At 43.0% G+C, this 63410-nt stretch overlaps 3 protein-coding genes and 1 pseudogene across 3 annotated transcripts in view; 2 read left to right on the top strand and 2 right to left on the bottom strand.

Moving 5' to 3' along the window:
* Positions 1–11778: 11778 nt before the first annotated feature.
* On the bottom strand, positions 11779–15787 carry Timm8a (translocase of inner mitochondrial membrane 8A). The gene is made up of 2 exons (XM_021153464.2): positions 15583–15787; positions 11779–12791 (listed from the first exon to the last, which is right to left on the bottom strand). The coding sequence occupies exons 1-2, from the start codon at positions 15712–15714 to the stop codon at positions 12630–12632; spliced, it is 294 nt and encodes a 97-aa protein (XP_021009123.1). The 5' UTR covers positions 15715–15787; the 3' UTR covers positions 11779–12629.
* Positions 15788–16622: 835 nt separating this feature from the next.
* On the bottom strand, positions 16623–57458 carry Btk (Bruton tyrosine kinase). The gene is made up of 19 exons (XM_021152845.2): positions 57353–57458; positions 48694–48864; positions 47976–48074; positions 43289–43357; positions 40002–40083; positions 33113–33241; positions 32588–32655; positions 30489–30676; positions 30036–30098; positions 29249–29303; positions 28400–28479; positions 28097–28224; positions 24829–24903; positions 23933–24104; positions 23216–23432; positions 21339–21403; positions 20483–20601; positions 19424–19581; positions 16623–16932 (listed from the first exon to the last, which is right to left on the bottom strand). Exons 2-19 carry the CDS (start codon positions 48832–48834, stop codon positions 16861–16863), a joined length of 1980 nt encoding a protein of 659 aa, XP_021008504.1. The 5' UTR covers positions 48835–48864; positions 57353–57458; the 3' UTR covers positions 16623–16860.
* LOC110287026 (small ribosomal subunit protein eS25 pseudogene) lies at positions 25511–26118 on the top strand (annotated as a pseudogene).
* Positions 57459–61738: 4280 nt separating the features above from the next.
* Rpl36a (ribosomal protein L36a) overlaps positions 61739–63410 on the top strand; it is a 2393-nt gene continuing 721 nt past the window's right edge. Inside the window, 3 exon segments of the mRNA XM_021153395.2 lie at positions 61739–61849; positions 62208–62313; positions 62638–62705. Of these exon segments, the coding sequence (XP_021009054.1) occupies positions 61739–61849; positions 62208–62313; positions 62638–62705 (285 nt within the window).

Raw genomic sequence — 63410 nt, 5'->3', positions numbered from 1 at the left:
CTAATCAGGTTATTATCTCCCTGTCTAGCCATTCATGTAGGCACATTATTCTCCAACTATCTCTTCCTCCACTTTCTTTCTCACAGCAGTAGGGATTGAAACCAGCGCATATGCTCTTGAAAGGCAATTGTTTGACCACTGAGCTACATCCACAGCCATTTTTAAATTGTTTATTTTGCGACAGGCTTACATTGCATTGCTCAAGCTGACCTTGAATGTGCAACCTTCCTGCTTCAGGTTCCTGGGTGGCTATGATTACTTCCCAGCTCCTATTTCCTTCTCTATCCCCCCTCCCCATTCTACCTCGCTCCAAATGTCTCTCTCTCAAAACTTCTTTCTCTTCCTGGTATTGCCTCTCTTCTACATCCTCACCTCTACCATAATCCTTTCCTGCAGTTTCTTCCCTCAACTAGTGAAATACTCTTTAAAAAACAAAAACAAAAAACCAAATGTCCCTCAACAGAGGAATGGATATAGAAAATGTGGTACATTTACACAATAGAGTACTACTCAGCTATTAAAAACAATGAATTTATGAAATTCTTAGGCAAATGGATGGATCTGGAGGATATCATCCTGAGTGAGGTAACCCAATCACAAAAGAACTTACATGATATTAATCACTGATAAGCGGGTATTAACCCATAAACTTAGACTACCCAAGATACAATTTGCAAAACACATGAAACTCAAGAAGAACGAAGACCAAAGTGTGGATACTTCGTTCCTTCTTAGAATGGGGAACAAAATACCCATGGAGCGAGTTACAGAGACAAAATTTGGAGCTGAGACGGAAGAAAGGACCATCCAGAGACTGCCCCACCCGGGGATCCATCCCATAAACAACCACCAAACCCAGACACTATTACATATGCCAGAAAGATTTTGCTGAAAGGACCCTGATAGAGCTGTCTCTTGTGAGGCTATCCCAGTGCCTGGCAAATACAGAAGTGGATGCTCACAGTCACCTATAGAATGGAACACAGGGTCTCCAATGGAGGAGCTAGAGGAAGTACCCAAGGAGCTGAAGGGGTCTGCAACCCTATAGGTGGAACAACAATATGAACTAACCAGTACCCCAGAGCTCTTGACTCTAGCTGCATATGTATCAAAAGATGGCTTAGTCGGTCATCACAGGGAAGAGAGGCCCCTTGGTCTAGCAAACTTTATATGCCTCAGTACAGGGGAACGCCAGGGCCAGGAAGCTGGAGTGAGTGGGTTGAGGAGCAGGGCAGAGGGATGATATAGGGTATTTTCCGGATAGTATTTGAAATGTAAATGAAGAAAATATCTAATAAAAAATTATTTATTTATTTATTTATTTATTTATTTATTTATTTATTTATTTATTTATGGTAGTGCACTGTAGCTGTACAGATGGTTGTGTGCCTTCATGTGGTTGTTGGGAATTGAATTTAGGACCTCTGCTCACTCTGGTCAACCCTGCTCACTCCACTCAATCCCTGCTCGCTCCAGTCCAAAGATTTACTTACTATTATACATAAGTACACTGTTGCTGACTTCAGACTCACCAGAAGAGGGTGTCAGATCTCATTACAGATGGTTGAGAGCCACTTTGTGGTTGCTGGGATTTGAACTCAGGAGAGCAGTCAGTGCTCTTACCCACTGAGCCATCTCACCAGCCCTGTAAAATACTCTTATTACTATTTCTTCTCCACTCCGACCTCTGTATTACTGCTAAAGTGATCTTTCTTAATGGATATATAAGGGCTACTGGGGAACTTTCATTTACTTCAAGTTAGATCTTTCTAGAAAGTTCTAAAAACCTTCATGGCACCAGGTATGGTGGCATCCACCTGTATTCTCAGCACTTGAGAGATAGAGAAAGGAGAATCTGGAATTCATGATCAGCCTAGAGTTACAGAGCAAGTTTCTGGTCAGTCTAGAACTACATGAGACCTTGTCTCAAAAAAAGAAAAAAAAAAAGCCAAAAGCATGAATCACATCCATTATTGATAGTTTTTCAGGCCCCAGTGTATGGCCCCATACCCATACTCGTATGATTAGCACAAATTAAAGGGTTTACTATTATATTAATGCTAATAATACTAATACTACTACTAATAATAATGGGAAAAAGAGGTAATGAAGTTGGAAGGGGTTCAGCAGCAGTGAAGAATGGATAAAAATTATGTATGTGTGTATATATATACATATATAAAATAATTTTGCATAATCATTGAAATGGAAATATTATCTATTTCTCCACTGTCTAAATTCTTCCAATAACTCTCCATTGATCATTATATATGTATGGGGGATTGCCTAAATGTAGGTATGTGCACCTCCTGTGTACCTGGTACCCACCAATGTAAACTTTGGTTTCATTTTCTTAGAGGAAGGGATGAGATGAGAGCTGTGCCGAAGCTTTATGAATACATGGCTTGGGCTGAGCCCAGAGCATTTCTATCTATCCCTAGGCCTAGGCTTGGAAGCTTCTAGCCTCTGTACAATCTAATCTTCTGTAAACCTGGACCCTAAAGGCTTCAGCTTCCAACCTCTGTCTACTAACCTAAGCCTAGAATGTTTCAGCCTCCTAGACTTAGTGCTGAATAAACTCACTCTTTTTTAACTCAGCTGTTCTGGCTCAAACTCCTCTCCAAGCTGTCTGATTCAAATACCTTCTTTTGGCTTCTAATTGCATTACTCTGCTTGGAAAACTGCCTCTGAACTCAACGGAACTGAACAGAAGGAACTGCACTGAACTCAACTGAACTGCATTCAACTGAATGGCACCAAATTCAGCCGAACTCACTTGAACTCCACTACATTCAACTGAACTGCACTGAACTCATCAACTCCAACTCTGTCCTGGCACTGCTCTTAAGCAGCCTCTCTTTCCTTTCTGTTCTCACAAGAGTTGAGCATATCCAGTCTCTGGCTTATTCTGTCAAATCTTTCTCTGATTTGTCACTTAGATCAGTAAGAATGGGTTTAAGGTGTATACTAAGGATGTCTATATTCCAGCAAGGATTAAAAGTGTGTCATTCGGCTGGTGAGATGGCTCAGTGGGTAAGAGCACCCGACTGTTCTTCCGAAGGTCAGGAGTTCAAATCCCAGCAACCACATGGTGGCTCACAACCATCCTTAACGAGATCTGACTCCCTCTTCTGGAGTGTCTGAGGACAGCTACAGTGTACTTACATATAATAAATAAAGAAAGAATTTAAAAAAAAAAAGTGTGTCATTCCAGTTGGATCACAGAAACCAGTCATGTTGCTGGATTAAAATTCTTCTACATACTAAGGGTGTTGCATTCCCTGGAACTGGAATTGTAGATAGCTGTGAGCCACCATGTGGATAGTTGGAATTGAATTTAGGTCCTTTGTAGGAACAACAAGTAGTCTTAATAACTGAGAAATCTCTCTAGTATCTCAAGATAATTTGGGGGGCTGGAGAGATGGCTCAGAGGTTAAGAGCACTGACTGCTCTTCCAGAGGTCCTGAGTTCAATTCCCAGCAATGATATGATGGCTCACAACCATCTGTAATGAGATATGATGCCATCTTCTGGGGTGTCTGAAGACAGCTATAGTATACTTACATATAATAAATAAATACAACTTTTTTTAAAAGATAATTTTTGTTTTGTTTTGTTTTATTGTTTTAAGACAAGGTTTCTCTATGTAACAGCCCCAGCTGTCCTGGAACTAACCATAGACCAGGCTGGACTGGAGTTCTGCCTGCCACATGCTGGCATCTGTAATGGATGCCCTCTTGTGGTGTGTTTCAGACAGATACTCATATACCTAAAATAAGTAATGACCCTTATGTCCTCTGATCTACACACATGTAAAAAAAAAGTGTTGTGGTTCAGGAGTTGCCCTGCAAACCCGATGAACATTGGTCTAAGCCAGAGAGGGACGGTTTATTGAACACACACACACTGGACACTTCTCAGGGCTTTTAAGGGTTAAAACTTCACAAACCACAATGAGCTCAGATGCAAGTGCCTGGTGGTCAGCCCTGACTCAAGCTATTTTAAACAGTTTTTCTTGACCTTTAGTTTGATGGGTCCTACATGAAGCTTATAGTTGTAGACTTTCTTAAGATTAAAAAACCTCATAACACAAGAGAATATAACAGGGTATGTCGGCAGTATGGCCCTGCTCTGAGTCAAGTTATTTTTCTGTGTCAATGACTGGTAGGCATATTACAGAAACAATACGAAATAGCAAGAGGTAATGGAACAAAAATGGCTACAGCTATGCTAGAAAGGGGCAGGCCTCAACAAGAGATGTGTATGTGCACACACACACCCCTCTACACATATACAATAAATAATCTTAGGGTGCTCAGTTCTAGAACACCAATGGCTTATGTTCTAAGATCAAGAATCAACAAATGGGGGCTGGTGAGATGGCTCAGTGGGTAAGAGCACCCGACTGCTCTTCCGAAGGTCCAGAGTTCAAATCCCAGCAACCACATGGTGGCTCACAACCATCCTTAACGAGATCTGGTGCCCTCTTCTGGAGTGTCTGAAGACAGCTACAGTGTACTTACATATAATAAATAAATAAATCTTTAAAAAAAAAAAAAAAAAAAAAAGAATCAACAAATGGGACCTCAGATAATTAATTGTAAGGCAAAGGACACTGTCAATAGGACAAAATGGCAACCAACAGATTGGGAAAAGAGCTTTACCAATCCTACATCCAATAGAGGGCTAATATCCAATATATACAGAGAAATCAAGAAGTTAGACTCCAGAAAACCAAATAATCTTATTAAAAATGGGGTACAGGGCTAAACAGAGAATTCTCAACTGAGGAATCTCAAATGGCTGAGAAGCACTTAAAGAAATGTTCAGCATCCGTAGTCATCAGGGAAATGCAAATCAAAACAACCCTGAGATTCCACCTCACACCAGTCACAATGACTAAGATAAAAAATTCAGGTGCAACAGATGCTGGTGAGGATGTGGAGAAAGAGGAACACTTCTCCATTGCTGGTGGGATTGCAAGCTGATACAACCACTCTGGAAATCAGTTTGGCAGTTCCTCAGAAAAATGGACATTGTATTACTTGAGGACCCAGCTATACCACTCCTGGGCATATACCCAAAAGATTCTCCAACATAACATGGATACATACTCCACTATGTTCATAGCAGCCTCATTTATAATAGCCAGAAGCTGGAAAGAACCCAGACGTACTCAACAGAGAAATGGATACAGAACATGTGGTACATTTACACAGTGGAAATTCTTAGGCAAATGGATGGAACTAGAAAATATCATCCTGAGTGAGGTAATCCAATTACAAAAGAACACACATGATCTGCACTCACTGATAAGTGGATATTAGCCCAGAAGCTCAGAATATCCAAGGTATAATTCACAAATCACATGAAACTCAAGAAGAAGGAAGACCAAAGTGTGGATACTTCGGTTCTTCTTAGAAGAGGGAACAAAATACCCTTGGGAGGTGTTACAGAGACAAAATGTGGAGGAGAGACTGAAGGAAAGGCCATCCAGAGACTGTCCCACCTGGGGATCCATCCCACATACAGTCACCAGATCCAGACACTATTGTAGATGCCAAGAAGTGCTTGCTGACAGGAACCTGACATAGCTGTTTCCTCTGAGGCTCTGCCAGAGCCTGACAAATACATAAATTCACAGCCAACCATTGGACTGAGCACAGGGTCCCCAATGGAGGAGTTAGAGAAAGGACCCAAGGAGCTGAAGTGGTTTGCAGCCCCATAGGAAGAACAACAATATCAACCACCCAGACCCCCCAGATCTCCCAGAGACTAAACCACAACCAAAGACTACACATGATGGGAGTCATGGCTCCAGCCACATATATAGCAGAGGATGGACTTGTCAGGCATCAATGGGAGGAGAGGCCCTTGGTCCTGTGAAGGGTCAATAGATGTCCCGGTGTAGGGGAATTCGAGGGCAGGGAAAGGCAGGAATGGGTGGATGGGTAAGGGAACAAAAACCCTCATAGAAGCAGGGGGAGGGGGAATGGGATAAGGAATGTTTTTTTTTTCTGGGGGGGGGGGAACCAGGAAAGGGGATAACATTTGAAATGCAAATAAAGAAAATATCCAAGCCGGGTGATGGTGGTGCATGCCTTTAATCCCAGCACTTGGGAGGCAGAGGCAGGCAGATTTCTAAATTCGAGGCCAACTTGGTCTACAGAGTGAGTTCCAGGACAGTCAGGGCTACACAGAGAAAACCTGTCTTGAAAACCAAAAGAAAAAGAAAAGAAAAGAAAAGAAAAGAAAAGAAAGGAAAGGAAAGGAAAGGAAAGGAAAGGAAAGGAAAGGAAAGGAAAAGAAAAGAAAAGAAAAGAAAAGAAAAGAAAAGAAAAGAAAAGAAAAGAAAAGAAAATATCCAATTAAAAATAATAATAAAAGTAATTTTAAAAGATGCTCCGTTCTGAACAACAGATAATTATCAGCATGCCAAGTGCTTTAAGCTATCTCATTTTACAACACTGAAGTGAGGTAGGTATAATTAGCTCAGACTTATAGGTGATGGACAGAATTGATGATGAATGAGGTTAAATGAGGCCTGGGCAATTACTCAGTAAACTGTCTGCTGCACAACCATGAGGATCTGAGTCTGGATCCCTAGTGTGAGCATAAACACCCAGCATGGAAGTGTGTGCCTGTTACCCCAGTGCTGGGCAACAGAGACATGCAAATCCCACCCAGTCTAGCCAAGATGATGGACTGGGTTCTGTGAGAGATCCTGTCTCCAAAATAAGGTAGAGAATGATACAGAAACATAATTTTAAACTCTAGCCTCCATATGCATACACACTCAAGGACACACGGACACACACACCCCTGCATACATGTTCCTGTGAAACAGGATAAATGACTTGCCTGAGGTCACACAGATGTTGAGTAGATTTGAACCTAGTTTTGTCTTACAGCAAAAATGTATGTGTTTTCTACCAGGTAGTGGTGGCACACGCCTTTAATCCCAGCACTTGGGGGGCAGAGGTAGGCAGATTTCTGAGTTCGAGGCCAGCCTGGTCTACAGAGTGAGTTCCAGGACAGCCAGGGCTACACAGAGAAACCCTCTCTCAAAAAAATAAAAAGAAAACACAATTGTGCTTTTTCCAACATATAGATTCCAACATATAGATTGAGTATTAATTTATCCAATATATTTAAAACCAGAAATGTTTCAAAATTCTTCCAGATGTTTCAAATGTTATTGTTTCAATACACATAAGTATATATACAGAAATACTTACACAATCCAGAAATCTCAAATCTGAAAAATTTGGGGTGCTAATATAAAGCTCAAAATGTTTCATATTATATACACCTTTAATCCCAGCACTCAGGAGGCAGAGGCTGGAGGATCTTTGTTGAGTTCAAGGCCAGCCTAGACTATATAGTGAGTTCTAAAATAGCCAAAGCACACAGAGAGACTGTCTCAAAAACACCAAAGGACAGATTTCAGATTAAGAGCTAAGAAAGAAAGTATTTGTTTGTGATCTGAGCACTGAGGGATTGAAGCCAAAGGACTGCCTTAAATGTAAAGCTAGACTGAGCTTCATAGTGAATACCAGGCCAGATACTATACAAAAAAAGCTTTCAGGGGCCAGAGAGACGGCTCAGCAGTTAAGAGCACTGACTGCTCTTCCACAGGTCTTGAGTTCAATTCCCAGCAGCCACATGGTGGCTCACAACCATCTGTAATGGGATCTGATGCCCTCTTCTGTGTCTGAAGACAGCTACAGTGTACTCATATACATAAAAATAAATAAATTGTTTTTTAAAATTTCAAATTAATAGCTAGGGATAGAAGTATTCACGAAGTACTGAATTTGTTATACCTACACACACACACACACACACACACACACACACACACACCACAGAGTTGAGCTAATGATGGAGCCTTATAGAATCCTTGCCTTGCATGCAGAAAGTTTTCAGTTCCATTCCCAGCACTGGATGAGCCAGCTTTCATTTGAGTTTAGAGAGATGGGAGGGGGTGTGTGTAAGGAGGGGCAGAGTGATGGAGCGAGTGAGCACAGACTAGAGAACAGGTGTACATATGCCATGGTGTCTTAATCGGTGTTCTGTTGTGAACAGACACCCTGACCACAGCGACCCTTATAAAGGAAATAATGTAATCGCGAATTCTTACAGTTTTAGATGCTTAGTCCATTCTCGTCATAGTGGGAAGCATCATGCCACACAGGCAGACAAGGTGCTGGAGGAGTAGCTGAGCGATCTCCACCAGGTTCTGCAGAGAGCAGAAAGAGAGACTCTGGGCTTAGAATGGGCTTTTTAAAACCTCAAAGCCAGGCTGGTGAGATGGCTCAGTGGTTAAGAGCTCCGACTGCTCTTCCGAAAGTCCCGAGTTCAAATCCCAGCAACCACATGGTGGCTCACAGCCATCCGTAAAGAAATCTGATGCCATCTTTCTGATGCCCTCTTCTAGAGTATCTGAGGACAGCTACAGTGTACTTACATACATATAATAAGTAAATAAATGAGTTTAAAAAAAAAAAAAACCTCAAGGCCCACCTCCAGTGACACACTTCAACGATGCCACACCTCCTAATCCTTTCATATAGTACCACTCCCTGGTGACTATTCAAATCTATAAGCCTATGGGGGCCTTTCTCATTCAAATCACCACACAAGTTTGAAAGCTTCTAGGAGTCTGTTCTCTTCCTCCTTCCACCACATAGGCCCTAGGGATCATATTCAGATCTTTAGGATTGGTGGCAAGCAATTTTACCTACTGAGTCATCTCAGAAGCCCTTTATTTTGGGGTACTTGACTAATACTTAGGAGCCTTGACTTGTCATATCCTATTGTCCTTTTTATAAATTAATGTACAGAAGAGACTGTCAGGAATATGCTGGATAGGCCTTCCATTTGTGAGACTGATTTTTGCGAGACGAAGGTTTAGTTATGCATGCTTTTTTCTTTTTAGATAATTTCTTGTGTGAATGGTCCAAGTGTTGAAATAATGTTTATTGGTTAAGGCGCTAAGGAATTTGCAAAATCGCTTTAGATCTTTTTTATTTAAGAATTAAAAGAGTAAGTCAAGTCCTTAATCCCAGGAGCCATCTTGGCCCTGGGTGTAGTAGCCACTTGTGCATTCCATGTCCTTAGTGAGACATTCCTATGACACAGTAATGAACCTAACCCCTTTGAATATTCTCATGGCCTCTTAGAGGACCCCCTTTCATGTAAGTGTCAAAAAGTTAGGCATTACCTTGAAAGTACTTGCTGTTTAGGAAAACCAATTAAGTGCACAGCCCTGGCCTGGATGTGCTCGATCTGTCCTGTGAGATTTGTGACCATAAAAATGAACTGTCCAAACCAGGGCTCAAATATGCTCAGTAAGTCTATGGTCTTTCCTTTGTTGTTCTTTTCCCAACCCCAGCAATAGCAACCTATGGGCTTAGGGATTGTATTGGTACTATCTAGGGTTTCTTTTACATACTTTTAACTTCATTTTTTTCTGTGCCTTTGGAGATGCTCTTTTAGTCCACACCTGTTGCCTTTTGATAATAATAGTAATATAAGATAAATACTCTAATAAGATACCTGAAGCAGGATGACTTTGTAAAATGTTGAGATGTACCTAGAGATTTGGAATCTGGGTGTTCAAACAACACATCACTGGCTGTGGCAAGGGCTCCCCTTAAAGCTACCACTTTATGACAGGTGGCAAAAGTGGGAGAGCATGGGTCTCCTGATAACTCATTCTTTGAGGAACCCGATCAGTGCCCTGCAAAACGTACCTTAATGTCACCAATAACTTAATGACTTAATAACTAAATGACAAGATCATTTCTTGTGTGAATGGTCCAAGTGTTGAAATAATGTTTATTGGTTAAGGCGCTAAGGAATTTGCAAAATCGCTTTAGATTTTGAATGACCTACCCTCAGGCCCCACCCATGGTATGTTTTTTTTGTATGAGTGCTGTGTCTCCATGCATGTCTACACCTCACATGTGTGCCTAGTACCCAGAGGCCAGCGGGCAGAGTCGGATCCCCTGGAATTGGAGTTACAGTCAACTGTAAACTGTCACGTGGGCTCTGGGAACTGAACCCAGGGCCGCCACAAGAGCAGCAGATGACCTTAACCACTAAACCATCTCTCCAACCTTAAGGTCCCATCTCTTAACTTTTCCTTTTGTTACCACACTGAGCCAAGTTTTCAGTATATGAACCCATGGAGAATACATTTAACTCCATCCAAAGCATACATTTGAGAAAGGTAAATCTGAGTAAGGCCCATATGCCTACATAGACTTACAATGTGGGATACAAGTCAGGTCTCCATCAGCCTTTGAGTTGATTATGTGCCAACAAATATAAGCCTGGAGAAGCTTTAAGAGAACTGTGCCAGTGGATAATCCTTGGAACAGCCCCTCCTGGTGAGGGAACAGAAATGAACAGAACTGCACCAGTAGAACTGAAGACAGCTAAATGTGAAAGCCCAAGACTAACAAAACCCTAGGGGTTGCTCTGATATTTCTGGAAGCGGGAGAAAATGTTATACTTTGCTTCTCCATTGTCTTGTACCTAGTGCTTTTGAATCCTGTGGTGACAAAGCATACATACCTCGCATAATGTATGACCTTCTCAATGTATTAGCTGAGCATGTGAAAACATTGAACTTCTTGCATACATACAATGAGAATATGTTGTTATGGAATGAGAAATCAGGAGGAATAATGGCAGAGTAATAAAATATATTAAGAATGAAGAATAATTTCCAGCATGGTGGCACGTCTTTTATCCGAGCACTTAGGAGGCAGAGTCAGAATCCCTTAGTTTGAAGCCAATCTGGTCTACAGAGTGAACTCCAGGACAGCCAGGACAGAGACTCTGTCTCAAAACACAGAACTGGAAAAAAAAAATGACTAAAGAACTCTCTGTGCCACTTACATTTTACCTTGACACATAAAAATTATGCCAGTCAGGTGTCTACCCTAAGTACTATTACACCAAGCAGCAAGTTATATGACGTCACACATTTGCTAAAATCAAGTGGTTTCCCATCATGCTAGGTAAAAGCCGAAAGGACTCACACTGGCCAACGTTCCTCCTTAGTCACTTTTAGTTTTATAACTTCTACCCTGAGGTACTAGGACTGTCACCCCTACCAAACAATTCTCCTTGGTACTTGTAAGGCTTGGTCACTTGATCCTTTCAGGCCTCAGCTGCTACGTTAGAAAATAACAAAGCTCTAGAAACATTTCCTAACACCCTTAGTGTGTTTCTTTCTTTCAAATTCTTTTCCGACTTACTTTTCCTTGTTTCTTAATGGAGCTTACCACACTAAAATCTTTACGGCTTTCTTACTGTCTCCCTCGGCTAGGACTAATCTCTTCAACCTTGGGGCTGCTTCTATCCAATCCCCGAGTCTAGCTTGGAAAAGGCACTTTAGTTTGTCATATATATGTATGTATGCCTAGATGTATGTATATATCACTTTTTTCATCACAGTTTGCCAAACATGCGGATATATTACAAGTGTGTATTTGTCCAGCTTCATGGACCTGCACTGGGCACTTTTCCTTTAGACTACGAGAATGTAAATACAAGAGGGGACGTCCACAAAAGCTCCTCTATCAGGGACTTAAGGTGTTAGCACGGAGTTTTTCCCTTCTTATCACCAAGTATTCTCTTCTCACGAAAACGTTAGGGACCTCTAGAATAGAAACTAACTACATTTCCCTCTTGGTAGTGAGCCCACATAAAATCGGAGTTTGCAGTTAAAAACCCAAACCAGAAAGCCTCTTCATCACAACATTGATCTTGCGAGCTTTTATTTCAGTGACCAAAAGAATGCAGTTAATGGAATCGATGACTAACATCAGGCATGCACCTCTACCTGAAACTGTTGTTAGTTCTGAACTGGCCTAAAGCGCTATTTCTTTAGGCACATCTGTGAATGTTTTGCATCCGGATATACAAAGTAACTTAGCTTCCTCTCGTGGCTGTCTGGTAGTAAGAATAGTACTCATGAGCTAGATTCTTTTATGACTAAAGCCCTTTGGATTCTCAGGCTTCCTGTTCTACCTTGAGACCATATTTTCAATTCGCGAGTTAAGTAAGTCACAGTGTAGGGGAGAGACAACCCAAGAAGTTGGATTGCAGGAACACGCCATAGGACTTTTTTTCAGCTCCAGGTCAGACGTGAAAGAAAGCTCACAGTTCAAACAGTGCCAGGATCTTTCCCCACTGCCAATTTGACTGACACAAAGATCTCCCTAAAAAAATCAGAAATGAACCCATACAAATCAAGATTTACCCTATGTGGTCCCACTATCAAATTCTAGAAAGCAGTTCCACTATCAAAATTATTTTATCAAGCAGTGAAGGGACCTTGAGAAAGCCCAGTCCCATATACAGTTATATGCATCTCACACTTTCATTTATCTGTCAATTATTGTCACATGATTAGCTTTAAAAACACAACCAAATACACATGACTCTCAACTCCCATACATAAAAATTGGTCTTTGTTCATTCTCAGGTGACAAGATGTCCCAAGACGATAAAGAAAATTGGGAGTTAATCCCCCCATAGCCATTTCTTCAACCACCTCATCAGCAGCTCTTCAATTCTTGAACTACTTTTCCAAAGAGGTAATGCTGAGATCAGTCAGAAAGGCTTTCTGAGAAGACAGGTTTGGACTTCTGGGTCTGTTCCAGTCGATTTAAGATGAACTGGCTTGTATCAATGAAGCGTTCAACGCAGTTCACAAAACAGGCCTCAGCCCGACTGTCCAACTTAGGCCCAGGCTTATCCATGCACTTCTCCTGTTCAGAACAAGAAACAGCGTCACAAGGGGTCCTTCGCTTATAGAAATAATTCTGCCTAAATCATCTGATGGGTTAATGAATTTGGGCCTGTTTTCTCTCACCTGTGGCATCTAGTTTAAAACTGTATGGTTCTGTGTGTGTGTGTAAGGGGAGTGGGGAGAGAAAGAGAGATGTAACTAGCAAGAAGACTATGATAGAAAGAAGTAAAAGGAAAGCAAGAAATACATGTGCTAAAACAACACATACACCATGATGAAACCCATGGTTTTTTTTTTAATGCTGACCAAAAAGATTAATATAAAAATTTTCACATTTGGCACCTTACCAATTGTTAAGCAATTAGACATGGGCTTACATTCCAAAGCAAGGCAATGGAATACACACCATTATCGGTCCTCGTCTGATTAAGTGGGAACTCTGGCAGAGTTTGCTCACGGGGGCCAGAAGATGGCATACCTTACATGAAAGAGTGAGAAAGGCAGCAAAAATACACAGGAAATAACCTTTTTTTCCTTTAGTTTTAGCACTTGGGAGGCAAAAGCAGGTGGATCTGACTGAGTTCAAGACCAGTCCGGACCACACAGACAAACCCTGTCTCGATGCCCTCCCCCCCCAAAAAAAAACCCACCTTTTTTCTAGATTAGGCTGTAACTCTACACACAACAATGCCTTTAAATGAGCTGTTAAAGAAAATGATTTCCAGATAAATCAGTTAGGTGCCCCAACTCAAACAAAGAAAATCTACATACTAACCTTCAGTAACTCGTTTATTTAAAGTGGTGTTGACTGTCTTTTGAGACAAGGTCCCACTATGTAGGGTTAGACAGCCCTGGAAATTGTGATCCCTTTGTCTCTGCCTTCCAAAGTTCGGGGACTGATTATCCTACTCAACACACCAAAGGTTCTGGAATCTCCTCAGGAGAAATGAAAAGCTAATGTTCTCTGAGGAAGGCTCTGTATTTCAGCTTTAAAAAAAAATGCTTCGACAATTTCCTACATGTATATGATATACTTTGAGCATATTCACCGTTATATTCTCAAGCCCCGTCCTTTCCTTCTCACCAGTTCCTCAGTCTGCTGTATGTCCTTTAGTATCCACTGAATTTTAAATCTGGGTTGCTTGCTTGAGCGTACATATAGAGTTCCTTTACTACAGCATGAGAAACTTACTCATGGCTATAACGTTGGGAAAAATAAATAAATCCCTCTCTTCTAGCTCATTCCTGTTTTTAAGGATCTCTTATTTATTTATATGAGTACACTGTGGCTGTCTTCAGACACACCAGAAGAGGGCGTCAGATCCCAGCACAGATGGTTGTGAGCCACCACGTGGTTGCTGGGATTTGAACTCAGGACCTCTGGAAGTCAGTCCTCTTAACCACTGAGCCATCTCTCCAGGCCTACTTCTAGCTCATTCTTTTATGGCTTTTCAAGATAAGAGTTTCTCTGCATAGTCCTGGCTATCCTGGAACCCACTCTGTAGACCAGCCTGGCCTCAAACTCAAGGGACAGACCTGCCTCTACTGGGATTAAAGGCAAGTATCACCATCAATCCTTAACAGCCATCAATCACACCCAACTCCCACTCAAATATAATGAACCAAAGACTTTTAGAAAAAGAATCTATCCTGTCTTGATGGAGGCAGAGGCAGGAGGATCTCTAAATTCCAAGACAGGTAGGGGGTAAAGAGTAAAGCCCTGTCTCTAAAGATACATTTTTAAAAGGATTTTCCAAAAGTTGGAGGTGATGGTGAATGACTGTAAACTTGGTATTTGAAAGGTAGGGGAAGCAGGAAGAGGAGGAATTCAAGGTCATTTTCAGCTATTCTAAGCCATCTGTTCAGTATGATGCCAGCCTGCAATACAGGAAACCTTGGGAGAGAGGGAGGGAGGGAGGGAGGGAGAGAGAGAGAGAGAGAGAGAGAGAGAGAGAGAGAGCGAGCCAGCCTCTGATCCGGAGGCAAACCAGAAGAGCACAGCAATATATGTAAGTTTACAGGAAAAGGACCAAGTAAAGCAATGTCTGTATATAGTTTGAAGCTTCTAGAATAAATTTTGTTCATGGTTCTCTCCTTTTATACACAATGCTTAAGAGTCTTTCCAATTCCAATGAATATTATCCTTGGCCTGTAAAATCCTTTAAGTTTTTATGTCAGTGGAGGGCAGTGTGCTGCCCTTGGCAACAGGAACACTTTGATCTCAGCTACAAACAAACGCCTCTGCCCCTTTGCCAAAGTCCCCTCTCCGAGCAGACTCAATTTCTCAACCTTCAAACCTTAATGGCTTGGTATTACACAACACAACGACTCACGGGGAAGGCAACTAATGTGTGTGTGTTAGGAGAGATTATGCCACTTTTATACATAATGAGAGAGACAGAGCCGCTTGTCATTTCATCAGGAGGGGTTATATCTGGGTAATCTAGGCAAATCCTGAGGAGTCCAGAAATAAGTCACAGACTCTCTGGGATTCAGCCTCCCTAAGATTCCAGGATTGGGGACTCTGATCAGTTCTAGTGGCCAGCACTAAACAACTTCAACCTCAGGTGCCTCAGAGTGCTGGGTGGGACAGCAGTGTAAGTGCGACTCCCAATCCACTGCACCGAGGGTCTCCCTGAGGAGTCACTGTAGTGCCTCCCGGCTCGGCTCGGCTCGGCATAAGGAATCTGAGAACCCAGGGTACAATCAAGACCTCCTCCCACTGGAGAGCCCCACTTCCTAGCAAGTCCCCTGGGTGCAAGGACACGGGAAAAGTAGGCACAGTGTCCGGATCTGAGTCCCGAGCTCACCCAGCAAAGTTCCGTCATCTGGTGCACCAGCTGCTGGAAGCGCTGCTTCTGCGTCTCCACCTCGATGAAATGCTGCAACTGAGGGTCCACGGCGCCCAGAGCGGAGCCCGAAGAGGACGAGGAGGACTCCATCCCGGCACGACCACGCGGGCCGAGGCGAGCACTAAAGAGACTCGCCGACCTTCACGTGTCTGGGTGACGGAACCGGAACTACAACCTCCCCCGCCCCCCCCCCCCGCCCCCGCCGCGGGGACCGCCCTGTGAGCTCACCGCGTCGGCGCGGGGCTGCTGTCCCCGCCGGCTCTGTCCGCTCCCCTCGAGCCGCTGCGCTCCGCAGTCCCTACTAGCGGAATCCGCTCCCCGCAGCAACACCGTGGTAACGCCGGGCCCGTGGGAGCGAAACTCCAAAAAGAAAAGAGTAGCATAAAGGAAAGGAGGAAGTTGCTTCATCCCACGTGGTCCACTGAAGGGCCCGCCCTCCGACCCCACCCTGCCCACTTCCAAATTGGCCCGCGCTTTCTCAGCCCTGGCTTTACCCCCAAGCTAGAACTCTTCTGGCGAATTAACTAGCTACCCTTGGCCCCTGAGTCCGTTTCTTTGAGTTCTCCTCTTAATGTATGGAAATGAGGCTCTGGCTGAGTTTGTTTCTAAGTGTAAGATTTATTCAAACGATACTGTTCGCTACAGTGTGCCCAGCACTGTGGAAAGTTTGTGAATGCGTCCAGAATTCAGAGGCAGGCTTTAACAAGAGTAAGAGGGAGTGAAATGTGAGTTCTGTTGAGTTCTAGATTAGGAATACGTCAAACTAATGATAGGAAATTTTTTTGCAATTTTCAGAGAGCTTCAGAGCAGCTGTGTAATAAATTAAAATAGATAACTCTTTCCAATAATTTTATTGTATCAAAACAACCCCTCCCATTTTAATGGCAACATTCCTACCTCCCCCCTCCCCCCATCTCTTAACACTTAACCAACAAGCTGTTGGACAACTAGTGGAGCTATTTACATCTTTCCCTCCCCCAAAATGTTCCCATCCCCAATTCAGTCTGTTAGGAGTCTTGAAGTTATGGGTAATACCAGGCACAGAAATCCCTTGACCTTTGCTTAGAGCAGTATGCCGGGAACGAGAGAAGAAAGGCATTCCTAGATGTCCAGGGCTCTTTATGCATTCAGTAGGCGCATGGAAGGCTAGAGCCCTGCAGCCAGGGAACTCCTCAGGAAACATGGAATTAGGACTTGTAGGAGAGAGGAGGAGATCCACGGAGCTTAGCAGCCAGCTCAGGATTCTTCATCCATCACATCTAGAATGTTACTCAAGAGAATTTTGAAACTAGGACGTTCATCTGCTTTCTAAAACCAAAGAAAATGGATAGTGTTACAGTGTAGAATCCAGAATCCACAAGGAACCCTGGGTGGTAAATCACAAAGTGTTATGTTTATTAAGTATATACTAAATACCCAGGAGCAGCAGCTTCTAGATAGCATGCAAAGAGGAAAAAATGAAATGGGGGTCTCCATCAAGTCCTTGTGTGCTTTTCAACTTAGCAACTCGTTTTTTGTTGTTATTGTTGTTTTTATTTATTTTGATGTGCACTAGTGTTTTTTGCCTGCACATTTGTCTGTGTGAGAATATCAGATCACCTGGATTTGGGGGTATGAATAGTTGTGAGCAAGCTGCCATGTGGGTTCTGGGGATTGAAAGTAGGTCCTCTGAAAGAGCAGCAAGTGCTCTTAACTACTGAGCCATCTCTCCAGCCCACAATGGTAACGACTTTTGCCTTTGCTTCTTTCTCCCTTGCATCTCTTCCCAGAGACCAGGCAAGGCCTGCCTAGCCGAGCTTTCATCTGCCTGTTATACAAACGAGTCTAGAATTCCTCTTTAACTCATTCATTTGTTTGTTGTTGTTTTGTATCTTGTTTTTTGTTTGATTTCAAGACAGAGTTTCTCTGTGTAGCCCTGGCTGTTGTGGAACTTGCTTGGCTGACTGGGCTGGCCTTGAACTCTGAGATCCTCCTGTCTCTACTGGGATTAAAAACTTGTGCCTGGCCTGGTGGTGGTGGTACACACCTTTAATCCCAGCATTTGGGAGGCAGAAGTAGGTGGATTTCTGAGTTCAAGGCCAGCCTGGTCTACAAAGTGAATTCCAGGACAGCCAGGGCTGTACAGGGAACCCCTATCTCAAAAACAAACAAACAAAAGCTTGTTGTGGCCACTGCCCAGAACAACTCAAGTTATTTGTGTGATAAGAACAATTGTCAAATTAAGCTGGCATGCTGATTAAGACTGAGGATAAATTCAGTGCAAATTTATACAGACTACATTATTTCGGAGCTTCAAATGAAAACGGCTATCAGGTGTGCTTAGCTGGTTGACAGAACAGAACTCATAAAGCCAGGGACAACATTTAGCCAGATCCCAAATGCACTTTCTGTGATTATAAAGCTAAATGAGCAGAACATTTAACTTTACAAAGCCCCAGACTGCCTGGGATGGACCCTTCACAACTAGGGCCTTTTGCTAGTCTGACTTTAAGGTTACTAGTCTTTTGGAGATCCACAGACAGATTAAGGTTCTTTTAGAGGGCAATTAGACTAGGTTATTTTTTAGATTTTTTTTTGAGACAATGTCTCTTTACATAGCCCTTGAAGTCCTAGAACTCACTATATAGACCAGGCTAGCCTCAAACTCACAGTGATCCACCTGCCTCTGCCTCCTGAATGCTGAGGTGAAAGGCATGTGGTATCATGCCTGGCTGAGATTTGGTCTTTTTTAAAAAGAAATTTTATTTTAGATTTTTGTTGTTTGTTTTGAGATAGCATGTCACTCTATATCCCGGGCTACCCTGGAATACAAGATGTAGCCCAAGCTAACCTGAAATTCATGGCAAAACCTCTGGCCTCAAATTCCCGAGTGTTGGGACTACATAGTTGTCCCTGGTATTTTTGATAATTCAGAAAGGATTCATGACAGAATGGCTTCAATGTATCACAATTGAAGGGTCATCATTTTCATGGTGCTTAAATCATTGGTTTTCAAGTATCAGCAGATCCTGGGAAACTTGAAAGGGTTTCAGCATTTCATAGCAGATGTACCTTAACAGGATCTCTGGGAAAGAGGCCCAACAATTAATATTCCTAAAAATTCCTTAGAAGGCTGAACATGGTGGCACGTGCCTTGAGTCCTGACAATTTGGAAGACAGAGACAGGTGGATCTCTGTGAGTTTTAATTTGACCTAATCTATATAGAATGTTCCAGGACAGCCAGAGCTATGTAGAGAGACTGTCTCAAAGAAAAAAAAAAAAAAAGCTTTAAAAATCCTTAGGAATAGAGCATAGATCGCTTCTCGGTCTTTTGGCTATGATCAAGTATAGGAATATGGCATAGAAATGCATGCCTCTGACCCCTGCAATTGGGGTGAAGGCATGAGAGCCAGAAATTGAAAGTCAACCTTGGCCATATAAAGCATTTGAGGCCAGCCTGACATTCCAAGACCTGGTCTCAAACAGACACCTGCACCACACATCTGACTTAGGAAGTGCTGAAGGCCAAACAAAGGTATAATTAATGCTAGGTAAGCACTCTACCAATTAAGCTACATTCCCCAGCCCCAGCAAAGCATTTTTATAATATTGAAACGTGATCCTTATTTCCAAAATACTACGACTTCATCAGGGTGGGTATGAAAAGGCCATCAGAGGATTGGGGTGCAGCCCAGAATGAGAAAGCATGTGTAGCTAGCTGTAAGGCAGTGCCCAGCTGACATGTGACCGTGGGGAGCAGGGTCTGGGCAGCTCAATGAGAAATTGAGTTCAAGGGAATAGTGTAAGAGGGAACCTTACCTCGTGCCAGCAGCTGTACATGATGGTATATACCCTCTCTGATGCCAGATGAGGCCTGTAGAGACGTAAGCCTTGAGCAATGTGTTCTGCTGTCTCACTGTTAGTAAATCTCTCATACGGCATCTTCCCCAGGGAGTAAATCTCCCACATTAAAACCCCTAGGAGATAAAAAGGGGAAGTACACTCAGCCTTCTTGGGATCCTTGGGGCCTAATTTTTCTCGATGAACCATTAAGATTAGAATATGCTGGTTTCTCCCCTCTGTCGATTTTGCATTTGTCCAGGCTCCTGCCACAGTCGTGGCTGTCCCAACGGCTAGCAGAGCTGCACTACGCTAGCCCATTATTAGTTACCATAGAAGAGACAGACTGTGTCTTGTTTGTCTTGGTAGCTTCAGGCTCTGACAGAGTGCCTAGTACATAATCAGTATTCAGAAGCTGTTGAAGAATGAATGTTTTGTTTCCTGGGGGTAGATTGTAATTTCTAAGAAGATAGAGATTATGTCCAGTTGGTTGTGTTTGTCCCCACAAACCCCTGTGGTCCCTGACACATAAGAAACACCCAAGGATCAGATGAATGACAAGAGGAATACAAGTTTGAACTTTCCTGTTTTGTTCTTCTTTGAGCTATATTCTCTCTTCTCCTCTCCCTCCACCCCACTGTGCGTGCATGCACATGCGTGCGCGCGCTTGTGTGTGTGTGTGTGTGTGTGTGTGTGTGTTCCAGCACTTGCACCACAGCATACAGTGGAAGTCAGATAACAACAGCCTTAAGTGTTGCTCTTCACCTTTCACCTTGTTTGAGACAACGGTCTGCCTTGCTGTTTTTCTGGTACATTCTACAGACTAGCTGGTCCATGACTTACTTGTGATTCTCTGGTCTCTACCTCCTATGTGCTGGTGGGGGCATAGTGAGATTACAGATGCCTGTATTCTTCTCCATTGATTCCAGCTTTTCTGTGGGTTCTGGGGATTGAACTCGGGTTGCCAGGGCTGCGTGAGAAGCAGTTTACCCACTAAGCCATATTGGCATCCTCATCTGTATGTTCTTATCTACTTACCAAAAGCCCAGATGTCAGATTTGCTGCTGAACTTGCTATACATAAGCACTTCTGGTGGAGACCACCGGACTGGAAACTTGGAGCCTACAGAGCTTGTGTACTCATCATCAAGGACATACCTGCAAGCGATTTAAGACTTGTTACCATGAAGATTTAGAGGCTTGATGTGTGCCCATCTTCTCAGCACACACCATAAGGGCTGTCCAACTGCACACTTACTTTCTCAAAGTCTCTGCTGGCTAGTCAATGCCTTTTACAAATGTTACTTTTAAAAAAACCTCTGTTTTCTTTCTGTTTAGAAAAGTATTTATTTACCTTCTACGTGGTTGAACCTAGGGCCTTGCACACGCTAGGCTACTAATGATAAATACTTCTAACATTTTTTGTACTTTTGAGGAACAATCGAGACAGTGTCTCCCTAAATTGCCTAGGCTGGTCTTGAGTTTTCAATCATGGTACTGTTTGAGCCTCTAGAGTTGATGGGATTCCAGGCCTGGGCCACCAGTTTTGGCTCTTCCCCACTTTCTTGCAGCCTGCAGGAGCCAATAAGGATTAGACCAAGGAAGGAGTAATGGGGGAAAGTCAGTGGGTTTAGCAGATCAAGATAAGATACTGGGGAAACAGAAGAAGAATGGAGAGGGGGTAAGGGTGCAGAGGAAAAAGAGGAAAGGAAAAGAGATATCCAGCAATGAAGGCAAGGGTAAAGCTGGGGTGGTGTCTCATGCCTGGAATCCCAGTCGTGGATAGCCAAGGCAAGATAACAGTACTCATGAGTTAGGCCAGCATGGACCACATAGCACAACCCCTTTGCCAAAATAAATTTTAAAAAATGGGGAGATGAAAAAGGCACACTCACCTAGACAGGCCAAAGTCAGATACTTTCACAACTCCTTGATCGTTTACCAAACAGTTTCGAGCTGCCTATAGTACAATAGATATGTGAGACTGCATCCTTGACCTTAGTTAAAGACATAGTTTCTGCCCACCAGCATTGAGTGGCATATGTACATGTATGGTGTGTGCATATAGAGGCCAGAGGTTGATGTCAGGTGTCTTTTTTAATGACTCTCTACTTTGTCTCGAGACAGGGTCACTGAACCTAGAGCTCACTGATTGGGCCAGGCTGGCCAATGAGCTCCAGGGATCTGCCTGTCTTTCCCCAGTGCCCTAGTGCTGGGATTACAGATATGTGCTGTCATAGTGGCTTTTATATTGGTCCTAGAGATCTGAACTTGGTGTTCTGTTTTTTTTTTTTTTTTTTTTTCAATTCTATAGGCACTTTACCAGCAAAACTAGCTCCCTTGCCTTTTTTTAAGAGAGGGGAGGAAGGTCTTTTATTTAAAATATTTATTTATTTATTTATTTAATGTATGTGAGTACACTGTTGCTGTCTTCAGACACACCAGAAGAGGGCATCCAATCCCATTACAAATGGTTGTAAGCCACCATGTGTTTGCTGGGAATTGAACTCAGGGCTTCTGGAAGAGCAGTCAGTGCTCTTAACCATTAAGCCATCTCTCCAGCCCGAGGAGGGGGGCCTCTTATTCTGTACTCCAGGCTGAACTCACGATATAGCTCAGACTGTCCTCAAACTCACGGGAATCCTCCTGTTTCAATCTTGAAAGGGCTGGGATTATGAGGGTGAGGCCGCACATTTGACTGATCCTGAGAAATTTTGCTGCATTTCCATCATATGGAGAGCAACCTGATACACAGTCCTAAACCAAGCCTGCAAATAATTTCGTTCATGTGGACAACTCCACTTCACTAAGAGAATTCCGAAGACACAGCCAACGAGCTTGCATTGGTTTTGGTCTTTCTGGCAGGAAGACTAGGACAACTTGAGTCTCCACCTAGCTGAAAGAAACAGAGGCAACAACTGATACCTCCAGGAGCTAAGTGGGCAAGAAAAGAGTGAAGTGGGGTGAGTGGAGACCACAGAAAATGGGAACACACAGGCTGGGTATGAAGGGAAGAGCTACACCCCACCTCCAGGTGACGATTAGCATGGGCAGTGAGATTGTGGGTCCTGTTTTCTCAGATGGTCTAATTTTTCAAGAGAATCTGGAATGTACAGTTGTTTTTCAAATGTACAATGACCCTCTTTAGGTATTTGCTAACTATAATAAAACAGTTTTTGTGCTCAGTTAGTAGAACACTTGACTAGCAATCATGAAGCTCTGGGTTCAGTTACCAGCACTGCATAAGCCAGGGCTGGTGGTGCATACCTATAATACCAGAACTTGGGAGTAGAGAAAGAGGGATCAGAAGTCCAAAGCCAGCCTGGGCTACATAAAACCTTACTTTAAAAATAATATAATATAATATAATATAATATAATATAAAATAGAAAGAAAAGAAATCATAAAATCAAATCAAAGAAAGAAATGTATCTATGGGTTATATTTGTAACTCTGACATAACCAAATAGTGGCTTTGTATCAGGAGAAGTTCCACTGGAAAATACAGAATTGCTCTTCTGTTCAAGATCTAAGAGTGGGTGCTGTTTCCTCATAAGTGGCAAGGACTCAAGGTAAGTGGCAGGCCTGTTGGAATTAAGGCTAAAGACAAATGATGGGCTCAACTGTGGGGTAGATGCACACTTAACCTGTAATGATTTCTAGAGACAATCTAAATGCTGACACCTGCCACCCTCCTCAGCAGTGGACGCTCTATCGCCCAGCGTTCATTATTCCACCCCTTGATCCCCACCCAGTCCTTCTGAGGGCTCACCAGGTCTCTATGAAGGAACTGCTTCGACTCCAAGTATTCCATTGCTTCACAGACATCTTTGCACATCTCGAGCAGCTGCTGTGTCTGGAAGCGGTGCCGCATCTCCCTCAGGTAGTTCAAGAGGCAGCCATTAGCCATGTACTCGGTGATGATGAAGATGGGGCGCTGTTTGGTGCAGACGCCATACAACTGCACTAGCTTCTCATGGGAAAGATTCCTGTAGGAGAGGCAAGTCTGCATCTTGCCCCTGCACACTAGTCATAAAGGGGCAGGGTAGGAAAGGGCTTGGCCTAGCAGAGAACATTGACTATGGTACCATAATAACAGGGTTATTCTTTCCTTCCCATAACAAATCCCAAAAGTGCCTCAAATGTGGGGGTGCGCAGGGGTTTGGAGTCTATCCAATGAACAAGAAACAAGCCCAAGCTTAGAAAAACATTAGGTAAAACTATAGTCATCATTTCTTTCAAAAGTCTAATATTGTCCATGTAGCTCAAAATGCTACTGAGAAGGTCCGTAACACTATTCTCAACCAGTATCTAAGTCAGAGAATTGATTACCTTAGCAGTTCTGTAAGGTAACCCACCAAAGGCAAACCTCAGACCCCTATCCCAAGATCCTCACACTGTAAGCCACCTTAGACCACAGTGCGCTGACTTGTAGTTCCCAGGTTCCTTCTACAACTGGATTGAGAGTTGAATTTAGGATGTAACTCACATCATGACTTTGGCTTCTTCAATGAATTCATCCTCCGACATGGAACCTTCTCTGATCATCTTGATGGCCACATCATATTGGCCCCTCCATTTCCCATATTTCACGACACCGAATTGTCCAGTCCCAAGCTCCTTCAAGAAGGTGAGGTCCTTTGGATCAATTTCCCATGATCCTACCAACAAAGACTTGTTGTGATTCTTTGAGGGGGGGGGGGCATGTATATATAATGACTGCAATAGATAAGATTCCCTACTAAGGAATAAATAGGAAAAAACATTAAAGGGGATATTCTCAGGAGTACTAATCCACCTCTCTTTATTCAGGCAAATCTCCAGGGAAGGGGGAGGATTACTGGTTGGAGGAATCCAGAAATTTTAGTACAAATTGGCCAGGAGGCAAGAAGATAGCCCAAACGACTTTCCAAAATTCATTTACGACAAGGTTAATAATGACAGTTAATAAACTAATGAATGATATTGAATTTTTTATATGATAAAATAAACAGAGCTGGTGAGATGGCTCTGTAGATGAAGGTGCTTGCCACTAAGCTTGAAGACACGAGTTTGATCCCCTGGACCTATATGCTAGAGAGAGCCAACTCCAGCTTGTCCTCTGACTTATGCGACTGCACTAATGCATATGTGTATTCACAGGCCCAAGAAAAGAAATGGAGAAAGTTAAACCATCAACAATGAATCCTTTTAGGAATCTGTTTTTGCAGTCCCAGAAGAAACCACTAGAGGGAGAAAATTTCTAAATATCTTGGTTCTATCTAGCCCTTCCTAGCGACAGCTGCCACAGAACAGTACATCTTAAGAGTGTCCTAAAAGGCAGGGTCTGCTGAGGTGGTTCTTATAACGGCCAGTTCATCCAAGTCCACAGAAATAAGTAGTTACCATAGCCCAGGCCTGCAGTAGAAGGCGCGTTTTTGTTTTGTTTAGACACAGGATATTTCAGCCTGGATATGAGGCCTGAAACAGAGAGGTCACAGTGTCAGCATAGGGGCTGGGATTCCTTGCACATGCCCATCACCTTAAATTCTCACAATTCTAGTATGAACCTTTCTAGTTCATTTTGAATTTCAGAGGATCTCCACTAACCCACAAGTGTTTTCTGATGGTTTCTCCCTTCACCAAAATTTTTGTGGAAAAAAAAAACAAAAACAAACAAAAAACAAACAAGGAAAATAATAATTGAAATATATTCCCTATTGTTGGGTATAGTGGTTCACACCTGTAATTTCTTTAGTCTAGACACTGAGACACCGAGGCAGGAGGATTGTTCTGAGTTGAGGCCAACCTGTGCTACATAACAAGATAAAAAGAAAGTAAAAATGGAAACAAAGGCTGGGCGAATGTCTTTAATCCCAGCACTTGGGAGGCAGAGGCAGGCAGATTTCTGAGTTCAAGGCCAGTCTGGTTTACAGAGTGAGTTCCAGGACAGCCAGGGCTACACAGAGAAACCCTGTCTTGAAAAACAAAAACAAAAAAACCAAAACAGAAAAAAGAAATTTCCTTTTTTTTTTCTTCTGATATCTTAGTGGGGCTGCAGTGGTCCACAAGACTCCTGAGCTTCACCATGGTGCCCAAGGATGACAAGAAGAAGAAAGATGCCAGAAAGCCAGCCAAAAAAAGACCTAGTAAATAAATCTGGTGGCTAGGCCAAAAAGAAGTGGCCCAAAGGCAAAGTTCAGGACAAGCTTTTTTCTTTTTTTTTTTTTGTTTGTTTTTTTTGTTTTTCGAGACAGGGTTTCTCTGTGTAGCCTTGGCTGTCCTGGAACTCACTTTGTAGACCAGGCTGGCCTCGAACTCAGAAATCCGCCTGCCTCTGCCTCCCAAGTGCTGGGATTAAAGGCGTGCACCACCACGCCCGGCTAGGACAAGCTTTTTTCACCTCGTCCTGTTTGACAAAGCTACATATGATAAACTCTGTCAGGAAGTTCCCAGTTATAGGTTTATTACTTCCGCCGTGGTCTCCGAGAGCCTGGAAGACTCACGGTTCCTTGGCCAGGACAGCCCTTCAGGAGCTCCTTAGTAAAGGACTGCTCAAGCTGGTTTCAAAGCACAGAGCCCATTTACACCAGAAACACAAGGGGTGGAGATGCCCCAGCTGCTGGGGAAGGTGCAGGAACAGGTTCAATCAGCTGTACATTTTGGGAAAATAAAACTTTATTGAATCAAAAATAAGCAGGAAAAAGCATCTTGACTCAGAAGTTTATTCCCTCCTAGAACTGAGTGAATTGCAAGGGTACGTGGTAGGAACACTGAATAGCTGCTAGTGAACACGCTCTGATTCATTAGTCACTGTATCATCGTATCTTCACTTAGCACCAAGTAAGAAGTTAGTCCTCAGATGGGGAAGTGGCTCAGTGGTTAAGAGCACAGACTGTTCTTATAGAGGACCTGAGTTCAGTTCCCAGTACCCACATAACCATAGTTCCAGGAAATCCAGTGCCTCTAGATCCCATAGGCACCTGCTCTCTCTTCTCTCTCTCTCTCTCTCTCTCTCTCTCTCTCTCTCTCTCTCTCTCTCTCTCTCTCACTCATACGCACACAAACACACTTTAAAATAATAAATATAAATGGCAGATGAGGAAGAGAAATAGTCTTGCCAGTCCCACTATGCAAGCCTGTAATCCCAGCTCAGGAAGCTGAGGCAGGAGAATCAGGAATTCAAGGATAGCCTGGCCTACAGAGTAAGTTCCATGCCAGTCTTAACAACATAGTAAGAGCATGCGTAAAAATAAAAGGTAAACTGTCCCTTCCCACATACATTGCCTGGGCTGCACAGTAGAGTTGGCTCTGTTGGTGGGGGCATGGGTGAGCCAGCCCCAAGGGTGTGAGACAGGAGAGCTGGCCCCACCCCTTGACTGGGAAAAGTGGGAGAGCTGACCCTGGTGATGCAGGTGCCAGAGACTGGGTTGGCTGACCAGCTCACATGTTTCCCAGGCCCAGATCCAGGGCTCTGAGTTGGCCCACCCCAACATCCACCCCATCTATGGAGATTGTGGAGGGGCCAGTCCTACAGATCCCAAAGCTGCAGGATCTCCATGACAAAGGGCAAAAAATAGGATTTCCGGGGCTGGTGAGATGGCTCAGTGGTTAAGAGCACCAACTGCTCTTCCGAAGGTCCCGAGTTCAAATCCCAGCAACCACATGGTGGCTCACAACCATCTGTAATGAGATCTGATGCCCTCTTCTGGAGTATCTGAGGACAGCTACAGTGTACTTACATATAATAAATAAATCTTATCCAGTATTGATAGTGTAGCAGAAGCTAGAGGCCTTGAACCAGACCAATGGCTCATTGCAGTGAACATTTGCAAGCAAAGCCGATTAGGGGGAAGGGTATACTGCTTCCAGGGCCAGATTTTTTTACTTCTTTGTTTGTTTGTCTTTCATTTCTATTTTTATTTTTTGCTTTCTTTTGGGAGGGAAGTTGCAGGGGTGGAGGGCGGATATTGAAGGGATGGGGAGATGTGTGAGATTGGGGTGCATGATGTGACATTTATGAAGAATTAATTAAAAATTATAATTTTTTTTTAAAAAGCAAAGCCAGATGTGGTGGCACATGCTTTAATTCTATCACTGGAAGGCAGAGGCAGAGTCAAAGGCAGGCAGATCTCTGGTTTACAGAATGAGTTCTAGGATAGCCAGGGCTCCATAGAGAAACTCTGTCTTGAAAACCCAAAAGAAAACAAAAGTAAAAACAAACAGGACTGAGAGAGTTGCTCAATGGTAGAACACTTGCCTAGAGTGTTAGGTTCAATTCCTTGGCACTACATAAAAATAAAAAATAAAAATAAGCTGGGTGTGGTGGCGCACACCTTTGATCCCAGCACTTGGGAGGCAGAGGCAAGCAGATTTCTGAGTTCGAGGCCAGCCTGGTCTACAAAGTGAGTTCCAGGACAGCCAGGGCTACACAGAGAAACCCTGTCTAGAAAAACCAAGAAAGAAAAAAGAAAAATAAATAAATAAATAAATAAATAAAAATAAAAGTCAATGTGTATGTGTGACTACATCTTGACTCGAACCCTGTTCAGCGTCACAGGGACTAACTTCCATAACTAATTCACACTGCTTGGTGGGGCTACTTTCTCTCTCCTTGTTTTGAATTGCTTTCCTGGGTGTTTGCAAGCCTTCTCTGCTGCCTGCAGGCACTCACCTGCAGAGTTATGTTGATGGTAGTTAATGAGCTCAGGGATGGTGCTGAAGAGGTGTTTCTCAGCCAGATAATACTGGCTCTGCGGTGTGGAACACACAACGTAATGGCGGATCACCCCTTGAGGCTCCCTGAGGAAATTATATTCAGTCAGTAACTTGGGAACAAGATACGGAAGGACCTGGACAATGAAGTGAGGCAAGTTTTATGTTTAAGGCTGACAAAGTGAAAGAGGCCAATCATCAGGAAGTGTTGGGAGGCCACCCTTAACCTTTGACCCCATATCACTGGAACCATAACACTTACCCAGTAGATTTAGCAAACACAGACACGGTGTATTTTCCAGCTTTGCTGGAGTCTCTGACAATGAAACCTCCTTCTTTCCCCTGAAACAACAAAAAAGAAGTTCACTGTAAAAGAAAATGATGTTTTGTTGGGAATTGGTTCTAATGCTTTGTTTTATTTCGGCTCCTAAAAGCAACACGTCCAGACCCGAGGATCCCTGCCCCAAGCTGGCTTTGATTGATAATAAAGAATTGCCATACAGCCAATGGCAAGGCAAGGAGATGGGACCTTTAGATTAAGTGGGCAAGGGACCAAGAGGGAGAGAAAGGGGGAGAATCACACTGACTTGGAGGCAGAGGGATCAGATTTAAGAGCTGCAGGAGAGAAACCATCTAGCAATGTAGGTGGAAAGGGAATACTCGGGGGTGGGGGTGGGGGTGGGGGTGGGGGCAGTGCCCAGAAAGTAATAGGGCAGCAAAGATAAAATATACATTTAGAAGATGTTAAACCAGGAATACTTGAGGGAAGTGTGTACTAGCCGAGGGGAGGTTTCAAAGTGCCCAGCCATTGAACTATCAATCATTGATATCACTGATATCAAGGCATATCAAAATTAGCTGGCTCCAGGAGCCAAAGCAGTTTAACAGATTCACTGCTACAGTGTTTATGTCTGCATCCTACCTGGCCAAACAGTGGAGAGAGAAAATAGAATACCCCTGATTTTCTGCTCAAGGTCCGTGCTGGAGCTGCAACCTCTTCACTTTTAATGGGTCAAAAGGTCAAACTGGGAGCTCAGTTTAAAGTTGGACCTAATTCTGGGTTTTGCATATTGTGTACAGAGAATGCATTTTGCTTGCGGCCTGAACTCACCTCTTGCTTTAGCAGTTGCTCAGCTTGACTTCGAGTCATGTGCTTGGAATACCACCTGTAAAGAGAGAGTGCTTGGTTGGCTTCTAGGCCAGATCCAAGTGTCCTGGACATTAGAGCACCCTCTAGGGCTCACTGGTACTATAACTCCATCACGTCATTCAAACACTATCAAGGATCTATCAGTCATCCACATTGCCTACTCTAGCCCTTCTGAAGCCCAAGTCAGCACTTGTGAATATAGAGAGTAGAGGGCAGACAGAATTGATAGGGAAAATATTAGGGACTGGCTCACTCAAGGGCAACCCACCCACTTCAGTGATGAGAGAAGAAAGGACACTGGTTCAGTTTTGGTGTTTTCATGTTTTCAGATGTTTTCTCTGAGAGTTTCAGTTCTTTGAATGAGATTCTTCTGAATTGGAGAGTCTGAGAAGCTCTCTAGCACTGTATGTATAGGGATTTGGGGATGGGTATCCCAGCAAGATAGACATACTAATTTGGCATGGGGGCATCAGTTGCCTGCATTGGTGCTAATTTTAATATCAATCTTGAAATAAATAGAGCTTGTTAGAAAGTATGGTTGTTTAAAAAAAAAAAAAAACAGGCAGGCCACAGTCACATCCACCTTCAATCTCAGTGCTCAGATCAAGACCATTCTGGCAAGTTCCAGAACAGCCAAAACGACAAAGAGAGACCCTGGCTTGAAAAACAAACAAACAGAAGTATTGAAAAGTATATACTCTACTGTTTCTCCTGGAAGGTTGTGTGTGGAGAACATGAGCATACTCACTCATACATCTCTATGGAGTCCTCGGCTTCAGTGACGTAGTTACTTGGGATGTAGCCTTCCTGCCTGTAGAGGTGACAATATGATCATGCAGTGCTTCATTACCCTCAGGCAGACACATTCCTGGACCCGATTCCCTGAGCTCAAACAAAATCTCAAATAGAGATAGAAATATAGCCATTAAAGAAGACCACGTCTCTAATGCCTAATTCAGCCAGGGAAAAGTGGAGCTTCTCAGCTTTGGCATTATTCCAGGAATCACTGCAGATGTTCTTACCGGTAACAGATGTTGCACACTGAGCTGTTCATTGGGAAATACTTAAGAGAGGATGTAGTCATTGTGTTGTGAGGAGAACAAACTCTGATCCAAACACGGGATAGGAGAATCATATTGCAGTATTTTGTGTGCAGGTGGAGCGGGCAGGCAAAGACTTAGGAGGGACTGCAGGAACTCACCCATTTTTATCTCGTGCTCGCCACCACGGTAGGTTGCTCTCCTCCAGGATAAAATACTCCTCGCCCTTTCGCAATTGTAAGTCATTTGCATTCATTGGCATGTAATCATAAAGGGCCACGACCTTTTTCAGCTCGATTGTGGAGATTGGTGCTGCTGTTGGCTCCGGGGGGAGCGGTTTTTTCAAGATCTGGGTGGTTAGGAGGACAACAAGTAGTAGGAGAGAAAGAAAGATTGGTTACCTGTCAAGCACTCCCCTCCTCCTTTCCAACTTTATGGTTTGCAGAAGAAAGAAACCATCCTAACCCATCTCAGGCATAATCCATATTTTAGTCAACACACATTCCACAACCATTTGACCCTCAAGTAGGTGCTCCCGACTTGGGAACACATGCAGGTCACCTAAGGAGTATTTCAACACTCTTATCTTCAGGAAGTTTCCAGCTGACTACCTATAGCACATTTTCTGGGAGTAGGACACAGACATTAGCATTCTTTATCTGAGACCTGGAAACCTGTTTGGCACTTAAGTAGTACATGGACCCAGTAACTGATTCAGAACCTCAGACTCCTTCTTTGCAAAATGATTATAATAAAACCCCCTAAAGTCAAAATGGAGTCCCAAATCAACATTTTTAAAATTATATTTATTCTCTGTCTCCCCATGTGTGTGTGTGTGTGTGTGTGTGTGTGTGTGTGTGAGTTCATGTATATGTTTTACAAGGTACACATGAGTTCGAGGCCAGCCTGGTCTACAGAGTGAGTTCCAGGACAGCCAGTACTACACAGAGAAAGCCTGTCTCGAAAAAAAAAAAAAAAAAAAAAGAATCAAACTCAGGTTGTCAGGTTTGGTGGCAATTGTCTTTACCTGACAACCCATCTCAACAACCCCCCAAAAATCAAACTTTGAAGTAAAATGTTAGCCAGGGATAGTGAAACATGGATGTAATCCCAACACTCAGGAGACAGAGGGAGGTAGATTAAGAGTCTGAGGCTAGCTAAACATAGCACCACACATCTGTAATGCCTGCACTTGGTAGAGGGGTGAAGGAAGATTAGCAGTTCAAGACCATCCTAAGCTAGATTTGAGTACGTAATGAGAACCAATCGTAAAATGAAAAAGGGAATAAGAGAAACACATGGGAAGTAATGATAGTGTCTAAATGTGACTCGATGCTATATTCTTTTCACCTTACTGTATGTTTGAAAATACTTTTGATTGAAAACAATAAACTGGGCATGGTGACCTTTAATTCCACTACTCTGGAGGCAGAGGCAGGCAGATCTCTGTGAGTCTGAGGTCAGCCTGTCTACAAGGTGAGTTCCAGGGCAGCCAACACTATAGAGTGAGGCCCCATCTCAAAAACCAACAAACAAACAAACAAACAAAGTGATCACATTAAATAGCTGCCAAGAGCTACTTGATAGCCCTTGTCTTACTGAAGAGGAAATCTAAGTAGATGGGCAGACCCTTTTGCTCAGCACAATACCAGTGAGTACTCCCAAATTCTAGGCAAGTCTAAGACTCTCATGTGTGCTCAGTGTTTGATAATATTTGTTGTTGTCATTTGAGACAGAGTTTATCTGTGTAGCCCTGGTTGTTTGTCCTGAAACTCACTCTGTAGACCAGGTAGGCCTCAAACTCAAGAGATCCACCTGCCTCTACCTCCCAAGTGCTCAGATTAAATGTGTGCACCACCACTGTGTGCGTGTGTGTGTGTGTGTGTGTGTGTGCTCGCGCGCGTGTGTTTGAGACAAGATCTCTTGCTGTCCTGGAACTCACTCTGTAGATCAGACTGTCCTCACAAAGATCCACCTGCCTCTGCCTCTGCCTCTGCCTCTGCCTCTGCCTCTGCCTCTGCCTCTGCCTCTGCCTCTGCCTCTGCCTCTGCCTCTGCCTCTGCCTCTGCCTCTGCCTCTGCCTCTGCCTCTGCCTCTGCCTCTGCCTCTGCCTCTGCCTCTGCCTCTGCCACTGCCTCTGCCCCGTCCCTAACCCTCCCTTTCTCCTCTGTCAAATGCTGGGACTAAAGGTGTGTGCCACCATGCCCAGTGACAACAAATTTTTATTTAACCCACAGTTGTATGTAATTTCCCTGTATACCTGATCTTCCTCTGGGGTAGGGGGAAGAGGCTTTTTCGTTTTTCGATGAGAACTCCCAGGTTTTAAGCCTGTAAAACAAGAAGCCAGTGGTAGTGTAAAATGCACTTTAGGTGGGGGCCCCGAGACAGGCTTGGTCCTGGGCGTTACTGTTGTATTGCTGCCTTTATGCAACTCAGAAAGAGATTCTTGGTGCTTAGTCACACAGCTGAGCATAAAACCAGCTGATTTTTAGCCACCATTAACTAATTCCTCCCCCTAGCGGTGAAAATGTGCAAAATTTGTGTGGTGTCCTTAAATTTGACAGACTCTTGAGAATGTGATGGAAATAATGTCAAAGGAAAGAGAAATCAGTATGAGGACCCAGTTATATGAAGCCTTGGGTTCCATTCTCAGCAACATACACGCTTTCTCTCTCTCTCTCTCTCTCTCTCTCTCTCTCTCTCTCTCTCACACACACACACACACACACACACACACACACACCCCAAAGGGAGGTAAGGGAGTTGTATTGATTAGATATCTTACTTCCATTCCTGTTCTCCAAAATTTGGCAGCCCATAGCATTCTTGGCTGTCTGAGAGCAGCAGAGATACTGTCCATCAATCCAGAAGCAAGGATGGTATTTCTGCACCAGGTCACTATTGTACCGGATTACTGTTGCAAGAGAGAGGAGAGACCACATAGAACATGCCAGAGAATATGCCATCTGCCTGTTTTCTCTTTGGCAGGAGGGTTGAGCAATAACTAGTCTCTCCCCTCAACCACTCTTGAGGGACACAGAAAGCAAGCAACCCAGTTGGTTCCCAGGCGTTGCCTGGCCTGCCTGTCTGCACGGACCCAAAGCATTTCCTTCACAGTAGTCTTTAGTGGTCTGTTATAATGAGTATCCTCCAATCAACACAACAAGATTAACTGATAGCTCCAGAACTCAATGACAAAGATATTATCTATGTTTTCTCGGTATTCATTATCTCCAAGGCACTTGTGAGTTTTTGAGTGCTGTTTGTTTGCCAGATGAAGGAAATAAATGTGCCCAGATTCAACTCATTCCATATTTTAGCACACCAATTTCCTGATTCCCACTTTTTTTTCTTGTTTGTTGATACAGAGTCTCACTTCGTAGCCCAGGCTGGCCTAAAATTCATGATGTGGCCTAGGGTAGCCTTATACACAAAATTAATGACCTCTGTCTCAGTCTCTCATGTCCTGAGATTGCAGGTGTAAGGTACTCTGCCCGGATCCTGAGCCACAGGATTTAGTGGCACCTGCCTTATGCAGAAGTTATATAGCATTAGGCTTTCTGTATATATAGAATAGTCATCAGAGCTGAGTTTGAGGGACATTGCAAGTGAGTCTGCCTTTAGGAAAAACCAAACACACATACAAACCAAAAACCACCAAGCTCGCCAGCTTCCTTGATCACTGACTAAGACAGGCAAGTGGGGGGGGGTAATCTTATTGCTAAACATATATACACAATTCCATCTCCCTCACAGAGCTGGAAAGCAGGCTCAAAAGAATCTCCCAGAAGTCAAAGTAATTGATGCAAAGTGATTTGCATATAGGAGTGATTACTGTTCATAATTCATTTATTCACTGGTATCTCAAGAACCTTACAATGTAGTCAGTTTCAAAAGGATGTCTTGTCTTGTTGGGTTTTGTTTTGTTTTGATTTTCTTTTCTTTTCTTTTTTCTTTTTTTTAGAGAGAGAAAAAAATCTAAAGTTGGGTAAAGAGGAGTATCTCAGTCAGATTCCGGGAAGAGTTGCAGAAGGGAGAACACATGATCAAAGTTTATTGTGTGAAAAACAATTTCATTTTGAAAATGTGTCTAGGGCAGGGCAGACAGATGGTAAAAGTACTTATGACTGAAGCCTGGCAACCTGAACTGTGTTCCCAGACTTAAAAAGCTAACTGTGGTACAAACCTGTAACTGTAGCATTCCTACCAAGATGGATGTTAAAGAGAAGAGAATCAAGTCTGAAAGTAGAGACAGGAGAATCCTCCAGAAGTTTGAATGTGTAACATAATAGTAGCAGAGGGGAGAGAGCCTGGCTCAGAAATAAGATGGAAGATGAGAAACAAAGTTCTCTTTTGAACTCAAAGATGGCCTCGACATACAGATGCCCACACTGACATCCCTAATCAAACAAATAAATACTTTGAAAGGCATCTAGGGATCATGGTGTCTGATAATCAAGAGAAGTAAAACTCAGTGGGAACAACTGGCAAACATGAGCGCTAGGAACAAGAGCCACAAGCACATTACTGCTAAGAAGAATCTTGTTTAAGATAAGAACAAACCCAAAATATCCCAGTGTAGAAGGTAACTTAAAAGTTCTTTTTGTTGTTGTTGTTATTGTTGTTGCTGTTGTTAGCTGGCTGGTTGCTTGGTTTGGTTTTGATTTTTCCAGACAGGGTTTCCTTGTGTAACCCAAAGTAGCACTTGGGAGGCTGAGGCAGAAAGAGTGGAAGTTCAAGGTTTGGCTGGGGAAAATGCAATATAAAATCCTGAAGGTGAGGATGTAGCTCAGTTGAGAGAGTACTTGCTTAGCATGTGCAAAGACCCCAGGTTCAATCCCTGGCATCTCATTGAACAGGTGTAGTAGCATACATTGGTAATTCTAAGTCTTAAGAAGCAGAGGTCAAGAACATCCATCCTTAACCATGTAGCAAGTTTGAGACCACTCTGGGTTCCATGAAACCCTCTCTCAAAAACAAAAAAGCCAACCAAACAACCAAACAAAAAACCCAAAAAACGAAGCAAAAAAGACAACAAAAACAAAAGAAACAAAAAGAGGACTTTTTTGAAACTTTTCACAACATGGATTTTTGTGGGGTGGGGTGGTGTTAGGGATTGAAATGGAGGCCTTGAGCATGCTAGGCAAGTGGTACCACTGAGTGACATTCCCAGCTTTTTTGTCATGACCTTTGAGACTTTGCACCATTACCAAGCACAGGGTGGGTGGCAATTATATCACCCATAGACACTTTTAAAACAGTAATGGAGAGATGGAGAGAAGTCCTGAGTTCAATTCCCAGCAGCCACAGAGTGGCTCACAACCATCTATAATGGGATCTGACACCCTCTTCTGCTGTGTCTGAAGACAGCTACAGTGTACTCATATACATAAAATAAATAATTTAAAAATAATGTAAGACAAGTGGCCAAAAGTCTATATAGCTTTAATTGTTAACAGGCACTGATATTTGTAAATAATGTCTGCCTGGGCTAATTGCTTTGATCACAGTCACCATCTGCTTCTCCATACCAGGCTATACCCTTCAGCAAATGGTTTCAAGACCTCCAGCTCCTCTGTGCCTTCTGGAGGAAGGCTAGGGCAGCAGTTGACACTGCTAGAAGACTTAACAATCTAGTCTATGCTTGTATGCTACTGGGGGGAAATCAAGCTTCCTATGGTCTCCTTTTGCAGTGTGCTTGTTCAGATCCCTCTCAGCACTGGATGTAGTGTGCCATGCCTTTAATTGTAGCATCCAGAAGGCTTAAGCTGGCATATTGCTGTGAGTTCCAGGCTATCCTGGATGGGAAGTTCTAGGTCTAAAGTGCCAGGTCATGCAAAGCTCTATTAGTGAGACTGTCAGAAAGAAAGAAAGAAAGAAAGAAAGAAAGAAAGAAAGAAAGAAAGAAAGAAAGAAAGAAAGAAAGGGAGGAAGGAAGGAAGGAAGGAAAGAAAGAAAGAAAGAAAGAAAGAAAGAAAGAAAGAAAGAAAGAAAGAAAGAAAGAAAGAAAGAAAGAAGAGAGGGGAAGGAAGGAAGGAAGGAAGGAAGGAAAGAAAGAAAGAAAGAAAGAAAGAAAGAAAGAAAGAAAGAAAGAAAGAAAGAAAGAAAGACTTAGGTCCATTTCTGTAATTGCAGCATTTGGGAGTCTCAAGCAGGAGGATCAGTAGTAGTTCAAGGCCAACCTGAGTTCTAAAACAAGTTCCAGGCCAACCTGGAATAAGTGGTAAGACTCTAGCCTCCAAATAACAAAAAGGAACTATTGACATTCCATAGTAATGTTTGTTTCTTAAGAAATCTCTTGGAAAGGGAGAGCTGGAGGGAGGGCTTAGCAGCTAAGAGTTCTTGTTGCTCTTGCAGAGGACTTGGTTTTGATCCCCAGCACCCACATGGTTATGACGACCATATGTAACTCCGGTTCTAGGAGAACTGATGCCCTCTTCAGGCCTCTGATGACCTGACTTCAGTCCCCACAATCCATGTGGTAGACAGAAAGAACCAAATCCCACAAGGCAAGTTGCCCTCTGACTTCCAGACTTGTACCATGGCACATATATGGACTCCAATTAAATCAATAATTGGGAAAAGGAGGGAGAAAATAATAAGGGAAAAGGAGGAGGAGAGTGGAAGGGGGAAAGGCGGAGGAGAGGAAGGAGGAGAAGAAGGAAAAGGAGGAGGGCAAGAAGGGGGTAGAGGAGGAAGGGGAGGAGCAGAAGTCTTCTCCTTTGCATGCTGGTGATTTCTACTTGATGCTTTTTAATCCCAGACAGGGATAGTATCGCTCTAATAAGACTTGAAGGTTCCTAATAAAGATTTTTGGTTGCTGTTTTTGAGACAGGGTCTCACTATGTAGCCCTGACTGGCCTGGAGCTCTCTATGTAGATCAAGCTAACCTGGAATTCACAAAGAACCTCCTGCCTCTGCCTTCTGAGTACTGGAATTAAAAGGTGTGTACCACTACAACAAGCAGGACAGCTCTTTTCTTTTTTTCATTATTAGCACCTAGAGATTATTGAGACTTTCATCTCAATCTCTCAGCAACAATACTATTTGTTAGAATAGAAAGCTCCTGCTTTGCCTTCTGTGGTATGTCTAAATTGGTTTGACAACATATATTGGTGGTATCTTCAGCAAAACATAAAAGGATGCAAAACTGTCCCTAGCTAAGCTGTCTAGGGACCATTAACAATATAGCTGAAGTGACAGTGTTTCTGTTATCTTAGCTTCATGTTTAGCTTATGGTCATTTTGGTTAATGATCTTGGTTTGGAAATGAGTGTTTGAAGCGTGAAAGAACTGCTAACTCACACATTTCTCCTTAGCTTCTCCTCAGATAGTCTGCCCATGGTTTCCTGTTTCCTAACTAACTCACTGTCAGCCAGCATTGCAGAACCTAGGTTGGTGGTAGGTATTTACTCCCATAGAAAATTCAATATGAAGCCGGGCGTGGTGGCGCACGCCTTTAATCCCAGCACTCGGGAGGCAGAGGCAGGCGGATTTCTGAGTTCGAGGCCAGCCTGGTCTACAAAGTGAGCTCCAGGACAGCCAGAGTTATAAAGAGAAACCCTGTCTCGAAAAACCAAAAAAAAAAAAAAAAAAAAATTCAATATGCATGTCTTTTTCTTTCTTTTTTTTTCACTTTATAAGCAGGGGTTTGCACATCTGTATATTTTATATTATATATTATATATAAGTTTTAGGACATTTGCTCAACCAACTGCCTAAGGATCTTCGAAGAGTCTCTCGTCTTTTTCTTTTAATCAACTGTTTTCCGAGTGCAAGACATTGAATGAAACACTGTCAATAGAACCAAAGTGGTAGAAATATAGATGCCCTCTCTAATTCTTTAAGATTTATTTATTTATATGTAGGTACACCGTAGCTGTCTTCAGACACTCCAGAAGAGGGAGTCAGATCTCGTTACGGATGGTTGTGAGACACCATGTGGTTGCTGGGATTTGAACTCCGGACCTTCGGAAGAGCAGTCGGGTGCTCTTACCCACTGAGCCATCTCACCAGCCCAACCCTCTCTAATTCTTATATTAGTCTTTAGGAATACTTCTCTGGCTCGGTAATAGTATATTCATTTTTGAGACTGGAGTCTCAAGCCTGTATCCAGGCTTCACCACTGATTAGCTATATGCTCATGAGTGGCTATGTTACTTCTTTGAGCCTTAATTCTTTTACCTGGAAGTAGGAGAATGGGAAATCATAAAGCTATTGTGAGGATTAAATGAGCCAACACATTTGAAGCACTTATCACAGACTCTGGAGCATAGTATGTGCCTGTAAGGTGCTATGGTTGCTATTAGTCCAAGATTATTGTGAGAATGAAACACAAGAATACATATAGGTTACTTAGCTCAGTGTCTGGTACACAGTAAGAATTCAATGAATAAATGGTCCTTTTCTTCCTTTCCTCCTTTATCTTGAAAGAATTGGTGATTATAATTTGTACTATTCATATTTCCAAGGAGTGAACAAGGCCAACCACTGAGTATCAGAATCTAAATGTTTGTGAAGACAAAGAGCTGTCATGCAATAACCCAACTGTGCCTTTATCAGTCTGCTCTCCTTCCTGTTTCTCTAGGCAGCCTTTCCTGATGTCAACTCAACCAGTTAATCTCGCAGTCACTTGACACGTAGCTATATATACACACTAGAATATGTGCATGCATCCTGTGCTGCAAGCATTTACAGTGAAGCTTATCATAATCACTGTGTGGTGAAACCCTGAGGAAATGTTCAAGTTTAGGCCTTCACAAAGAAACAACTACAAAGTAGCTCCTTGGGGAATGTTTACCCACAATAAGGAGATGGCCGTCCCTCTCTTATCTAGTCCCTTTATTTTTTTCTGTTCATACTTTCACACATGTTATTATTTGTTTGATTATTAGGCAACTGTGGAGGTGGGTATGGCAGGTGTTATCATCATGGCCATTTGGAAGAAAAAGCTGGACCACAAGAAGCCCATGGCCTGCTTGGCAAAAGTCAATGGTAGAAAGTGGTTTGCAACTAAGATCTTTGACTCTGACTTCAAGCACTCTCATGCCCCATTTAATTAATTTTATTAGCTAGGCATCTCATACCCAAGATGTTAAATATGTATAATCATTGAGTCATATATCACCTTTGTAAATGGTGCAGCATTTACAGGACATTATATAAATAAGAAAATGAACGCGTCCACAATTACAAAACTGCATTCGAGAGGGCTGGTGGTGAGATGGCTTCCTGGGTAAAGGAACTTTCCATGCAAACCTAATGACACAAGTTTCATTCTTGGAACTCACAATTGAAGTAGAGAACTGAATACTGAGAGTTATCCATTATTGCCCACACATGCACACACAAACACACCACCAACAATAACAACAACAATAGCAATATTTTAAAAGCACAAAATTGTGCTGGAGAAATGATGATGGAACTGGGTTAGGACTCTCAGTCTATTAAGTTATCCTTTATTCCTATGATGGAATATTTATCTGTTGAGGCAAAACACTCTCTTTCACCCTTCTTTTCTCCTCCCTCTATTACCCCCTGCTGAGTCTTTTCCCTTTCATCCGTTCCTTTTCCTTTATTTCTCCTTCTCTCTCTTTCTCTCTCCCTCCTCTCTTTCTTACAATTTCCTTCTTTTCCTTTTTAAAACTAGTTTACTTTCAAAGCAATTCTCACCATTTTTGAGCTGGTGAATCCAGCGCTTTCTCAGCTCTTCAGTTGGGGAGAAAACATAGAGAGGTCCTTCATCATATACAACCTAGAGTGACACACCAAATTCCAAGATTAGGGCTCAGAAAGCAACAAGAAAGATCTCAGAGCAATGAGTGAGTCTTAAGGTACAACACTGTATATTTGTTGTATAAAATAAAGAAAATACAAACAAACAGGGTCTTCAGTTAGCAGTGATCCAGAGGTCAGGTAAACCAGCTGAAGAATTCCTGAACTACTTCATGTCCAGGGATGTAAGACTTCAAAGCTCTTAGCTTTTGAATAATCTTAAATCCCATTAATGTATGTTTTAATTTAGGTATCTATTTAGTTTACAATGTTTCCCTTAGCTCTTGGTAGAAATTTTTCCTTTAGCAGAGGATATTTATGATTTTAGTATTAAGTTTTGGTTTATATGCAAGAAAATTGAAGGGGTAATATATATGACTTAAACTTTTACTCATTTTTTTTTTTGGCTTGAATAAGAGGGAGTAAAATTTTAAATTTGCGATGGTTACATCTCTCTCCAGTGGTCTTTTCTCACTAATATTTGCCAAACAAACCCAAATTAGAACTACAAACATACTTCAAATTGAGTAAATATATATCAGGGACTATCATTAAATCCATCAGTATTTTTCAAACATCATTTTCATTGTGGTAGGTACTACAGAGATGCATAAAATATAAAAATGTTGGTTGTAAAGTCAAGAATGGTGACACATACCTGTAATCCCATTACTCAGGAAGTTGAGGCAGGAGGATGGTGAACTCTTTGCTAGCCTTGGGTACATAGTGAAATAGTGTCTCAAAGTTTGGGGTCTAACTCTCCATAAGGTTAATAGATATCACACAATGAATTCTAAAGTCAAATACAGTTTTTGAATTATGAATTATTCTTAATTTTATAACGCTGTTCTTCATTATCTGCTCACATAGCCAAACAAGATCATGTTCAAAGACAGTGATAATAAAAGCAATGTCACAAACACCCTACCTTCACAAGTTTCCTAACAGTCAGAGACATGAAAGAAATCATTTTACAGTTTTCTCTTTGCCTGTTGGTCTTGTCGTGCTCATACATCCATGACAGGAAGCCCCCTCCCCTGAGACTTTCCACTTCCTTTTCTGACTTTCACTGCTTCAGAGGCTGCTACAGTCACTGCATGTGACCTACACAGCTCTCAGGAGACAAACACGCCAACTGGAAGCCCAAATTGTACTCTCTTCTATGGCTTACATGGCATATCAAAAAGACACTCTTCATTTGTTTCTGACTAGACCAGAATGTATATGAATGTCTAATAAGCCTTCTCCTTACTGAACTTCCTAATACTAACCCTCCCCTCCCCTTTTCTGCCTTTTCAACCCACGTGACCACCATTAAGGAGATACGCAGAACCAGGAGGAAGTGAGATGGTCAGTCAACAAGCAGAGTGCCTTTCTCAATTCAGTCATCACAAACAAGACATAACAGAATAGGCCTCCTGCTGATTTATAACCTTTTAGAGGTTGTCTTAGTTAGGGTTTCTATTCCTGCACAAACATCATGGCCAAGAAGCAAGTTGGGGAGGAAAGGGTTTATTCAGCTTACACTTCCATATTGCTGTTCATCACCAAAGGAAGTCAGGACTGGAACTCAAGCAGGTCAGAAAGCAGGAGCTGATGCAGAGGCCATGGAGGGATGTTCTTTATTAGCTTGCTTCCCCTGGCTTGCTCAGCCTGCTCTCTTATAGACCCAAGACTACCAGCCCAGAGATGGTATCACCCACAAGGGGCCTTTCCCCCTTGATCACTAATTGAGAAAATGTCTTACAGTTGGATCTCATGGAGGCATTTCCTCAACTGAAGCTCCTTTCTCTGTGATAACTCTAGCTGTGTCAAGTTGACACAAAACAAGCCAGTACAGAGGTGTAGATGAAAAGAAATTGTGGTAGATGGAGAAAACACAAAAACAAATATGCTTGTCAATTTCATATATTGAGTATAAATTTTTAAAATGTAAATAAATAAATAAATAAATAAGCCTTTGCTTATTTACATTTTTCTTTTTGCTGCCCAGGAGGTTTCTGATGCATATGCACTAAATGAAGGGTTTCCCATAGTAAATATATGTCATTTGCAGCTCAGAAGTATCTTGGAAGGATCTGAGAGTCATTCTCATGAATGTTGGCATTCAAAGAATAAGACATAGAGATGTCTGAGACTCCATAGAAGGATAGAATCCTAACATGTCATTATTAGTCCACAAACACAGCTGGCCTAATCTCATTTACACTAACCTACCTTTTCTTTGCTTTTATTTGACTTCAAAAAAAAAACCCATTAATCCTGCAAATAACACAGCTGAGGTATATGTATCAGCCAGCCCCAGCTTTGCTGTAAAGACCTCTGATAGAAGATTAATTATAATAATTGTTGCCTGGGTTACCTTTCAAGGACCTCCAAGGTCTCTTACCAACCAGAATTACCAGTTCTGATTGGGTGTGGTAGCAATTGTTAGTAAGCCTGTAATCCCAGCAGCTGGGAGGCTATGGTAGAAGGGTTGTAAGTTTGAGACCTGCCTTACATCTCATGGAGAGAGCTCATCATGTTTAAAGTGGGTGAAGGTGAGAAGAGGAAGATTAGGAGGGAGAGTTTAGGACAGAGATGGAGAGGACTAAAAGGGAGGTGGGGTCCTGAGGGAGAGGAAGACAGAGCGGGAGAAGGTTAGGAGAGGGGCTTACGAGGGACAGAGAGTGGGCTGAGAGAGAGAAGGGCTAGGATGGAGAGGGGAAATTAGGAGAAACCATTGGCTCTTCACTTGTGCCTGTGCAGATTCTCAAAGATTGGTCTAATAGAGATGAAAACTTCACCCTCGGATTATACCATTTTCTGAATGTCTCTCCCATGAAGAGCCATGACAATTGATTCTGCATTTGCCAACAGCTGGTTATCTTTAACCACCTGTCTCCATACCTTATGTTGCCCTGCTTACATTTTCAATAAATGTCCTCCAACCCTAGCAGAGAAGACTATTTGAGACATTCATCTCCTACTTCTACAACTGACTGCCTTGTAAGTAAACTCTTTCTCTCTTGGAAACTCAGCTTAGTGACTGGTATACAGAGCATTGGGCCAAATAGGCCTGGTTCCTTAACATGTCTTCCTTGACAACCTCAATTTCGGCTCACTGGGACCTAGTATCCTTCAACTCATTCCTAATGACTTCATTACAGAGGCTTTTCCAGAGTGCACTAGATTAAATGACTCACCTGGAATGGGTACGGGAACCTTTCAATGATTGAAATCTGTTCCATTTCACTGGACTCCTCACCCCTCCTCTGTAATGAAAAAAGGAAATAGGGTTGATTACTTATGGATGCTGTGGTGGTTTGGATGTGAATGGCCTCCATTGGCTCATGAATTTGAATACTTGGTCCGTGGGTGGTCGGACTTATGGGAAGGATTAGGAAGTGTGGTTCTTTCTTTCTTTCTTTCTTTCTTTCTTTCTTTCTTTCTTTCTTTCTTTCTTTCTTTCTTTCTTTCTTTCTTTCTTTCTTTCTTTCTTTTTCTTCTTCTTCTTCTTCTTCTTCTTCTTCTTCTTCTTCTTCTTCTTCTTCTTCTTCTTCTTCTTCTTCGTTTGTTTCTTTCTTTCTTTTTCAAGACAGGGTTTCTCTGTATAGCCCTGGCTGTCCTGGAACTCACTTTGTAGACCAGGCTGGCCTTGAACTCAGAAATCCGTCTGTCTCTGCCTCCCAAGTGCTGGGATCAAAGGCGTGCGCCACCACTGCCTGGCCAAAGTGTGGTTTTCTTAGAGGAGGTGTGTCACTGGGGGGTAGGTTTGGGGGTTTCAAATGACTCATTTTCAGCCTATCAGCTTCAGGTCCACATCCTGAGGTGTTCACATCCTCAGCTGTTCCTCTGTACGTACCTTTGCTCCACCATCATAAACTTGACCCCTTTGAAACCATAAGCCCCAAATTAAACCTTTTCTTGTCTTTTCTTTTTTCTTTTTTGTTTTGTTTTTCAAGACAGGGTTTCTCTGTATAGACCTGGCTGCCCTGGAACTCACTTTGTAGACCAGGCTAGCCTCGAACTCAGAAATCTGCCTGCCTCTGCCTCCCGAGTGCTGGAATTAAAGGTGTGTGCCACCACTGCCTGGCTTCTTTTATTTTCTTAATGTTTATTTATTTATGTATGAGTGCTCTATCTGCATGTATACCTGCATGCCAGAAGAGGGCATCAGATCGCATTATAGATGGTTGTGAGCCACCATTTGTTGCTAGGAATTGAACTCAGGACCTCTGGAAAGCAGATAGTCCTCTTAACCGCAGAGCCATCTCTCTAGCCCCTAAACATTTTCTTTTATTTGTTGTTTTGGCCATGGTGTAACTAAGTAAGTATGATAGAGGTGCTGCTCGTTTCCAGGTGTCCTTTAGTACTGAAAATCTTCTACCATGCCATCAAAAAACTCTAGCAAAACTGTCAGACGTTTATATTTTAAAAATATATATTTATTTTATATCTATATGTCTACCCTATAGATGCCAGAAAACAGCATGCTTTGCCCTGGATGGCCATCCACTGTGGATGCTAAGAACTGTACTTATGCCTCTGCAAGAGCAACACGTGCTTTTAACTACTGAACCATCACTCCAGGTGCCAAAGTAATTTAATGATTCCTTCCATTCCAATAGACCCATAGACATTTCAAATCATGAGCGAAAATGTAGTTTCTCAACAATTGGTGCTAGGAATTAGAAAGCTATTTCATATAACACCCTAACATAAAGTTCAAAAGGATTTAAGCAAATAAGATGAAAGGAGAACTATGATGGAGTGGGGCTGTAACTCAGTGCTAGAGTGCTTCCTTATACACATGATGTTCTGGACTCAATTACCAGCATTGCAGAAAAAAAAAAAAAACAATCATAGAGAAATGAGGATGTGGGTCTGATGGTACACAGCTGTAATCTCAGGGCTTGGGAGCCTGGGTATAGAGGGACTTTAAGCCAACCTGGGCTACCTGGGCTACAGAGAGAGACTGTCAAAAATACAAACAGGATCCGGGCAGTGGTGGTGCATGCCTTTAATCCCAGCACTTGGGAGGCAGAAACAGGCAGATTTCTGAGTTCGAGGCCAGCCTGGTCTACAGAGTGAGTTCCAGGACACCCAGGGCTACACAGAGAAACCCTGTCTTGAAAAACAAAAACAAAAAAGCAAAACAAAACAAAAATACAAACAGGAAAAAAAAGAAACAAAAAGAAGAAAGAAAGAGCTGTGTGTGGTGGTATATACATTTAATCTTACCATGTGGGAGGCAGAGGCTGCTTCCCATAAATTCAAGGCCAGCCTGGCCAGCCAGAAATACATAGTGAGACCATTTGTCAAAGAAAGAGGAGGAGGAGGAGAGACAGATAGGGGAGAGGCAGGAAACAGACTGTGGGCAGAATAAAGTAAACCAAAACCAAATTCAAAGATTAAAAAACTGGAAGAAGCCGGACAGTGGTGGTGCGCGCCTTTAATCCCAGCACTCGGGAGGTTGAGGCAGGCGGATTTCTGAGATGAGGCCATACTGATCTACAAAGTGAGTTCCAGGACAGCCAGGGCTACACAGAGAAACCCTGTCTTGAACCACCCCTCCAAAAAAAAGAATGGGTAGAAATACATCCCGTGTAGTTTTCAACATCTAAAAAAATGAAATGGAATATAATAAAAAAATAATAAAAGCATTATTGGGGTTAGAGAGATGGCTCAACAGTTAAGACTACTGCCTGTTCTTGCAGAGGTCTAAGTTTATGTCTCAGGTCCCACACCACCTGCAACTCAGGCCCAGTGTATCTGACACCCTTTTCTGGCCCCCATTCACACTAGACATGCACACACTGCATTTTTATAGACATGTAGGCAAAACACTCAAGTACCTTAAGAAATGTTTGGGGCAGAAGATGGCTCAGTACTTAAGAGCACTTGCTAAATCAGGTGGAAGTGGCATATACCTTTAATCCCAGCACTACGGAGGCAGAGACAGGTGGATCTCTGTGAGTTTAAGGCCAGACTGGTCTACAGAAAACACACACACACACACACACATCTCTGCTTGAAAAACCAGAAAAAGCAGAGTATTTGCTAATCTTGCAAAGGACCCGGATTTGGTTCACAGTACCTACATGGAGGCTCATAACTGCCTGCAACTTCAGTTCCAGGGGAACCATCCAACATCAGAACTGATGCAGTGTTCTGGCCTCTGTACAGAGGTACCAGGCATGCATGTGGTACACACACATGTACACAAACATTCACAAAATAGTAAACCTTAAAAGGGGGGCGGTAGAGAGGTAGTTCTGGAGGAGATGGCTCAACGGTTTGGATGCTTTTTCAAAGAACCTGGATTTGATTCTCAACACCAACATGGCAATTTATAAATGTCTGTAATTCCAGTTCCCCAAATGGCTAGGAGAGTCAAGGCACTTGTCACCAAGCCTGATGACCTGAGTTCAATCTCCAGGAACTTCATGGTAGAAGGCAAGAACTGATTTCCACGAGTTGTTACCTGGCTTCCAGTCACGTTGTGCAGGTTTGCACCTACCCACTTACATGCAACAAGCAAGCAGGCAAACAAAGTCCAGCTGGGCATGCTAGCACATGCTTTTAATCCTAGCACTGAGCGGGCAGAGGCAGGTGAATTTCTGGGTTTAAATTCAGCCTGGTCTACAGAGTGACTTCCTGGCTAGCAAGCACTACATGGTAAGACTCTGTCTCATGTCTCAAATACATAATGAGTGACTAAATAAATAAATACGTACATAAATACATAAATAAACAGATAAATATAATTCTAAAAACTTACAAAGAAAAGGAGGAGAGTGTCAGAGAAAGGTACCTGGCTCCCACATACACTTAAACAAGTGCACATGTGTTTATATACACTTATGCCACACACACCCAGAAAAAAAAATCTAAAACATCAAGTCCCTCCTAAAGAAAATAAATCAAGGTATATAGTTGTATTGTATTCTAATTATATAATGTATATAAGTATGTATATATATGCATATATATATATACAATACATGCATAACCACCTATATACATACATATAAACACAATACACATTTAAAAATAAATCTTCAAAAACAGAAAGCAGTTTTAAAAATCTCTCTATGGATGGGTAGATGGATGGATGGATTTGCAGGAGCATGCCTGTGGAGGTCAGAGGACAGCCGTGGCTATCAGTCCTCACCTCCCACCTTCTTTGAAACATGGTTACTTTTTCTTTCTCCCTCTCTCTCTCTCTTTTTGGTTTTTCCAGACAGGGTTTCTCTGTGTAGCCCTGGCTGTCCTGGAACTCACTCTGTAGGCCAGGCTGGCCTCAAACTCAGAAATTCACCTGCCTCTGCCTCCCAAGTACTGGGATTAAAGGTATGTGCCACCACTGCCTGGCATGGTCACTTTTTCATATGTCAGACTAGTTGGACCTTGAGCTTCCAGGAGTTTCACTGTGTCCACCTTGCCATCAGAGGGCTGCATTTGCAGATGTGTGTCCTCTACCAGGTCTGGCTTTGGGTGAGTTCTGGTGATTCTCAAGCCCTTGGGCTTGCTGTGGCACACACTTTACCATCCCTCAGCCTGAATGCAAAAAAGTATTTTTCTTGCATTCTTGCTTTCTGCTTCGTGTGTGTGTGTGTGTGTGTGTGTGTGTGTGTGTGCACATGTGAGGCACAGTTCTCATGAGGAGTTGAGAGGACGATTTTCCAGGATAGAACTCAAGTCATCAGGCTTGGAAACAAGTTCCCCTCCCTACTGGGCAATCTTGCTGGCTCCCGCTGAAAAATTTTCTAAGGAAACAAAACTGCATTCTACGCCACACTACGCCACCACCATTGGATTGGAGTATTTGAGAGTTCCAAGTGCCTTACAATCTGCAGCCCCCTCTCTTTGACATGGGTCTCATCTTACCGGAATCTGTCTTTCTGGTGGGGGATTTTTTTCAGGAATTACTGTTTCAACACAGGTGATCTTCTCAACATCTATTGAACCTTTCTTACTGCCTCTTCTCTGAAGGAAAGAATGAGGAAGAAAACGGAGAAAGGTTACGAGCGATCGAGCCACCAGATGTTTACACAGTTATCTAATCACCCTCTGTGGTGAGGTGGTACTTGCAGCCTAACAGAACCTGGTTTTTGTTTTTGACTCAAGGTCTCACAATGTAGCCCTGGCTGGTCTAGAACTCACTGTGTAAACCTGAGTGCCGGGACTAAAAGTATGTGCCACTGTGCCTGGCAGAACCTGTTAGTTTTAAACAAATCCAGCATTTTATTTAACCTTTAAATGCCAAGTGGGAAGCAGATAACATAGAAGAATAAATGATTATATGCATTATTGTTCCAGAAATAAAAACACAATGTCGAATTCTTGGATTTCATTCTCAAGAAGCATGTAGTGAGTTCTTACCAACCACACAATTCCATGGTAAGACATTCTGAACAGCTTCTTAACATATTTGACTTTCCCCCTGTCATGACTGTGCCTACTCCTAGGCTAGGAAATATGTTTTCAAGTTTGATGTACTTAGCTCTACTAAGTTCCTACCTACCAGCCATGGAAGACATATCTCATTTCTCACAGAAGATCCAAGACTATGGTGAAATTTGGACTTCTCATTTGGGAAACTTACCCCACGTTCAAAGTCATATTCATAGTATGAAAGTTTGTGTACAGTCAAGAGAAACAGGCGCTTCTTGAAGTTTAAAGGTGATGTCTTCTTTTTCTGCTGGGAGCGCTTCAGAAAGATGCTCTCCAGTATCACTGCAGCCATGGCTTCCTCTCTCTGCAACTTGTTTGTGTGCTGTGGATAAGGAAAGTTTTTAAGGTTCTAGCATAGTCATCTTTGTCCTACCTGGTTCTGCCTCAGCCCTGCTCCCTGTTGTAAACAAAACACAAATATACAACACTAGCAGGGACTCTTGTGTCTTTCTGCCTGAGCCCCTTCTTCCAGAGTCCCCATCTTGGTCAAATTTCAAGTACAGTAAACACATACTATTTTCCTTAAAGATTTATTTATTTTATGTGTGAGTGCTCTATCTGTATGTACACCTGCATGCGGCAAGAGGGCAGCGGATCCCTTTACAGCTGCTTGTGAGCCACCATGTGGTTGCTGGGAATTGAACTCAGGACCTCTGGAAGAGCAGTCAGTGCTCTTAACCACTGAGCCATCTCTCCAGCCCAAACGCATACTATTTAACCAGGGGATTGATTCTACATGGTGAGTTTACAAAACTGGGCTTCTTGGGTAAGGGAACTGAATGCTCTAGAGCCTGACAACATAGCCCTGGGTGGTCAGTAATGTCTAGACACCACTTTACACTATTTACCCCTTTATGGCACATGTTTCTAATTCGTAAACAGCAACATTTTCAGTGAAACTGTTGACCCTGGTATTCTCAGAAGGGATAATTCAAGTACCAGTAAACCACTAAGGCAGATAATTGAACTTTCAGTTCCCAGGATCCTAAACAATGATGTAATTTTTCAAAAATGGACTCACTCAGGTCTGTAGCTAAAAGGACATACATCATCACCTGTACTTATAAGTACACAGTGACTACCATCCAGGTGATTTTAGCCCATTGCCAGCTAAACAGGGTATAAAGGAGAGAAGCTTTGTTTTCAAGCTGAGACCAGCTTTCCTACAGTAGTTTAGCACTTTGGCCTCCCTCTCCCCTTCCCTTAGACAGTTTCTTTTAGATGGCATGAGGTATAAATGATGCACCAATGGAGCAGTGGTTAAGAGAACTTGTTGCTCATGCAGAAAACCAGCATTCAGTTTCCAGCACCCAGAGGATGGCTCACAACCACTTGTAACCCCAGTTCCAGGAGATGTGGTGCCTTCTTCTGACCTCCTTGGGCATCAGGCATGCTAGTGGTGCATATATGTTACTGCAGGCAAAACACTCATAACCATACAGTAAAATAACATCTATTTTTAAAACAAGTGACATAACTATGTTGCTGTTAAGGATGCCAGCTGTGCTCATTTTGGAAGAACAATGCTTAGAATACTCCAGAACATTCCACAAAACCATCAAATGTTTTTCTGTGGGGCTGAAGATTGATGCCCCAGCATAGCTCATGCTGACCTTCAACTCATTTGGTAGTCCAGGCAGACCTAGACATCACATCAATCCTGCTGCTTCAGCATCTACAGTGCTATCTAGATTACAAGCCTGCCATGCCAGGCACAGCTCAACAATGACTTCTTCAGACAGACAGACAGACTCTCTCTCTCTACCTAACAATTCTAAACTTTCACTAGAAACATATGTGAAAAGATGATAGTCATAGAAATGGACCACAGAGTAACAAAAATTCATTATATCTCCTTGGAGTTTTGTTTATAATCAGAGGCTTGTTCCCTGCAAGGAGTGCCGACTTTTGTTTTCAGGAAATACCTTTTGCTTTTGGTCGCGCTATAAAAGCCAAATAAGTAAAGTCGGGACTTTTACCGTTTTTTTTTTTTTTTTTCTCTGAAAAGGTGATTTTTTTTTTTTTTTAAGCAGGGAGAGCAAGGAGGGTTTTGGTTTGGTTTGGCTTTTTGGTTTTTAATTAAAGTTTGGTGCTATGTACAGTTGTTTTGCTCTTTCCTGTGGTGTAGACAGCTGTATTACCATGCTGAGAAGATAAAAATGGATTACAAGACTGTCAGAATGATCTCTGCCTTCTGTCTACGGCACAGCTGCTGCCGCCTTCTAGCAGTGGGTTGGGTTAATCTTTTGTTGTAAATCTTTAGAAAGAAATGATGTAGAAATGCAAATGTTTCCATTCACCTTGCTATATAGTTCCCCTTTCTTTCTTTTTTTTAAAGATTTATTTATTATTATATATAAGTACACTGTAACTGTCTTTAGACACACCAGAACAGAGCATCAGATTTCATTACAGTGGTTGTGAGCTACCATGTGTTTGCTGGGATTTGAACTCAGGACCTCTGGAAGAGCAGTCAGTGCTCTTAACCACTGAGCCATCTCTCCAGCCCATTAGTCCCCTTAATTGCCTTCTGCCTAAAATGGACTCCCACCAGAGTGACAGGCCATCAGTCCTACCTTCAGTTTCAGCTCAAACTCCAAATTTCCACTTAATAGCATAATTCTTCATTACTCACAAGTAGTGGTAACATGGCAAATCTTATACTCGTCTTATTAATTGCTATGTCATGGAATAATAAGTCATTATTACGTATTATTTGGTTATTACTTATTAATTATAATCAATAAGCTATTATTTATTAATTACAATCAATAATGTATGATTAATTATTGATTGTAATTAATAAGTCATTATTACTTATTAATTACTAAGTCATTTGTTATAATATCACTCTTGCTTCATGATGAATTACAACCAAGCACCTCTTCATAATCAAAGACCCAAATTACGGAAGGCAAAATAAAACCCTAAGGAAATTGAGTAGCATAAGCAGTAGAGGGTCAAAAGCATCCCAAGGAACCATATCCATTAGTGTGTGTGCTAGAGAGTAAAGTGCTTACGAGCCCTTTTACCTTCAATTATGCTGAGTGGTCTAAGTGGACACATTCCCTGCTTAGACCCAGTATCAGTTTCAGTCCTGATACCTACTCTTATGTCCTGTAAGACATGTACTGCTGTTGCCTCTGCCTGCCTGCCTGCCTGCCTTCCTTCCTTTCTTTCTTTCTTCCTTCCTTCCTTGAACAAATCCAATTTGTACAAGAGGAAGACTTCTGTCTGTCTCTCTCAAGTGCTTGTGTTGAGGAAAGGTTCGGTGCTGGTCTGAATATGAGGAAGTACGCCACCATGGCCCTCTGAGCGAGGAGTGAGATGGTCTCTACCTCCAGACCATTGAACTGCATAGTTACTGGAATGACCATGGTTTGCTATCCCTTTGTTCTTCTTCCTTTCCTTAGGATGCAATCCAGACTCATACAACCTAAAAATGTGGTAGCTCTTTCTTAGGTCTACTAGCCAATAATATAAGAGAAGAAGAATCTATCTCAGTGTCTTCCAGAAGGCTGGCACAGTGCAGTGGACTGCTCTTTGATAGCAGGTAAGAAAGAGCCTTGGAGCTACTTATTGTGGGAAGCTCTAATTTTTGCCTCTAGCAATTTCATTGGCCAATAGAGGCCATCCAAACACACACCAAAAAAAAAAAAAAAACCCACAATAGAGCTGACCTTGCACATGTTAGTCAAGGAGTAAGAGACTAGGTGGAAACGGAAGTAACAGAGATGTCACATGTACTGAGAGAGGTTCATATAGGTGATGAGAAAGGGAGAAAATCTGAGTTGGTTGTGTGACATATAGTGTTGTCACATTATTACAATCCAAATACAAGGAATACACATAGCCACCTTTTCTGCAGCCCCTCGGCTCTACATGCAGCAGGAGAATTAAAAAAGAGGAAGCCTATTAGTAAGAGTTCAGTTAGCATACAAACTGCACTATGCCGAGGCATTAATATTAATAGCACTTGAAGAGTCAATAAACGAAAGCATTACTGGCAATTATCCTTGCTTATGATAAGATGGAACACTACTAGAAACAACACTGGAGCAATATGCAGTAAATGACCCAGCTTGCCTGTGATTGAAGACGGTTGATGAGAAAGCTATGAGTCAATAGTATGCCAATAGAACTACTTAACCAGAACATCAAAGAAGTAGCATTTTTCTCATTAGCTCTCCTTTAAAGCTCTTGGTAATTGGCCATCAAGCATCTGGCTATTTCGATTTTTTTTTTCTCTGTAAGGAAATGGAAAAGAACTCCTCTTCTAGTGTCGTCTACCTGTCAGGCACTTTATATTATTTTGCCATTTATGCTTGTGCTGCTGGGAAGGAAACTCAGGACCTTGTGCACACTAGGCTAGAGCTCTGCCCTTGAGCCCCACGTCCCAGCTTCTGACCAACATCTTCCGTGGCTTATTTCGTTTGTTCTTGACAACAAACCTAATGAAGCTAATATGTGTGTGACTGTGTACCTTGTCCATCTTCACCCATCTCTAGCTCCTGCTGTATCTTGCAGTTGCTGTAGCATGCTATTACTTCCCAGGTTGATCTCCCTTTTTCCCCCCCACAAGGTTCCATTTAGCTAGGTTGTTATTAAACTTTCTATGTAGTCAAGGATGACCATAGCCTTCTGATCTTCTCTTTCCTCCACCTGCTGAGTGTTGGGATTATAGGCCTGCATCCCCATACCCAGTTTATATGGTGATAGTAAACCCACTGGCTCTTTTCTTTTCCTTTCTCTTTTCTTTGAGAAGGTCTTACTACATAGCCCTGGCTGTCCTGGAACTCACTATGTACATCAGGCTGTCTTTAAACTCATAAGATTCCCCTGCCTCTGCCTCTCCAAGTGCTGGGATTAAAGGCATGTATCATCCTACTGGGGCAGAAGAAAGGTCTTTACAATGTCATGTCCATAGTATCAAAGCAACCCACTTGTTAGCTGTAAGTTCTCAGGAACCGCTGCTCAGACTCGACTGAAACCTTTGTGACCAAATTCATGATGAAGACTTCCCTTTTATTGGGTTTATTTTTTCAATTGAGTTTTTGTTTCCCTTTGGGTAAACACTTATTTTTCCCTATTATGTCAAAATAATGCAAATTCATTGTAGAAAATGTTTCAAGTTTAAGGCCATTAAAAATAAAAAAAATCAATTACAAACTTTAGATAGATAGATAGAATTGTTAGAATTTTGGCATCTTTTTTCTTTTTTTCTGTGCATTTTTCTTATTAAAGTTGGAATCATATTGCACGTGTCATGTGTAGTTTGCTTATATTTAAAATTATCTATATGTCCATTCATCCATCCATGCAATGTACTTCTTGCTGAAAAAAAGGGTTCTAAGGGTTTTTGTTTGTTTGTTTGTTGTTTCTCTGTGTAGCCCTGGCTGTCCTGGAACTCACTCTGTAGACCAGGCCTGCCTCTGCCTCCCAAGTGCTGGGTTTAAAGGCGTGCGCCACCACTGCCCGCCTCTAAGATTCTTCTTTACCGTTATTCCTAGCCATGGCTGGGAAGTATGAGTGTCATCTCAGCACTCAGGAGGCTGAGGCAGGAGGATCACATAGTGAGTTTAAGGTCAGCCTGGGCTACACAGTGAAACCCAGTCTCAAAACCTAAATAACAAGAGAAAGAACAACAACAATAATACTAATGAGGATGAGGAATTGGAGAGATGGCTCAGCACGTAAGAAAGGTGCTTGCTGCTCTTCCAGAGGACCCAAGTTCAGCTCTGAGCATCCATTTGAAGCCACTTAGAGCACCTTGTAACTCTGACACTCTGTGAAGGCATCAGCACACACTTGTGCATGCATATTCACTATACAGACACCACACACACAAATACCCACACACATCCCAAGTACAGGCACATATGTCATATATATACTGACATACACACACACACACACACACACACACACACATATATATATATATATATATATATATATATATATATATATATACACACACACACACATATACACCATGAAACCACATACACACAACATGTACACACAGACATAAGACAAAAAGACACACATACCAAAACACACACAGACACACCACAATATATAAAGGAATGTGAAAAATTGTGTGTACATTTTGCTACATATTACCAAACTACTCTCCAGAATTAGTGTACCAATTTCTGATCCTAACAGCATGTTTTGAGAAACTGAGTTCTTTTCCTCTGCATCTTTACTTCATTTCACATCACTTTTCAGTCATTCTTTTTTTAACTCTGGCTTTATTCTACACCAACTTTTTCACTCGCCAGTTTACTTTAATCCTCCATTTGTCTAAAACTCAATTCCTCATAACTCTCTAAAATGTCTTCCTAGGAGTGAGGCTGGATTTTCATTTTGGTGAAGGTCAGCAGTGTGAACAGTATAACCCGAAGTTTTTGCACTTCGGTGCTTATTTGAAGAGGGCTTTCAGAGAGTGGGCAGTGAGGAGGAATGCCCGTGTTTAGACATTCCAAGTTTATAAATTTCTAAGATGATGCTCCATTACTGTACATAAACCTCCGCAACAAACTGAAAGTTACACGTGGCCCAATTGTTTCAGGCTCCTCAGAGGTGTGTCCCCTCCCCCTCCCCTGATGGCTTCATGCATAACCAAGCAGGTTTGGAGTACAAAAAAGTCAAAGTCTCCTCTATAACAACAACTACTTCCTCCTCCTCCTCCTCTTCCTCCTCCTCCTCCTCCTCCTTGAAACAAGGTCTTCCTCTGTAATTCAGGTTGGTCTGGAACTCTAGGCAACCCTCCTGCCTCAGCCTCGTGATTACAAACAAGTCTGTGCCACCTCCTCCAGCTCTTCTTATGTTCTGTTATACCCTGAATTCTAGCCATCCCTTATCTTCAGGGGTTAGCAATGAGACCTCAGCATTGCTGAGAGAAAAGCAGAGACACCAATCCAGATGACCGTTTGGAGAACGTCCAAACTTTGGGTTTCAGATGACATGTATCTAAGTGACTTCCTGCTATGGCTCCAGACAACTGATAAGATACTTTATAGGAAATTTGCTCAGATGGAAACAACACATCATAGTGCCTGCTTCAGTTGCACCAAGACCCTACAAGTAGACGGAAAGTTACACTAGTTCTCCCCATAAGGCATTTGCAAAGATTCTAAACAAAACATCAACGGCAATAAGCAGCAAATAGATTAAACAGCCTAAATAAAATAGAAGTCAGGTGGATGTGACAATGTCCTCATGTCATCCTAGCTTGCAGGTGAGTAAGGCAGAAGGACAAGTTTGAGGCTAGTCTGGGCTACATAGCCTTGGCTAGGTAGGCAAGACCTTACTTCCAAATGAAAAAATTAAACAGTCTACAGTGGTAGGGCAAGCCTTAAGTTCTATTGCATAGCTGTAACACTTTAGGTTACCATGACAACTTGCATTTTGTGGCTTATTTCAAATACTTGAGAAAGGCCATAGAGCCCTTGCTTCAGAAGTGTGGCACGCAAGACGAGGGAAGGGACAGAGCTAAGGCATATACCTACCTAACAGCAAAGAGGATGGCTAGGCCTTGAGCTGCGTGCACCCACCCCACCCTCAGCCTCTGGACTGCTGCCACTCTCTCAGCCCTTGGAAAAGCTTGGCATGGGTTAACCCTTCCAATATTGAGAGCTAGGTAGTGAGGAGGCTATAATCCCACTCGGGTGTCTGGAGGCTCACTTCAGAATGTCTCGTCAGCTTGATCTGAGCAGAGTCGAAATTCACTCTATTTGCCCCCAGGCCAACCCTAGTGGGCACTGGTAGAACGAAACTAGTACTGACTGCTGAGATCCAGCACTTACTCTTGCTGGAGGCCTCAACCACTTTACATTTATTTACACTTGAAATCCTGGCAATGATCTTCCAGAGCAAAGTAACAGGCATGTGCGGAGGGGGTAAGAGAAAAAGCCAAGGGAGCCTGAAGAGAAAGGGGCTAGACAAATTTGATACAATTTAAAGGCTGTTGAGTACTGATTCTGGATCAGGGCATACTGGCCAGGAAAGGAAGAGGAAGGAGAGGGAGAGGAAAGGAAAGGAAAGGAAAGGAGAGGAGAAATAACAACGCCAAGAGAAAAGGCAGCCATGCACATGGTAGGTTAACTGTAAAAGGACAAACCTTTCCGGAGACCACGGGTTGGCCACACTGTCTCAGCTGAGGCAGAGGCTGCGTTCCGCTGGCTCTGTTTCCTACCCACTGTTACCACGAGGCTGCCTCAGCCTCCATACAATCCTTCCTCATAGCCAGCTCTCATCCTGGTACTATCTGGCCCGTTGCAGGCCAAGACAAGTTGTCCCTACCCTCTAGAGCACGGACCTTTCCTCAGCACTGCCGTTAGGTACACAGGAGCTATTTTAGCTTTTTGCAGATGAAATGTCCTTTTAGAATTCCTCCTTCTAAGGTTCTCATTGATACAAGGATGCATTTTGTGTCTTCAGATAGTGTTTGGGGAAAATGGCTCGTTTTTACCCTGCCGCTGCCTGTAGTGTCTCGTTCCCATCGAGAGCTGCAGAGCTCCCTTCCCAACAACATTTGCTACCTTTTCAGACGGTCACCTCAGGTCACACTTTCCTCTTCCTATAACCACCCCACCGCACTCGCCGTCTTCGGAAGACATTTTATGTTCCCCTCCATCATTGGAAGGGAATACCAGGGCCTTCTGCTGGTGACACTCCCACTCTCCATGAGTGTCCTCCACCAGTAGATATATGGAACCAGCCATGCTTCCTGTCCGACCTTTGAGAGTTCCACAAGAAGTAATTATGGCCTCTGCCCAGGCCCTACCTCAGCCCAAACCCACCTCAGTTCTGACTTAATGCAGGTAGCTCCCCAGACGTAGTGAGATGCCAGGACTTGGAAGGTGGGACTCGATCTCTGAAGACTCTGGCCCTGGAGACATATTCTTACAGTCCAGAGAGGAAGGACAGCCTGAGCAAACCCCACCCTTTCGCAGCCACTCAGTTCCCTTTTTTTGTTTCCTGACTTAAACCATTGCCCTTTTTTTTTTTTCTCCTTAGCAATATGGTATCTGATTTCGAGCTGCTGTCCCTATTCCACTCCCCCACCAAACTCTCTGCCCCCACCCCCCGACATTTGCCTGGGACCTCTTTACACTCAAGAGTCCAGTTCTGAGAGACTCTTCCCATTATGGTGGTGGTTGAGTCTCCTAAAAAGATGGGGCTGGGCTGAACAAACAACAGGTCATCATCAGACTACCCTCTGGGGCAAAGGAATGACGTACCTAAAGGACTGTGGGGGACGATCAGCACAGGAAGAAGAGAGATGCCAGTGTCTTTAAGGTCTCCTGTGGCCTCAGTAGGGGAGAGTCGGGATCACACAGTTCAACTTGGAGGACAAAGAAAGCTCACTCAGAGACCCTGAAATACATAGCCGGACAGAGGTAGAGACAAGACTTCCCTGCTGAGTCATTTTCTAAGAAAGCATTTTTCTTCTGCAGATAAAGATGCCGGAATATAAGCCCACACAAGGACTTGTGCCCTTCCCCATTTTTTCAAATGTTCTTTTGTGACTATTCTACCTTCAAAATTTAGCCTTATGAACTGAGCCATGCTGAAAAAAAAATATAATCCCAGCTACTGGGGTGATGGGGGACAGGACGATCACCAACCAGTTCAAAGCCTGGACAACATAGGAGATTCTGTCTCATTTATTTCCTCCAAGTTAAACAAGGTACACTATTTTCTTTGATTCTGTCAACTAGCAAACAAGACTAGATGTGTTCTTTGAAGCCTGACTGTTCCCTCAGTGGGTCCCAGGTTTGTGTCCCAGCTTCCATCTCCTCCCCGAGGATTCCCCTAAAGAAATGTAGCTAATATTTGCCACATGATGGTGGCAGAGGCCCTGGTGACTGATCTTGTCTGTCTTCTCTCATGGACCACTTTCATATTGCCTTACAGAGACATTACACCCTAATACAGAAACATATTATTGATCCCCAAAATTGGTCAGAATTTGGAAAGTACTGGGATTTTTTTTCAAGCATTTGTAGAATGGCAAATTGGTAAATCACTACATGGGTATAGATCAATGAGCACCAAATGTTATATAGCTCTCCCTACTTTATTGATGACCTTTCCTTAGTCACATGCAATAGCTGTGCCAGTTACCAATGGAGTGACCATAGACATTCGCCATACCTCCTTTTTTCTTCAGTTAGATGCTTCTTGTCACATGCTTCATCATGTCTGAAGGTCCATTTGGGGTGGGAATTGGAAGTTAATAACAGTACCTTGGGAAATTAGACAGGGAAGCAAAGGCAGAAGACAGAATAAAGGCAGGAACTTTTTCACCCTTTGGTCACAACCACTTACCCAGCCCCCTCATTCATACCAATAGGACTATTCCAAAATAGTGAGGACAAAGCTGGTGAACATTCAAACTATTCCCCATGGAGATGGGTCGGCAGGTAAAGCCCGTGCTGCCAAGCCTCATGACTTACATCCAATCCCCAAGGAAGGAGAGAAGTGATTGCCATTAGTGGGACTCCTGACCTCCACACTCAGGTCGTGGCATGTACACGTGCATACACTTAAATACAATGTGCTATCAGGTCCTGACGTGGGTGCCGTCTGTAGTAAACAGCTGTGAGGAAGAGAGAGAAAGTAGCCCAATAAATGTGCTGTATAACTCGTGAAAGGCTGTGTACTTTATGAAGCCGGGTGATTAATATTCAAAAAGACCTTCATCATTCAGCTTTAGAGGTCAAACTCAATGATGTATTTTCCAGGGTGAAGAGTGAAGTCTCACAAGTAGGTTCCAACTTGGAAATTCAACAGTCTCCAGGTGGAAGCAGGGTGGATGGCTGGAGGGTGTGTGGAAATGGGCTTTGCTGACAGCAACTGAAAGAAATGGCAAATCTGAAAAAAATGTTGTTGTTGTTGTTTCTAGAAGTAAAATATCTAGAGGAAAGTAACTCTCTTGTAGTCTTGAAGCACGGAGAACTTAAGACTCTAACTAGAGTCCTGTCTTCAATTCTTAGTGCTTCATTTTAGAGGAAAGTAATGAGCACAGACATGTAGAAAACAGAAACAAGCCAGGCAGTGGTGGCACACACCTTTAATCCCAGCACTTGGGAGGCAGAGGCAGGCGGATTTCTGAGTTCGAGGCCAGCCTGGTCTACAGAGTGAGTTCCAGGACAGCCAGGGCTATACAGAGAAACCCTGTCTCAAAAACGAAACAAAACAAACCAGAAACATAGTGGTAAACAAATCATGAGCTATGAGTAACTTCTGGAGATTTAATATGTAACATGGAGACTGTATTAGTACTCAACTGCATACTTGAGGTTGGATAAGAAAGCAGGCTTGAGTGTCTTCACCCTACACACACACACACACACACACACACACACACACACAGAGAGAGAGAGAGAGAGAGAGAGAGAGAGAGAGAGAGAGCGCTAACTATTGATAGTGATGGATGTATTAATTTGACTGTGGCAGTTATTATACAAGATGAGTGTATATCATCACATTATATACCTTAAACACATGCAATTTTGTCAAATATTTTAAATTAAAAAAAAATCCCCCCAACTATGTCACACAGGGACTGATAAAAAGAACCAAATTTGATTAGACAAAGAAGGCTAATTGTCTTTCTGTCTCCAGATCACTTACATGTAAAACAAAAACAGACAAATAAAAACTTGAGAAACTCCCTAAAGGCCAGTGAAACATTTTAAGGGGCTAGAGATTAGACAATGCTGCTGGCCATCAGCTGGCGGGTTGGTAAAGGAGTGTGGCATTGTTATTATCTTAACCCCAGGAGATCATCAAAGTGCCAGCTTGTCTCCGAAGCGATATGCCAGCAGGATACTCCAGGGTCTCCTGCCATTAGCTCCTAGGCCACTGCTATCCCCTTCTGCATTCTGGCCCATTTGTCTACCTGTGGATGCCTCTCTTTCCCTGTGTAATATGCTGGCTAAGGCTAGGGCTATATCATATTAAACGGCTTAAAGATGGAATTCCAGCTTCACTAAAACCATGTGTGTGACTTTTAGACAAGTGCATTTAAGGCCTCATGTGCCTCAGTCTCTTCATTTGTACTAGTAAGCAGCTCCTGAGATGGACAGGATTTAAAGAGGCAGGCATAAACCAGGCACGGTTGTGCATACCCTCTGCCTCCACCACTCAAGGATCCAAAATTCGCAGCCACCTTCAGCTACGCAGGTGAGTTTAAGGGCAGCCTGGGATTAGTGAGGCCCTCTCTGTCTTAAAGATAGCTGTTATGACCCACAGGCCACCAGAGTAATATTATGGGATGTTAAAAGGAAATTAGGTTCTGGAGTCATAACACATGGGATATGCATTCTGAAGACACTGCTACTGACACTGGACAAATGGTTTCCCATACCACTGGAAAGGAAACACCACGGCTTTCCTCGCCTGGAAAATGGAAGGGGCATTACCATCTTTCTCCTAGAATTACTCGGAAAAGTCTACTTTAAAACTCAGCACCCTTCAGCCTTTCTCTGCAGAACTCCCTTGAAGCATCATGCATGCCTGCTGCCACGCATTGGGGGGAAGCAAAGTGCTGAAGTACGTTTTCTTTGCTGACCCGAGTACTTCAGAAGCTGGGTAAATTCATTGCCAGTTTTCAGTCAAATCAGCCCATTTAGTTCCTCAGCTAAAAGGCCACTGCATTTATTGTTCCTTTTCTTCACTGTACTTAGCCTGGAATTGGACTTTGGGGAGCACACTCAATTACCTTGTTCTGCTCCTACAACATTGTCTGAAACCGAATAGACATTAAATCAACATGTGGACCCCACTGATCACATGAAAAACGAACGGAAGCAATTAGCACCGTCCCAGGGCTTCCTTAAGCCCCACTTAGGCTGCGAAAGATCATCCCAGTCTCCTTGAAGTGGAACTAAAAGAATGTTATGCTGAGGTGAAGGACCCCTCCACTTGATCCTAGTCCCGGTTCTGCTCCAACACCGGCGATTAGAGTCTGGGAAGAGATCTGCTTTCTTCGCATAAGCTACTAAATTGCAACGTCCTCCGCCAACAGGGATAAAGCAGTTACTGGCGCTGGGCGGGAGGAAGTGGAGCCGATGGCTGCAGACCCTAGGCGGAGCCTCGGCTCAAACTTGCGTCTGCAGCGAAGATAAATCATCCAGCCATACGGGGGCGCTGTGCTGAGCTCCCTACAGACAGGCTCTATGGTCGCCGTTTCCCACGGCTCTGAGGAAGTGCACTCAGGCACCGCCTATAAACTTCCGTTGCTGCTCTAGCCTCTCTCTTTCCGAGCTGCTAGCGCTCCTGCGAACATGGTACGGTCGTCTGTGGGGCTTTGATAGCATCCAGTTTAATCCTTGTACCCAGCGTGTACAGTACCATCCCAGGGTGCATCTGGGCTCTGGCATGACCTCGATGTACCCGAGAAACCGAACATAGCAGAGAGCGACACAGAGAGAACCAAGTTCTGGGTGGAGGAATTCACTTGATGGCGTGACTTAGCGGCGGGTGGATGCGCAGTTTGGTGGCGCGTGGGACTGCAACGCCTTTTAGAGCTACATAGTCGTTGTGTGTTAGTGAGGAGTCGTAGAATAAATCAGCTTTATTTGCATCCAGCGAGGACTCTGGGCCATTGTGGTCCGGTAAATGAGTGCTGTACATTATTCTTACTAGGTGAACGTGCCTAAAACCCGCCGGACATTCTGCAAGAAATGTGGGAAGCACCAACCCCACAAGGTGACACAGTACAAGAAGGGCAAGGATTCTTTGTATGCCCAGGGTAAGCTGCTTAGATGTAATTTGGTGGTGGTTGTGTGGCGGGGAGTTGTTGAGAAAGGCCAGAGCCTCCCCCTCTGTAAGGCAGGCTGGCCCGGAATAAGCAAACTTCCTGCCTTGGCCTCTCAAGGGTTAGGGCTGTACCTGTTCCCCGCATGCCAGACTCAATAATTTGGTTTTGATGTGGCAGGTCCAGGTATCCCGCCCCCCCCCCCCCTTAGTACTATTTCTCAATGCAGGGCAGCCTCAAATTTAAACCTGAGACTTTTCCTTGTGACTATTTTGACTTAGGACCTGTAGTGTACCCTAACGAGTAACTTTTTTCCAGGAAAGCGGCGTTATGACAGGAAACAGAGTGGCTATGGTGGGCAGACTAAGCCTATTTTCCGCAAAAAGGTTAGTGATTGCCGACACATTTCATCTTGTGGTAAGGACTCGAATTTTTCACCCCTTGTTAGCAAGCATTGCTTTAGTGTTGACCACAGTAAAGTTCTCCCACTTGGTGGCAGGGACATTTCCCAGGTAGCAGAGCTGGGCTTCAACCCAGATCTGTCTTAGAACTTACCATGTTAAGCTTTTCGGGGAATGGAAACTTTTGTTTTTTTTTGTTTTTTTTTTTTTTTTTTGAGACAGGGTTTCTCTATGTATCGCCCTGGCTGCCTTGGAACTCACTCTGAAGACCAGGCTGGCCGCGAACTCAGAAACCCGCCTGCCTCTGCCTCCCAAGAGCTGGGATTAAAGGCGTTAGCCACCACCAGCCGAGCTGAATGGAAACATTTAAATATCCAGCTAACTTGTGTGGAAAATTGATACATTTCAACTTTCAAACTGCCAAATAGCAAATCTCTGGCCAAAAATGGTGGACTCCGTTGATTATTAGTCGGCAGTGACTGTACCAGTCCAGAAAAGTGTACATTAGTCTAATGGACGCTTTAAGGAAATTGATCCGTCTTAAGCTTTATGTATTCCAAAAATTTTATTTCCTAGTTAGCGTGAGTTTGGCTGGCAAAAATAAAAGTAACCAAGAAGGCTACAAATTTAAGGTAGCTTTGTGGGGGGGAGGGAACTATGTAGCACAGGCTAACCTCACATTCCTGTGGT

Source organism: Mus caroli, unplaced genomic scaffold (genome assembly GCF_978045245.1).
Source record: "Mus caroli unplaced genomic scaffold, Mus_caroli_1 scaffold_5, whole genome shotgun sequence".
Lineage (NCBI taxonomy): Eukaryota > Metazoa > Chordata > Mammalia > Rodentia > Muridae > Mus > Mus caroli.
Note: the sequence above shows the minus strand (reverse complement) of the source record. Positions and strands in the feature narration are given on the sequence as shown.

Bases quoted from the DNA above. Each gene is read 5' to 3' on its own strand.
- Timm8a (XM_021153464.2), bottom strand. From the start codon at position 15,714: ATGGAGTCCTCCTCGTCCTCTTCGGGCTCCGCTCTGGGCGCCGTGGAC. The intron at 12,792-15,582 runs GTGAGCTCGGGA...TGTTCTGAACAG, and splicing joins AGATGACGGAACTTTGCTGG to GAGAAGTGCATGGATAAGCC.
- Btk (XM_021152845.2), bottom strand. From the start codon at position 48,834: ATGGCTGCAGTGATACTGGAGAGCATCTTTCTGAAGCGCTCCCAGCAG. The intron at 33,242-40,001 runs GTGAGAATTGCT...CTCTTGCAACAG, and splicing joins GATTCACCAGCTCAAAAATG to TAATCCGGTACAATAGTGAC. The intron at 24,904-28,096 runs GTGAGTGCCTGC...TCTCTGTTTCAG, and splicing joins CCATCAACATAACTCTGCAG to GCCTCATATCCAGGCTGAAA.